Raw genomic sequence first — 72,089 nt, 5'->3', positions numbered from 1 at the left:
ACAGCATTACTGTAACATGGAGGCGATTTCCGGAGGGCCTCCTTATAGGCAAAGTACAGTCACATACCCTGCTGCAAATCACACTTATCTAATCTCTTTCATTCCCTGCCTCCTGCCTCCAAATCCATCAACTTTTTATGGTACCTCCTATATTTGTGAAAAGGCAAAGGGGAGAGACAACCCTTCTGGACGAAACGTGTGCATGAAAAGAATTAAATAGGCTATAGTAAATTTAGTATGAAATTGCAATGCCAGCCCCAGAGGAAAAACAGCTTTTTATGTCTCACTTCTCAAGTGCCAAAATCTGCATTTGACTTGGCTCCTATTATAGCTATTTAACTTGACCTGCATGACCTTATAGCGTGGCATATAAGTTTCACCTCAGTTATTATTAGCATCTATATTATGACATCAGGTGGAAGTTTTAACTGAGGATTGCACTCGCCACTGTACATACGCAGAGTGAGAGGCAGACCCTGTCTCGAAGAGTTTGCCATCTAAATAGAGAAGACAGAGAGCGAAGAAAATGGCACAGAGAGATCACACAGCAGGTGAGTGGCTGTGGTGGAACTAGACCCACTCCTGTGCCTTACGCACTTGTCCATGAAGCCTCTCTTCCCAGGGTTCCCGAAATGAAAAGGAAGAAGTTACCATGTAAACCTCTGTCATTTCTGCCTCGGCTCTTAGGGTGAATACACTTTTCTCTCCTTGGAGCTGCACAATCCCTAGGATTCCAACCTTCCATCACCAGTAGCAGAGCTTCCCTCATATGACACGGGAGGTGCACAGACACAGCACTCAGCAACTGGGCTCTCCCATCCATCTCCCTGGCTTCTTTTCCAGAGATAGCTTGCAATTCCATTACAGTCCTCAATACCCCACATGAAACGGCTTCAGCCAAGGCAGTAGAAAAAGGAAGGAGCATGTGCTAAGCAAGATGCTAGAGATCAGATTCAAGAGGATGCAGCTGAGAAGACCCTGAGCAAAACTAGGATGTTTGTGTTTGGGAGACAATTTCATTGCTCCTCTGGCATGGCAGTAGAGCTGCCCTCTCAGCTGGGACCCTCACATCTCCCCTCTGTGTATCAGAGAGCTCCTTAGATCATGAAACTGGAGAAGACTCAGTGCAGGGCATTTGTCGCTCTGAATCTTCTAATCCCATGGTAAAGCAGAGAGCACTTCATTAAACAAATGCACAAGGAATGCTTTCCCTTACGGACTAAGAGTCCACCCCAAAGGATCAAATAAGGGGCCAGGCCCCACTGTACAGAGTGACGCCATTCAGGCTTCCCCACAAGGCTGAGGAGCATATCAGATTGTGCAATGCACTTTACTGGGACAGGAGTTTACTTCCTTCAGATTTAGGAGTTCAGAAATTCAGTCCCTTAATACTAAATGAGCTCCCTGCAGACATGCCAGAAAGTCTGTTGAGTGGGAATGCAGCCACTCTTCTGAAGAGTGGAAATGGATATAATTATATGAGCTCATTCTTCCACCTGCCAAGGAAACCTGGAAATGGAATGAACAGCGTTGGCCCACTGGGCCTTTGTAGAGCAACTTGAGATGTTCACCCCAAGGAGACCTCTGAGCAACTTCCATTTTTATGAGTAAAGAAAAAGGGCCTGGGCAGCATTTTGCCGTCTGGTACTGTATTTTCTTTCCAAACATGCTTTAGCATTCACTGCCAGGCAGGCAGATTAGCTCCTGCAGGGTGCAGCCAAAGAAACTCACAATTTGGGGATCAAGACTTCAGGATGCAAGACGTCTGGTGTGTTTTGCAGCAGGTTTGTAATTCCAGTTGCAGTGGGATGAACTAAGGAGACTGAAGGAGTTAAACAAGGGCAGTCATCAGCTTTCCTAAAGGGGCACCTGGGAAACGGACTGTGCCTGAGTATGTTACATGTCTTGGAAAAGTCTAAACTTACCATTCCCATGGAGAGAGACGAGGTTCATTATTATTATGGTGGCTCCTAGGGGCCCACAGCCAAGATCTGAGGCCCCCTGGAGCCAGGTTAGATGAGGCCGGCAAAGGAAAGACAGCCACAGGGAGATGAAGGGGCTGGGCCACCCAGCCGGTCAGGACTAGAACCTGCGTCCCAGCAGTGTGCCGTATCCACTAGACCACACTGCCTCACAGGGGTCAGAGCTGTCCTGCTTTGACCAATCAAATACTTATGCCAAGGAGGTTTCACAGCCATCCCTGCCACCCCCTTGTGGCACCCAACCCAGCCTCCAGGATGGCTCTCCCCACGTGGGTGATGAACCAATGGGTGGGATGTGAAGCACTTGCCGGTGGCTAGCAGCAAGTTGGCACATCAGTCAGTGTGGGCTTGCTTCCTTCTTTCCACCTCAGAGAAACAGAATAGCAGGGAAGGGGAAATGAAATGGAGAGCACAAACAAACAGCACCAACTAACACACAGAATTACCACGCTGAATGCAGCTGAAAATACAGGAGGGGCAAAATCTTGGCCTCGTTGCATCCCCTGGCTCATTTCAATGAGGCCAGGATTTCATCCTAAATACTTTCCTAACTTCACCGTCCCACGTCAGCAATTGCTGTGGTGGCAGGAGGGATACTGTACTGGAGTGAATGGGAAGGGAGGTGTCCTTGGGATCGTGTCTCCGTTATGATGTGGTCATCGCGCTGGCAACCTTTGAGAACCCCCTGCAGCTAGTCAGTGCAGAATGAAGTAGTTGGAGGGCTTTGGAGTTGTCAGTGTGTGTGTGCACCAGAGAGAGAGGGAGGGAGGCAGGGGAGTGCTCTCGGCTAGAGAAATCTGTGAGCCACACACACAGAGCAGATGTACATAAATAAATATTTGTGATTTCTCTCCGTTACTGTAAATTCTCTCTCTAATCTTTAAACTTCGTCTTTAGCCAACATGTGGGTTAGAATAGCCCACACAATGCTTCAGGGCTGGAACTATAGTAAACAACAGCTTTTAGAAACCCTCTATTGATGTCTCTCCAGCTCCGGGAGCATTCTTCTTCTTATTCTCATGCAGCTTTTGATGAGCTCAGCAGATCCGTGGCTGGGGAAGGGAGCATGAGGGGACTTAGCTCTTTAGCAACTATTAGTCGAAGAGTTCGCCGAGCTATCACTTCACACACCTGCACACCTTAGCAGAGCCGCTCAGATGTCCTCACTAGCCTTTCCAGCCATTTTTATTAGGAAATAACGTGACTGCCAAGCACTCCTGCATCACTGATCAATTAGCCACCAAAGATGAGGCACTAACTCTCAATCTTAGAGATCTGTGATCAGCTCTGTCCCTCATTAAAAGATTGTGAATGAATTTAGGGGACATTCATACATTGTATGTAATTATATCATGCCTTAGTCAATTAATGGCTGCTGGAGTTACAGAAAACACATTGCTGGAGAGGGGAAGGAGATTTAGACAATTATTAGATTAGTGATTCATTGATTTTTGTAGCATTTTCCTATTGTGTGCGTCCCTCTGTAAAGAAATGGAAAAGTCCAGGAGCTGAAATGTTAGACTTGCTATTCTAGAGATGTTTTGCAACTGGAGTCAGTTTGCCCCGATGTCAATGGAAAATGGAAACTGCATGTACAGTGCTACAAAGTTAGAACTCTCCCCTGACCCCAGAGGAGGTCTTTTGTACCTGCATTGCGCAGGTTTAAATGACTGCGTTCAAAGCAGTGGAGAGTCAGGCCATGTGTTTCTAGTGCAGCTAGATGTTGTGCTCTATGCTGTCTGAACACAGCTCACCATCTTTGATTGTATGTGTGGCGTGGTGTTCTATGTACCAGGTGCTGGGGTATGACACGAAAGGACTCTACACTCGTAAAACAAAATGGGCTCTTTATTAAAAGACCTAATACAGAGATGCTGCAACTGCAGCTAGCATTCCAGCCACCTGTGCACAGATTGACCACCTTGTGTCTCCTCCAAACTCAACCTTCCTGCAACCTGACCTCCTCCCTTCAAGTTCCATGCAGGATGCTATATGCGGGAGAGCTAAATCCTTGACTGGTGTAAAGCGGCACAGATCCATTGGAATGATGCTAACTTACAACAGCTGAGGATCTGGCCCTGAAAGTTCTTCAGTGTCAGTGGTTTGCAGTCACACAGTTGCTGAGGACCGTAAGGGATCCTTCCTGAAAAGCAGTAATCATGTGATAATGCAACATCTGCTAAACCCTTAGCTAGCTTGCATCATCTGACTGAAAAACAGGGATGAACGGCTCTTGAGGGAACTCTGATTAACCTAGTTATCTGGATTATTTCAATGGAGATACACTTAGCAAAACTTGGCTACAGCTTATTTGGCAAGCCCCACTAGCCATCAAGATCTTGGAGGACAGGAGCTAACATTTACTCATTTGCTTCTGAAATAATTCCAGCCCAAGAGTTTTATCTGCAGCACCCTACTAAGGAACCACGGGTGCCTCGCAAAATAAGGAGACACCAGTGATGAATCAAGGGCCTGTCCAAAGCCCACTGAAAAGTAAACTTTCTATTGACTCAATGGGCTGAGGATCAGGGTCAAATTCCAATTCTGTTCCATTCGAGACAGGTTCTTAAATTCACTATACTATCTGAGCACCTTCAGGAATGCATTAGGTGACATGAGCAGCGTCCGTCGCATGTGGCTCTCTCCTGCTCCCCAGGGGAAACCGTGTGGGTGATATTTTCATTTCTACTTCATTTTATTTGTATTTAATATATTTATATGAACTCTGTGCTATGTTTCTGTTAGCAAAGGCAAGGTGGAAGAAGTGCACCATGCACACTGAGGGGGAGGTGGTGAACATGGCTGGTCAGAACATTTCAAATTTGAGAATTTTCCCACAAGAAAAAAGGGCGTGCACGCACACACACACACACACACACTCACACACACACACGGTGAAAAACATTCCTGTTTTTCAACCAACTCCAGTGGTGAGGTTTGTGGTGATTGGGAACATAGAACCGGAAGGGATCTCCTGAGTCACTAAGTTCAACCCCTGCTATCACAGGCAACCCCAGTCCTGTTCATAAACTTATCAAGCTCCATCCCGACTACTCCTGTGGGAGGCTGTTCCAGAATCTCACTTCTCTGAGGGTTAGAAATCTTCTCCTAATTTCCACCCTGTATTTATTTATAGTTAGCTTATACCCATTTTTTCTACACACATCTGGGTGATGGTTCCATCGCTTATGACCAGCCCCTGAGAAAGGCCTGTGTCTTGTTTGTTACCTTCATTGGCCACAAGTCCTCATCCCGGATTTGTAGATGATCTTTTAGATATCCTGGGTCCAAATCATTGAGCGCATTGATGAGAAGGACCAAAGCCTTGAGTTGGGCATGGTATTCTATAAAAAGCCAGAGCAGAGACTAGAGGACTGCTTTGACATGCTCAAGGTGGCCTGGTCTGCTGTTGTGATGTGCTATCACATCCTGTATGGTTGGATTCAACCCTGTCCTTGTCCTCTCTACTGTTGCAATGAGACTGTTTTACACAGTTCATCCCAGGATGACTGAGTCCCCATTAAGCTGTCAGGATTTTGAGGCCCTTGTAACCATGGTTTAAACCAGCCAAAATAGTTTTACAAACTTTGTGAGGCCTTTAAAAAGGTTCAATCGAGGAAAATATATACAACCAGGTGTTTTGGTTTTCTGAGCTACAAGAGAGGGGTGTATTTAAAATGAATTTCTCATGCTAAAAATATCTTCCAAGCGCATGTTAATTTTGCATATGCTATTTAAATCACTGGCTTGCATCTCCAGCTGTTTTGGGCATTGAACTTAGGTAGCTCTTCTCTGCAATCTTTTTCATCAGCTGTAATCTTTCCCGAATCCTTCTAATGTGGTTTTTGTTTAAATTTATGAATGTACACATGTCACCTGCCCACAGTGCAGGAAATTCTACATGCCGCCTTCAGTGCAAAAACCTGAATAGTTCCACTGTGCTGCTGGACTTCTGCCTGCACTATTTTTATTTTTGTAGGGTTTTTGTCTGTTTATTTTCTGAGGGGGTCTATTGGTCTAGGTTTAGAGTATGTTTCAGTGTATCTGCCTCTCACACTCCCTGCTAAAACCCCCTTGTTTGCTGATCCTGTTCACTAGCTCTTCTTGCTAGGCCATGCACTGGGTCTCTGAATTTCATCCATAAGTGTTTTCAGGATCTGGCCCTGTATTTTAATCAACCTAGGCTGGAACGTCCGCGTAACGAGCAGTTACTTACCCAGGTAGTTCCACTGAAGCAGAGTGGGCTACTTGTGTGAGAAAAAGATCACACCTCTCCGAGAAAGTGGATCGCAATCCGGCCCCAATAGCAGCTAATATTAAAAGTAACCACAGTTGTATAGTAGCACCCAAAGCGCTATTTAGAATAAATCATCGCTCTGATCCCAAGCAGTTCGGAACTTCATGTTTTCAAGTAAATCAGAGGCAGCAGCATTTATTATAACAAATTGCCAATGTCGGGTAATCCAGTGCATGTGAATGAGTTTTTACCTCCCCTGTGCCTTTTTCTATCTATTTTCCAGGCTAATTGGGTGCTTCCTCTGAAACCTTTTTGATAATAAGCCCATCTGTATTCGATATAGACATCTACTGTTATAATATAGACATAGAAGGAGAAGGCGGAGTGTGATAGGTTGCCACGGCTGTCAAGAACTGTGGCTTTACATGAGACGGTGTTCGAGCAGATACTTCCACAGATTCATACATTGTTTTAAGGCCAGAAGGGACCCTGTGATCATCCAGTCTGTCCTCCTGCATATTGAGCCTGCGTATACTCCTGTGTATTGAGCCTGACACAAGGCTGGAACCAAATGGACAATGTCCATCCTAGTTGTACCAGCTTCTGATGGCACCAAATGGCACAAGAGTCTCAGGAGCAGAAAGTCTGCCAGAGCTGAGGTCATGGCAGTCCATGATGGCAGTAACCACTATGCCAAGAGAGAGAGACCACAAAGGGGCACCACCACCTGAAAAGTTGGCCAAGGGATGTCATCATTCAGCTCATCTCCGCTGCAGCCTCTTCAGGATCCACACCAAACTAAACCTGCACTGCGCCGGCATATCCCATCCTAGCAGTGATGGATCGACCCTCCTCTAGGGGTGAATGCCCCACTGCCAGCGGTGTGCCAGGCTGGCTCAGGGAGGTGGAAGCGACTAGCATATCTCTGGCCTGAGCTTTTCAAAGCTGCGTAGGGGATGTGGACACCCGTTTCCCATTAAAAGCAATGGCAATCAAGCATCCAGATCCCTCCTCTCACTTTGAAAATCTCAGCCTTGGGTACTATATAATTAATTAATTGGCAGCCTCATGCACCAGCCAGGTCAGATTTAAACCAATGGGTTGCATTTAAACTCTATGGGCCTGATCCAATGCCCACTGAAGTCAATGGGAGCTGGCTCAGGTACCATGAGTCTTCAGACCATACACGGTTGGGACCGAAACACCCTGCAGCCATGTTTTCCGGGAAGGGTCCCACTGGACTTGTGTCTGAGCAGCGTGAACCCTGAATACCAACTGCACAGAGTGTGTGCGCAGATGTCAAGGAATCTGGAAATCCCTCTCCCCATATAGAAATGGATTGAGAATCCTCAGCGAGTGTCCCATCTCTTTGTCTTTATTACGCTTGCCTTTTTAATGGGCATGTTCAAATATGCAACCCCACCACCCATAATCTGCCCTACCACGTGGCTTTGGCCCGTGGGTAACCTGAAAGGCATATGCGGATGCAAAACTTGTCCATCCAGTGCAGTGGTTTGGATTATAGACTTTATCTAATTTATTTATTTATTACTCAGTCTCAGCATATAAAATGTCACTGTGACTGCTTTAATATGGCCATAAAATGCAAAGAAGCTTTGAAGCCTCATTATTCTTAAATATAGATATTGTTTAAATATTTAATGCCCGCATTAATGATATTTTAATCCTTTTGGGATGCGTGAGGTCGCAGTCATTTGCATTAATTCTGAGTTGTTGGCCGTTTCGTTAAATCTCATTATAAAGATGCAATATACAATGGCGCCTTGTCAATGGGGGTGTTTGTTAATTCCCACCTCAGTGTTGGTGCCAACAATGCACCGCTTTAAAAACAGCCTTTAGAGCAGGGAGATAAAGCTCACACCGGCAGCTGTTGTTGGCGCTTTCAAGCAGAGCGGCAAAGCTTTGATAATTTTTGTTTTAAAATAAAAGACGTTGTTTAGGATCCCGACTCATTAGCTGCATCTCTGGGCATTTACAGCTGACAACAAAACCCTGGCAAAATGGATCCCTCCCCCTGCTTGTAGTCAAGAGCCGAGTTCAGGTTTGTGTCTCCTTGGCAACGGCGGATCTGATCCCAGCCCACCTGTAGCATGGTGTTAGCAGGAAAGGGCGCGCTTGTGATTCCAGTGGTATCGCACGCGGCATGGTGCAAGAATTCCCCCTCGAATGTCGACAGAGTGCCTAGACGGTCAGGGGAGCAGACCACAAGTGAAGGGACAACCCTTCAGTGAGAAAATGGAGCATGTCAAGAGCTATTGAAGTCTAACTGCTTGAGCACGCATATCACATTCTTCCCATTTGCACTGGGCTAGATGATGTTCTTGGGAGATAGCCCACAGCGGCTAGACCGAGGGACACACCAGGCAAGGAACCGGGGATCTGGGAGCCACTCTGTCCCCCCGTGTTTCTAGAAGGTAGTGTGTAAGCTAACACTTTTGTACTCCGGCAGCAAATTGCTACCCCTTCTTCCATCCACACTGATTCAGCTGCATCGGCCAGTGAGTGGCACCAAGGCTGCTCCGACTCCGTGCTCACTTGCTCTGGTGGGGGCAGTGGCACACAGCCTCACTTATGCCTTCCCTCCCGGATTCAAGGCATGTAGAGAGGGCTACGGGTGGATCTTAGCTCCTCCCCAAAGCCATAGGCAACATTTTTTTTAATTTGGGGGTGGGCTAGAGTCAAAAAATAAAACTAGCTGCTACTGTTGGTTTTGCATGATCTGAGCATTGTAGCGGGGCCAGTGCCCCGATAATTCAGTTTGTTCTTGTCCTCTGATGGCCTCAGTTGTTTGAAATCCCTCTCTTGCCCCCAGAAAATCAGCTGGCTCTTAGTAGCCAGGCCAGGTTGGAGGTTTCTCCTGCAGCAGGCTCTGGCTCTGTTCTTCCCTGCCTGGAAAATGGTTCAGCAAGCAATGTCTACTCTTTTTATGAAGGGGCATTCTCTGAGTGCCTGGATGAAGCTCAGTTGTCTGTGCTTCTCCCACTCAATCTGCAGCCACTGCCAGGCAGGCTGTCTCCTTCCTTCTCTCTTTTTGTGCATGAAGACTTCTGATCCTGGGATAGGTTCCAGTCTGCTGCCTCTCCCGTGAGGCTGACTCCCAGAGCCTCCTGACTGACTCTTTTCCTCCCCCACCTCCTCTATACATGTCCCATGTGCTTTTTCCACAAAGGGAGCTGGGAGGCCAGACATGATGGAGCCTATGATTTTTTAGCTATCCTTTTGCCTCTGACCCCAGTCCCATCATGCCTCCAGCTATCATCTTATTTGTAGTATTTCCCTTGTCCTGGTCTATGGGTGAGAGAGGAACCCCAGGGGGTTACATAAGCAAAACATAAAAGCAATAGCCTTCCAGTGTAATTAACAGATCAGGTTTAGGCTGTTCCCTTGCCTCATTCTGCCATATTTGAGACTGTTCTACAAAGAATGCATTGGCTGTATAAAGCCAAGAGGCCAGCTGAATATTTCAGGTTGCCAGAGGGTTGTGTGTGTGTGTGTGTGTGTGGTTTTAATTCTGCAAACCTGCACCATTCTTACTGAGTAGTAATCAAGTGAAGTACAAAAACAAAGTGTATATTTTCAAGGTGCTAAAATGAAATTGCTTAAAACGTGGCTAATAGAAAAGGAGGAAACTACACTTCCAACAACAAATGGATCAAGTCTTGCTGCTGATAGTAATGAGCTGTCTCTTCCATCACCTGCAATTGGAACCAAAGGCCAGTTGCCAGAGTCTGTTAGCATTTCTGAGACACCTCATCAACCACAACTTAAGTCTTTCCCCATGTGCAACTTTGGACAACAAGTCTGTTCTTTCTCCTCATCCTGGCTTGATTATTCCCAATGGCTCCATTACTCTGAAGCTAGTGACAGCACATTTTGTTTCTACTATTGTATAGCATTTAGGTGCAAACTACTTTTGACAAAGTACACAGATCAAGCTTTCACACAGTCTGGATTCTCTAAGTGGAAAAAGGCTTGAGACAAATATGAGAGGCACCAGACTTCTTCCTGTCATCACAAAGCAATTGGTGTTTTACCAAAGGCCTCGGAGAATGTTGGTGACAAGCTAAATTCCAGTACTCTCAGGAGAAAGAAGAAAACAGGAAGATATTAATGAAAATACTAAGTAGGAGATGTTATCTTACCAGACAAGGACTTGGACAGGGACGCCATTATACTGAACAAGCTGAACATACACCATTAAGTGGAGATGTTGACTGCAACTTCATTCAGTTGCTTTGTTTGCTGGCAGAATATGATTCTGACGTTTCAAAGAGGCTTCAAAAGAGACAACGCCACTTCCCAAAGCCAGCTTTTCAAGAGGAGACGGTGGAAATCATGGCTCTTAAAATCAGGCGGGATATTTCTGAGAAAATTTCGGGACCATGGTATACAATTATGCTGGGTGAAACAACAGACTTCTCCAACATAGAGCAATTGGTTTTATGCCTGCAATATGTGGGTGATGACATGAACGTTTATGAGGCGTTCACTAGACTGTGCAATGTAGCCCGTACATCGGTGGAGGTAATCCCGTCAGTAATTAAAGATGTATTATTGCGTTTACGTCCAAGGACCAACAGCTGTCACAGACAGTGCTATGATGGCACTGCCAGTATGTTAGGGTTAGTATCAGGTGTAGCAACCAGACTCAGCTGAAGGAATCACAAGCTACATATACTCATTGCCACAGTCATGCCTTCAACTTGGCGTGCCAAGGACGCTATTAAACATCCTACTATCCTAAGAGATACCCTTGAAACTGTTTACTAAATCAAAAGTGAATTAAAAATCACCCAGACAAGGTGTTCTATTTCAGGACATAAAATCTGAAGTGTGAAGGACATCACCTGAGTCCTCTGTCCAACAATGCTTGGGCAGAAGCATTGGTTTTGGTTCTAAGAACTACCTTGCACGGTGTGCAGTTTGGGATGCTGTGAAGAATGTAATGAAAGATCTTGAATTGGTGGCATAGCCACTCATGTGGAAAAACTTCACTACTTCTTTGGTATTGAACAAGGTCTGAAAGTCTTCAGCATGTGACAAAATCTGCCCAAAGTTCTGCAAAGGTCAGAGGTTTCAACAACAGAAGACCAGTCTCGAATGGGAATGACACTGAATTCACTTCAGTCCATCTGATCAGCTGAACTCTACAACTTGTTCTGGGATCAAATTCACCAGAAAAATGTAATGTTGGAGACAGTCGAAATGCCTGACCTTGGAAGAGAAAGGAAAGGAAGAGAAAAGTTCTCAAGAAAATGTAAAGAGGGACAGATGAACCCAGCTACTCAAATTCAGCAGATGAATGTTATAAGGACATTGACTTGGAAGTAATGGGTTTTACAATTCAAGTATTCTGGTATTCAATCAAGATATGAACAGAAAGGCTACAAAATTAAAAACTGGAAGCTCTCATAATACCAAACATAACAGAAACTCAACTCCAAGATGTGCTTTTGATGCATGGTTCCTATTTCAGCCAGGATCAACTGAGGAATCTCAGCTTCATCTGCTGCAAGCCAACTGTCATCTTCCAGAGAGATCACTGGAGTCAGTTCAGCAGTATCTCAGTTCACTCAGACAAGCGGAATGTCAGCTGTTCTCTGAAGTGGCAAAGTTGATAAAATGCTTTTGGTGGAACCAGCAACCAATGTGTAAGCGAGTGTAGTTTCAGTGCTCTGCACTGTATTAAAATAATGGCTTGGAGCCACAAGGGGACAATCAAGGATCAACTGGTGTCTGATTTTACATGTACACAAAGACAAAACCGATGACTTACAGCTTACAGATGTTGCAGAAAAATTCATTTCAAGAAGCCCGGGTGATGATGGTTGTTTGGAACCTTTTCAGATGTGTGAGTCATTCTTTCTATTAGTGTTTTAAAAAGTGATAATGCAATAAGTAGTTTGGTGCCATCACTTGTCCACTTTAAATAAAGTGAGCTAAATGAGCCCACAGCACATAGATGCAAGTGCCATTGAGTCTGACTGAGAACAAGGGAAGCTGTGCCCCTTTCCATCTGAGCTGAATTTGCACCAGTATATTCCCTCAACTCTCTTGTGAAGACCAGGTCTCAGCCGCTGAGGTTTGCTGTGGAAAAGTTCTACAGTTGACCTGTGAGGTCTTTCAGGCCCCAGTCCCTGATCAGCAGAAACTGCTACTCCATCACTGTCACCAAACCCTGTTCTAATCTCAGCATCCTTTGTTTGCTTTGGCCCTTGAAGTTATCCTCTCCAAAGCGTACTAACAATCACAGAACCTCTGTCTGTCTCTATCAGCTCTCTGTCCTGTGGTGGGTAGGAAGAGACGATATGAACAAAGAAAACATTTCTTTTTCTCAGTCACGTCCTTATCCTACTTACTTGCTCCCATTACCCTCTGCTGGTCCAGTGGACTCACCAGTTCTCTGCAAACTTCCTGCTTCCTACACACATACAAATGTCTTGAGGTTTGTTTTTATTGGTTCTTTCTACTCCTTACTCTGCTAATTTCCACCTCGCATCTTGCCTGCTTCTTCCTATTGGCTTCCATGGGGCTGGATTTCCAATTGCAAAGGATACCTGTTTGTCCTGAATAACTTTTTGAATCTCACCATTCAACCTTGCAGATTTTTTTCTTGCCTTCTTGCTTTGTTTTTTGCTCAGGGGGTATATACCTTCTGGGACTCTCCTACGGTTATTTAGGTAGCCTCCATGTTCAGTCTAAGGATTTTAATGTCCTTATTTTTCCCATTAGAACCTCTTTGATGGGGGACTTTTTTAAATGAGGAAACTATCTAAAGGGCAGATGCATTTGATCCAGATACCTATAGCATTTTCAAACTCCACACCACAGTTGAAGATCCTTGGAGATGCTCCAGAATTCCAAAAGTCTCAGAAGTGATATCATTGAAATGAGCCGGACCTTATTTTCAGGTGTGTTTTAGTAACTTGTGCTGCAGTATATTGTTTAAAATGTGCCTGGAAAGCAGACACTGCTCCCAAAAAGGAATGAAAACTATGTGAGCATCAAGTTATTTTTATCTGGAAATTATCTCCTGAGTTAAACAGAAAGGCCTCTGTCTCAGCAAACTTCCCCTTCTGCTTTGTAAATGCCCCAAGAATTTCATTGGATATGCATCATTAGACCAGGAGAAGTGATTCCATTGCTGGCACACTGATGAACTCCTTGACAAAACCTCTAAGCATGACAAGTTATATCACAGAATGATGCAGTCTAATCTGTCCGGTGAGAGATCACAAATAACAGGCAATGAAATACAGGGGGCGGGGAAAGACAATATTCATTCTCTGCAAGTATGATTTGGATATTGCTGTGGAGGAACGAGATACTGTTACTCTCATGCCACTGGACAGGCGAGAGGATGGGGTTATTAGAAATCATTGTGGGTGGAGGTGAGGAATGACCATTTCTGACTTTTTTTCATTGCTACTTTTCCAAAGGCCAAAGTGATCTCGCTGAATGCCCTGGTCTCCCCGGATTGGACCTTTGCATGCAAGATACCAGAGGAGGGTTATTTTTGATGGGAAATGATCACTGGGAAGAATCAGGACTAGGATATCTCTCAAATAATGATACAAACCTAGAGAGAGATGGGGCTCAAGAAGGAAGTTTCTATCTTTTTTTTATGGATCATTTACCCAGGATGTGGAACGTTAAGGCACCCACGATTGTATGACTCTTTTTTCTTCTTTTTTTTTTAAAACACTCCTTGGCTCTTGGGCTGTAGACTTTGGGAAGTTTCTAACCTCTCAGCCGTTGGGATATTTTTTGTTCTAAAAGTACAGGCCATTCTTTGTCTGCCAGATTTGCTAGTGCATGTTTCACTGCCAGGCACAGCCTGATAGATGGTTGCTGGCAATACCAGAGTACCAGACAGACAGCACATAACAGACACAGAGGGAACTATTCATCAGCTTTCCACCAGGCAGGCAATCTACTTGCATGGTTGCCCAAATCTGAGCAAGGCTGTTGACTCATCTCTAATTATAATAACCTTAATTTCCCCTTCAGATCTCTTCTATAGATTTCCATACTAACTAGGAGAGTTCTTCACTAAGACAAATGCATCTGTCCCACTCTTCACTGGGGTTGTTATTATCTGCGTTTATTCAGGTTCTGCTGAAATGTTCCAGCTGCACGAGTGTCTACAAAGAATCTGTCTTGTTCCTTTTGATCCCCAAGCTCAGTGGAGAGCGGTCCTGTTAGAACGATGGTACAACTGGAAGAGAACAATGCCATGAGAGCAAGAACAGAACAGTTGGATGCTTGTGCGGGGGTAAAGTTCTCCAAACCTGGAGATATTCCATCCATGTCTTTATGGGGAGTGGAAACAATTGCATGGGTGCTTGATATCTTAAGGAAGCTTTGAGTAATTCCCATCCATCCCTGTGGTGAGGGGTTTACCCCACACTTGCCCTGAAAGGCCTGAAGTAGGCTAAGAAGGTGGCCAAATTAACCAGACAGGCCACAGCTGAGGGGAATTGGGTGCCTCACTTAGTCCCCTGAGTGAGTAATGAACAAGTCCAGCTGTGGAGGAAGGAGCTGGCCTCAGTTTAGAAAGGCAGGAAGCTGAGTGCAGAGGTGGGAACTAGGAAATAGGCTCCGTAACCACTGCCTAGGAGGGGTGTTTAGGATTATAGAGCCAGATAGCCGACAGTTACTCTGGGGACAACCAGAAGGTAAGGGAAAGGCTCAGGGAAAAGGTGGTAAGGCTAAGTGGGTGCAGACCTTAGCTGCTGACTAGAGTATCCCTGAGCTGGGAGCTGGAACCTGGAATGGGGGGGGTAGGCCTGGTTTTCCCCTGCCAACTGCTGGAGAAATGGCCCCAGTTGGGAAGCCTGCCTGAGCCTGCTGGCTAGGAAAGACTTGGGTTCCCTGGAAGGGGGAAACACATATAGTGATGTGGCTGGAGGGTCAAGTCCCGAAGAAGCAGCACCCAAAGTCAGAGAGAGCAGCAGTGTGGCATGCAGCCAGCAGCAGAAAGGGGCCCAGATCTGGAAGAAGCTACTCCCCAGAGTAGCTGGGAGGAGGTGTTCCTAGTGTGCACCCCCTGGTGATCTCCAAAACTGAACTGTATGCAGCCCTGCTGGGCTGGGAGGGCCAATTTTTTCTCTCCTTGGCCCTATCTACACTAGGGGTCCGAATGCTGTTAACAGCTGGGTCTGCTGCCCCTGTTTTAGGAAAGCTGGGAGCTCAATGGTTCCCCTGGAGGGGTGGGTTTTTTTTTTTTGGTTTTTTTTTTTGGACCATGATGATGAAATATTTCTCAACAGAATTAGTGGGCATTGCATTAAAGGGGACAGAGAGAGACAACCCTTTTCACCCCACACTCTAGGGCTCCCCATTTTGCTACCACCCATGGCGCTGAACCCAGCGATAGCAAGGGTGGGAACTGTTTGGAAAACGTCCTCTTGCACACAGGATTGTGGAGTCCCAAGGGCCTGCGAGGAATCACGATCTGTTTTCTATGCATTGCAATTGAGCTCATTCACCAGCGATGAGTTTACAGTGTGCAATTTATTTCAAAACTGCCTAACCATTGGTTTTGGAGGCTTTACGCAGACAGTGATCCTTCCCTGGATCATTAACCTTGGTGGAAATTTGTGGTATTAGATGCACCATAAGGTAAATAACAACTCCCCACTCTGTTTACCTATCTTGTGGGGCCCTGGGACAGAATGCTGCAACTCCAATTAGTTGCCTGGGAGTAAACCTGCTGATGGCAGCTGTACCTAATCGCTAGAGCAGGGCGGGGCTGGAGAGAGCTATAAGGCTAACTCAGCCATTAGTCCAGGCAGTAGTAAAAGCCCAAAGAAGTACCAAGGGGAGGGAGGGAAAAAAGAGCATTGGACTGTGAGTTGGTCCCAGAAGAGAGCTTTGAGGCAGAGATCTCCTACCCCTTCTGTCCACCTAGGAAGCTGAGAAGGATCTGCTGTTGTGAGTAAGGTGCTGCGTAACATAGTCAAGGTGGTGGGGGAACAGTTAGTAACCTACATGTGTTGTTTACAAGTGGTCTGTGTGCACAGGGAAGCTGGGGTAGAGGACAGCCCCCGGCACACTCATTCATGTTTATCCTCCCAACGCCCCCGAGAGGCAGGAATGTCTATTACCCGCATTGTACTGAGGGAGAACTGAAGCATGGTGAGGCTAAGGTTCTGATCCAAAAGCCCAGTGAGTCAGTGCCAAAACTCCCATGGATTTAACAAGCTTTGAATCAGGTCCTAAAACACCAACATTAATGAATTTCTCCCCAGGAGGGAGGAAGGAATCACTAACCCCATTGTACAGATAGGGACCGGCGGGATTAGGTGACTTGTACCAGGTCACGCAGCAGAGCTAAGACCTGAACCCATGGCTCCTGAATTCCAGTCTAGTGCCAGACTCTTACGCTCACTTCGCCAGTCTCTCTTCCAATGTCCTGCCTTTGCCTGTCCGTTCCCTAAATCACAGAGTCCATTGGGTCTTTGGTTACCGAGGTTTTTAGTAGATTGTTTCTTTATGGAGCAGGCTTCATGAAATCTAGATCTATATTCATCCAGCATATGTGGAAACATTGAAAAGGGGACATTAAATTAGAGCCGAGTGCTTTCAATTCCATTTAGTGCACAGATGAGAGATGGGAAATAACTGCTTTTTCTTTAAGGAGCACCTAGAAACCACATCCATTTTCCTTTGCTTACCCACACGGAACAGCAGGAAAAGTTATGTTTGGAGATAGTTGTAAATCGAATGTCTTCAGACTCCTACATATTTATACCATGTGTCCCCATGAGCCTTTCTCGTGTTCTGAATGTCTCCAGTAGCTTCTGCCTGGGCAGCTTTGTTCCCTTTTATGCATGGCATGGAGGGGCGGGGTTGGTTCTGTATGTAGTGGCTGCAGCTGTCTTGGCGGGTGAGCATAGCTGGATGGAGAAATCAGCTGAAAGGAACAGAGGATTCTATGCTGGATCTAAGAGAACAGCTGAGGAAGCGGGGAAGGTCCCTCTTTTTGGTGGGGTTGTGGTTAGAGCATAGTACTGAAAGGCAGGAGATCTGAGAGCTAATCCCAGTTCTGCCACTGACTTGCTCTCCCTGATCAAGTCATGTGCCTGCTCTGTGCCTCAGTTTCCCCACTTGTAAATGGGGGTGACCATACCTGTCCTACGTCGGAGGTGTGATGCTGAATGAATGTGTGATTGTGATGTGCTTTGAGCTCCTGGGATGTGCTATAGAGATGTAGGGGAGGGAGGAGTAGATGGAGGTTTGCAGGTTTGGCAGCTCAAGATTGTACATTAAGCTAAAGAAATATATCAGTCCTTCCACATTTTCCTCCATTTAGCTGATAATTCAGAGGGGTTTTGTCTTTGCAAAAGGCATGCCATTTCCCACTTCATCACGTCGCCTCCTCCCCTTTTCCTGATGGATGCCCCCTTTCAGTTCTCGGTGCTCTTTCTATTAGATTGCCCATTGCATATTTTTATTAGCCCCTAATCTTCTTCTCCTTTAGCTGCTGTGTAATCTTCAGATTTGGTTGTTATTGTAATGGACATTGACTCAGTCTATTTCCAGAGTACATCAGCACACTTAGAGCACCAATCTCCTTAAATGTGCAGAAATCTCTTGTGCTGGACCCTAATCATGAATAATAGGTAACAATTTACAAGGTGCCATGATAGCGAGTTATGATACTTACAAACAGAGCAACTGCAGTTACTCCAGATAAAGCTGAAGAAAAGAGTCAGGGTCTCTGTTTCTTTAATATGTTTTCTTTTTGGAGACATACTCTGATCAAATGCATATGTCCCAGGGACTGGGATTACCCATTTTGTCTTCTTGGATATGATGTTTAACGTGGCTCTGATCTCTTTATCGGGATGATTTTACATTAATACAGAAATTTTAACAGCAGGAGTAACAAGGATTTGCTGCTGCATTGTTTAGTGCCTGGCATCAACACTGCAAAACGTGAGCATTGTCATTCAGAAAGGTCATAGGTGCTGGTGCTGGAGGTTGGGGGTGGGTTGCTGCAGCATCTCCTGGCTTGAAGTGGCTTCCATTCTATACGGGGTTTACAGTTTTTGGTTCCGTCACCCCCACTATACAAATTGTTCGGCGCCCCTGAATATGACACACTTTAAATCTAACCTTGAACATGTATATGACAGACCAAAACTGGTTGGCAAAACGAATGGGTTGAGAGTAGAACAAGTGTGTCCGCGTAATGCGTGTGACTCATAGAACCCAGGTTCCTTATTCGGGTTGGTTTTCCTGCTCAGGGAGCACTGAGCAGGTTTTATGTGGTTGGCTCAAGTGGTCTTATCCCCACACATTAGTTTCCTAGCTGGTTCTCGTATTCTTCTACCTAGGCATTTTTTATCTCCTATTTCTACTGGTCTCTGCATGGTGCCAGACGCTTTTAACTCTGTTAGCACAGTTAAATCTCTTTTCCCTTTCATTCTCTTTAATGGCATCTCTCTAACTTGCTAGCCCAGTCCTGTTTTCTTCATCCCACTTGGATCTCTGCAAGCCTGCAACAAATTGGTTTTGCTTTCATAATTGAGCACTGTATCATAAATGGCACTGGAAACCAGTCTCGGGACTGGCACAGAAACCAGGAGGAGGCTTTTGTGCAGCCTCGAGCTGAGCCTTTTGAATGCAAGACCACATTTTGCTTTATAGTAAGGGGAGGTTCTGTTGGAAGTATTTATATAGCAGCAAAGGCCATAAAATAATCGGACTCTGCTTGTTTCCTCCTGAAGCAACAAGCCAGTTTGATGAATGCCATGGCACCCCTCTTAGCTTTGCAATGACTCAGATCTCCATCAGCTACCTTTGGAGAAAAGAGTTTGCACCCACTGTTTACCACTGGTCTGATCCGGAAGCTCAATGTGTAGTCAATGGAAAGACGCACACCGACTTCAATGGGCTTTGGCTCAAGCTCCTCCAAGAGTCGGGGGAGTCTCCTCTGTAGCCCCTTTCAAAAGCACAACTGGAAAAGTACCCGCCCAATTTAAATGGAACCCTCCCCTCTGAACTCCTGAGCAATAAGAACGCCACAGGGTGTTGACCAAGAACAGCTCAAATGGCAGTGTTGGATCGTTCCTGAGACAGTTTTGTTAGCTCTGGACCCTTTGTAATAGCTAAGGAGTGTCCCACAGAATGCTATTTTGTCAAAACGCTGTCAGTGGGATCCCCTCGGTTGCTCTGGAAGAAATCTGGAGTAATTCCACCTGTATAAATGAGAGCAACATGTTTCCCCTGATGGTTAGAGCAGGGAATAGTCCCATGAAATCTCACTCCAAGTCCTTTAACCAGAGTCCAGTGTTTCTTGCTTATGTCACTGGTGTCCTGGGAAGATTGCTTAATGCTTGTAAAGCACTTTGAGATCCTCAGATGAGAAGGCAGGAGGAATGAACTGCAGTTGTTAGAATGAATCTGGGCCTGCATTCTTTGCACATTTGCATCTCCCAGTGGGAGACTTGAATGCCCATCGAGGGTCCGATCAGGCTGGTTTTATGGGAAGGATCTAAGTGTGCTCTTCAGAACACCACCAGGGAAATGAAAAATCTAGACCAAGCAAACACCTCGTCAGCTCAGTGGCTATTTTACAAACAGAAAGGGACAGATTATCTGGTAGATTCCAGTCTCTGTGCACTGTGTGGCTGCTTCACATCAAAGCAGCCAGGATGTACTGGTGACTAGGTGCCAAGCACCATCCCGCAGCTGTTATGAAACACTTCTCTTCTCCAAATACCAACCAAGCCTGAACCACATTAAAGGGCTTAAAAATGTTTTAATAACTGAGAGATGCACAGAGCCCCAAATATTTTTGCAAAATCAGGAGGAAAAACTATGCTCCCAAATCTGTTTTGGATTATCAGATTTTTTTTTCTTTAAATGCGCAGCGTCTTTTAGCGTAAATATTATTTTCTACACTTAAAGTGCTTTCTATTTCCTGCTCTCCTGGCAAGCACAAAAGCGTTAAACAGTGTCAGCTCTGGCACAAAGTCAGACAGCATGGCCAGGAGACATCTCATTTCATCACTGAAAAATTAAAGCCTCTTTAACCATCCCCTATAGTTAATGGGTTGAGGCCGTCTCTTTATATGGCGCGCACACAACAATTACCTTTTAATGTTGTCTCGTTGAGAAACTGCAAGCTTTCTTGAACGTTTTCCCTAGATTTTCTTCCCATGGAACCTTACCTACCAGTTCTGAGTTTCAGATGATGCTTTTTTGAAGTCCATTGCCCTCATTGTGCTGCTGTCACTCCTTCCTTTCCAAAGAATCATGAAATCTAGCATATTTGGTTTCTATTTGTGTGCCAATAGCTTTTGCCACAAGGGGTGCTATTCATTGGACAGCTTGACTTATATTAACGTTTTAGGTTAAAACATAGCTTATTGTTGATTCAGTATATTTAATTTTATTGGAAAACATGACCTTGGTTCAGTCAGTCAAGGTCATCGGAGACCTGTTCAGTCTTGGGACTGAATTGTGCGGGTTTTTTGAATTTGGAAGATAATTTTAGTGCATTTTCTGTATTTGCATAGAGCTGAATTGAGAAGCATTTGTCCTTTTTTCTATGAACAGGAAACAGAACAATCAAACATGCTGCAATATCCCTGAAACTGAATCAAATGAAAATAGAAACACTGGGGCTTTTTTTCCCCTTTTTTTATCTCGCTTTCGTAACACTTAAACAATTCATTCTAAACGCCAAAAATCCTGATTCCATCCATATTAGACAGAGATGCACCATCCAAGCAGAAAGACATGATTTAATCTCAACAGAAGGAGTGACTGAAAGACAGAAAATTCACTGTAAATGAACTCAGAGTGAGAAATAGTAATTAAGGAACTTCAGAAAAGTATGTACTCTGGATGGTCTTGTGAAAGAAAAGTAGCCAGTGATGAGTATCACTTAAAAATACCCAGCAAAACAATCCCGCTGGTTTTAAATAACTCCCTTTTACACAGAGGAATCTCCAGTTGATATATATTTGTTAATGGTTTTGTATTTAAGCATTTTATTATGTTGAATTGCTCTTGTCTATTTTGAATCCCTATGCACTGTTTATGCAGCACCCTGAGTAATTTATAAGTGGGAAAGGTTTTATCGTGAAACTGAACATTCTCAAAATGAAAAGGAAAAAAATTGTTTTCTGCAGCTGATGCCCCAAAACGTTTTTGTTTTAGAGCTAAATTACTTCAGGGGCCTTTGCAGACAGGATGAAGAGGGTGCAAACGAGGCTTGAACCCTAGCCTCGGCCCCTATGCTGCCCCTCTCAGAGAAGCAGTGCAGAATCCCACCCTGAAGCTGCTTCTTTTTCCTTTGGGTTTCTTTCCTATTCTGTAGTGTCTCAGCTGGTGTCAGAAGTCAATGGCTTCTTTGCCATTGTTTTTCCCCTCAGGACACTGCCCCTGCAGCCACACGCCTCTCTCGACGTTAGTAACTAAACTCCCTGCCACAAACATGATCCATTGCTCCCTTATAACAGCTTCACTATCCTCAGTTCCCCCTAGAGGGTCATGTTGAAATTAACCACCAGCCCATAGTTTCATTACCTTTGTGGTAAATCATCCTATCCCACTCACATGAATAACTGCCTACAATGTTTCCCCCTAGGCTTTGTGCCACTTCTGAGACAAAAGGGAGTGGCCTTTCTTTTCTTGTCTTGTTTTTTCTGGGGATGATGGTGCCGTCTATCACACTGAATGGAGAATGGGGAATGCAACAAAGGAATTTTGTCTCTGGATTTAGTCACAGAGACAATTTACAGCAAATAATATAGAAACATAAGACAAAACTCCCCCTATGAAGTGAACAAACCGCTTCTGCAAAGGCCTTGCCAACACTGGATCTGCTGAGTATGGGAAAATGGAGGAAGGAAGATTTCATAAAGGCTTCTGCTGAAAACTCTCCCAGCTGGAAGCAGCTGAGAAATGGAGGAAGAATCGGTTCTTACATCTGGGAGTGACATAAACAGAAGTGATCTTATAACTGGAATAAATAAGATGGGAATCTGTTAGAGCTTGTACCTCATAGTTTTGGATACAAGCAAAAAGATGCAAATGCCAGGATTTCCATCTGTGACTAGTGATTTTTGTATGGATTGGTTTTGGGAGGGCCAACTTCTGTGACACCTTACAGGGGCCTCATTTTTAGCAATTCCTGAGCATAAGCCCTCTGAAAATTAGACTCCTTAAAGGTGTCTCAAGTTGGCCCTCCAAAATCATTGTAAGTTCTGAGCCAGTAACAGAGGTTAGTTTCTATTGCCCCTTTTTCTTTTCCATGCACTTTGCAGGAAAAATTAAACTCCTTTTGGTCACTTGCATGGCAATCACCTCAACTTGGAGGTATTGAACTGGTTTCACAGGTTCAGGACCACTCTTTCTTTCATGTCTAGATGGAAGAGGGGTCCTGGAACTTCTTTATGTTGTAATATAATTGCTGCACCAGACTCGCATCCTCTGTGGCAGGACTCAGCGGGGATACTAACACACACTCACCAGCGGATTATGATAACAAGCTTTTCCAGACCATGATCCCACAAATCACTGACATAAAAACCCATCTCCTGAGTTTTACATGCAACATAAAGGAAGATCTCTGAGTAAACGTTTGCCTTACTTTTAAGTTAATTTCAAGTCTGAATATTGGAGATGAATCAGTTTCTACAGATCTAGCCTCATTGTCATGCATGTCATGCATGATTAGCAATCTTTTTTGTTTGTTGTTTTTTTCTATAGGGGACCTAAATGTTCATTTCTGGGGGGAGGGAACATTTATAATTTAGTTCTCAAACTTGAGCATAATCACTTCCAATTTCTCATGCCAACAACCAAGACACATTTCCAAAGCTGAATTTCTCACTCATATAACATATTCTGTCCCATTGGGCTAGTTTAGTCCTTTTAATTTCCCAAGCACAATAAACTGATAAGTATTAATAATAATACCTAGCACAAAGGGAACAAGAACAGACTGGTTATTACAATTCTGTGATAATAACCTTTTCCCTCTATTAAGGGGACAGAAAATGGAGAGCGAATTAGTAATTTTTTCTAACAAAAGATTAAAAATACTCAGAACAGATTAGATCGACTGGTTGAGAGAGAAGAGGGGTGAAGCCATTGAAAAAGTATCTCCCTGCCCGCGTTGAGATAATGTCATAGAAACTCCTGGGAAAGAAGGAATGGCCCAGCCTTTGAATGGCAGAAGAGAATGTTGCTATTCCAGGTGCTGTTCCAAAAGAGACGACTTGGGTGAATAGAGGAATCAAAGCAGAAAGGAACATTTGGGAAACTGAACAGAGAGCTGCCATTGAGAGTGAGAAGAAGGCTGGTGGTGACCTCCCCTATAGTCTGGAGATTTGTTGATGCTGATCCTTTTCCACAACCGGTTTTGGTTTTGATGCATTGGCATATTCTGACAACAAAAGTTCTGCTGGAAGATTCCTGACCAGCTCTGCAATCACCTAAGGAATCAGCCCCAAATGCATGGCTCCCAGCAACTGTCCTTGTGTCCTCTCAGCTGCCAATAAGCAGCCAGATGTCTGACTGTGACACTCAGATGCAAGCCCAGCCAACGCAATTAGATAAATTAAGATAGATCCATTTAAAGGCGATTAAGGGTTCCTCAGTGCATCATTAAGGGTATAATATCCAGCAGTTTGTTTCTAGAGAAGGCAGCAGTAGGCAGTATGCTCCAAGGTGGGAAATAATACTCAAGCTGGGTTTCCATAGTCTGTCTGTCTCTCTGTCATGGCATGTGATTTCCCAGCTTTCCCCGTGTTTTCTTTTTTAATTGCATATAAAATAAGTGCTGAGCTTTCAGTTCGTGTGTTTAGTTCACATGTCAGCTGAAGGAAGGGGGCTTTGGAGGTACTGGTGCCTTGAGAGCTAATGAATTGTGCTCTCATGTGGATGTGTCCCTGGCCAAAGCGTCCCCTTAATCCTGCTGTCATGTGTGGTGCACCAGCTGGCTGCTACCCTCCAGCCCAAGGCGGCCACGTTTCCCAACACTGTATCTGTCTAAGGCACCTGAGAGCCCTTGTGTACCGATGAGCGACAGTTCTGTATTCAGGCTGAGCTAAAAGATGCAGAGAGAGGAGAGTGCGAGTTGCCTGAGTCTCCCCCGGCCTGCACCATTCTATCCTTAGAGCACTGCAGCGGCAGAGTTCCCGGTAGGTACTCTTTCAGGCTGAGTTCAAAGCCAGTGCTTAGAGAGAGTTAACTTATAGTCTCTATACTTGAGCCATGCAGGTCTCCGTAGAGAGGCAGCTATCTCAAAAGCCCATAGCAGGACTGCATTTTTGGACTTAATTCCCCACTGCATTGCTCCAGTGTTATGATGGCATAATGTAACTGAAAACTGTGCAGCATTAAGATACAGTAATGCAGTGGTGGACCAAGCCCTATCCCTTTAATCTGAGAGCCGATTCAGATCTCATTTACTCATGGATTACATTAGTGTAACTGCCTTGGTTTCAGTGGAGTTAGTCCAGATTTACAGCAATGTAAATGCTTGTCTACACTTGGAAAGATACTGATGTCACAGTTCTGGAGTATATATTCTGGCCTGAACTCCCAGGTGGGCACTCTTACTCCGCATGGAGAGCTATTCCAGAATAGCTATTTTGATCAACTTCCAAGTGTAGACAAGCCCTTAGTGGGACCAGAATCAGGGTTCTGATCCCTTTCCTTTGAGCTTCCCCTGTCTCATGACTGGAAAATCATCACAGACAGCCCGTTAGAAAGTGACTAGCACATGGCAGGTGCTACTGAATACAAATACGTAATAAAATTTAATAATCTGCTCAGTACCTCTGTGAGAGGTGTAATTAAGTGTGGAATACTGCCGCTCTACATTTGCAAAACCAGGGAAGGCTGAAGAATCCCCTCCTAAGCCTACAGCGACCCTCCCAACTCCATACGAGCTGTCAGCATCCTAATAACCAAGGTTGAATACATCCTTGGCTGCAGTAGCTTTTCTGGCTCTGAGATGTAATGTGCTCCCATGTTGAATCACCCAGTTCAGATCAGTTCATTTCAAAACCTGTGAAGGGCACGTCATTCTGAGAACTCAAGATCTCAAGGAAATGTAGTCAGCACGTTTCCAATGCAAGGGGAGAGGAGGAAAATGGAAGTGAGGGCTTGAACACAAATTCCCCTTTCCAGAGAGAGAGAGAGATCTCGGACACACTGTCACAGTTCAAGGCAACTGCACCTGATGCTCCCCTTTGTCGGCAAGGGCAAACGCTCTCATGCTTCCAGCTCTCCAGCTGTTGCCTCTCTTGGACAGAGACCTGGATCTCTCTCCCTTCTGACCAGGGTATTTCCAGGTTATACACAGCGAAGCCAGGGAAGTGTATCTCCCAGCAAAGACAGTCTGCCTAAACAGACCTGCTTGTTTTCTCTTCAGACACTGATCAGAGTGATTGCTGCAGATATACGATACTCCACGGAGTTTTCCAAGCAAGCCTACTTCATTCTGAAGGTACAAAGCACTACAGAGACAATGTATTAAAGACAATAGAAGAGCCTACACACATGCTAATAAGCTTACCAGAGATCACCCTACCCTAGGATTTTCCTTGCAGTTACAAGTTCATCAGAGCTTCAGCTCAGAACAAGCACACTCTCCAATAAGGCCTCATTAGATCAAGTGCTTCCAATCCTACGCTGTGTGGGTTTCTCCATGGACTGGGTCCTGACCATTTGCTGGATAAGGAAGTCAGCCTAAACTCAGCCTTTTTATCCAAAAGTCTTTTCTTTGGCTGTGGGTCTCTGGAGAATCCAGTTTAACTAGTAGAGGTATATCTGGCCAGGGGTGCCTTCAAAGGCTGTAATAAAGGACATTCATTAGTATCCCCCTCTCTCTGCTAGAGAAGGTACATACAATGCCACAGCACACACACAATTGCATGTTTAATACAAGGTGCCCCAAAGGTTTAACCTTCATTCAGTAAGATTTATCTTAACTCGTGTAAAGCTTCTCTTAATTCCATAAGGCTTGTTCAGGATATTGTCAGCCTGTCACAACGTTTGTAGAAACTCAGTTTTCAGATATAAAAGTTGCAGGTGACTGAACCAGAAACTAGTATAGTGGCTGTGCACCACATTGGGGGAAAGATGGCTTTGGAATTGAGGCACTGGGCTGGGAGTTGAGAGATTGGAGTGCAGTTTCTCTGGCCCTGCTACCAGTTATGTGTGACCTTGGGCAAGTAAAATGGGGCTAGTAAGCCTTCCTTTCTCCCACCCTTTGTCTGTCTTGCATATTTAAACTATAAATTCAGTGGGGCAGGCACTGTCTCATTGCATATCTATACTGCTTCTAGCACAACGGGGCCCTGATCTTTGGTCCTGCTGTGAGGCACTTTCATATAATTACAATAATGTGTGGTGGTCCCGTTTTGCCAAATTATTACTGTCTGGATTCTGGTGTGGGCAGGGAACCCATCTATATAGACCGGTGGATCACAGGAGGCAGAAATTTGTCTGGCAAATATATAGCAAAGGGATATTTGTGTATAGCTAGCCTTGGTTTTGAGTCCAATTTCTACTGGGGTTTTCAAAGTCACGTGTTTAATATCAAGTGCCAGTGATCAAGAGTGTTAATGCCTCTCAGAAGAGCTCTCTGCAGACTCTCATAATGTCTAGCAATGGCATCAATGAAAAGCACTCTAGGAATAGCGTGAACTGAGTTGCATGAATGATGCCTGGTGGCCAATATAACACAAGCAAGCGTTCCTGGCATTACAATTCAGGGAGCTGGGACTGGTCCTCAAGAGGGTGTTCTAATGCTATCAACTCAGAGCCAGCAGAATTGCTTTGGGAATCCTGGCCACTGTCTGTTGGTGGTTACTAGGCTTATCCCCCTTGTTTGTGCTGACACAAGGCCCCACTAGCAGCCAAGTGTCACCGGTCAAAACCAGGACGATGCGGCACGGGAGTTAAATAGCCCAGGAAAATCTGTCTGCATTTTTGCTGCATTTCCAGCTCATTTATTCCACGCAACAAGGGAGCTAGGCACATTTACCCAGTTGGGTTTGTTTAATGCTTTTTAAAGGAACCCTAACCAGTTAAATACCAAGAGTATTAATGCTCTAAACATGCTGGGATATGAATATAGCAGGAGATAAAAATTCAGTCGGTCTCAGGTATTATGGGTTTTGGGAGAGTCAGCGCTTCCTTTGAACAAATAAGCTCTAAATAAATGTTTGTTTTCACAGTACATTTGGGAGAGATTAAAACGTATGTGTAATGGGACCTAAAGGGCCAGATCTTCAGCTGGTGTAAATGGGTGTAGATCCACTGACTCCAATGATATAAACTGCCCGGCCAAGCACAGATCTCTGCTTTGTGTTGCTTCTTGGGTTTGTTATGGGTGTTTTACTATGAATGCTTGGTGCCCGGCTTATTGATAATGCAATTCGTGATAAGAATCATGAGTCTGTCCTACTAGCAGCAGAATGCTTCCCCCTAAGAATCTGACCCTTTGCTTTACTGGCATGTTTCTGGGTCTGCCAGTGTCTGAGCTCGTAACGCCAATGGGATCACACAGATCACTCCTGGTGCTGTAGCTGAGTGTTCTTGGCACGAGGGAAGTCATGTTACCTGGTGCCTGTGCAGTTTGCTGGCTATTGTGCCAATCAGTAGCTTTAGCCCTGCTTCTGCAATAAAGGGAAATAAACTTTTCCCCATGACGACAAACCTGATTTTATTGTGTTGTGTATTTAGAAACAGCAGCAAGTTCCTATGGCAATGGAGAACGCCATCCGGTTGCCATGGGAACTACAGCAGACTACTCAGACTGATTCAACTGAACGTCTTCTGAATAATAACCAGCGAAGTTTGCGGCACTGCTGAGGGAGGGCTGACTGACGTGGACCAATGGGAATGGAAGACTCAATAGACTTACTGGTCATGGAGCTGTATGGGTCCTCAGAGGACATAGGGTCGCTCCCTGTAGGATGTTCCAAAGTGCTTTGTCCAGCCTATCTCTGAATAAGTCAATTGATGGTGCTTCCCTCCCAGCCCCCTGGAAGGCTACTCAATGTCTACCTGCCCACGTTGACATGCGCGCCCTGTGAGATGGCACCTCTGTGCCAGTGTAATCTTGCTTGCACCCCAGCCCGCAGAGATTATTGGTCGGCTCTCTCAACCTGCTTCTTGCTCTGTCTCTTCATGGGAAGCTTTAATGGCCGTTCTTATGTGCTTACACGAGTGTCCTGGCTTTGAACCCTCTTGCAGTTGACGTGAGCTCTGATATCTCAGTAACTGCTCTCAGATTGGATCACGAAAGCAGAACAAGCTACAGGCACAACCGTGCTTCTATGTGCAAATGTGAGGAATTCCACATGGAATAGGGTGAGATATAATTGGAAAGAACAGAATGAATCCGTGAAGAGCCGTGCGCCTGAGCGTGGGATTCTGCCCCATTTACAGGAATCGCCCAACTCGATGCTGCAGTGGAGGTGTCTCCCAAAGGGGTTCCCAAAAGAAAGCATTAAAGCTAGCAAAGGTTTGAAAAGAGACAACCGGTGCAGGCTGTTGTCACTTCACCCTGTCGAGCGATGGCATCTGACCACAATGGGCTATGCATTTGTGCAGCAATCCCACCCCAAATGCCTTTAATGAAGCATTTCAAGTGGCCCAGTCACTACACGTCCACAAACCACCTCAAGCTGCCGTTACAGCGCTGTGCCAGTCGCCATGCAGAGGATCCCAAGGAGAAAACTGACCGCTGGGCTTCTCAGCAAAGGGAAGAGGCTGCTTCCCTTTATCCCAGCTACTCGTGACGACCCAATGGGGATTCCATGCAAGGTGCATGAAGTGGAAGCTTGAGAAGAAGCAGGTGATGCTCGGTGAAAAAGACCAGTGAAAGCTCGTGTGGGGTATCACCGCCACGCAGAATATGAAAATGTATAGTTCAGTGCAGGGCTCGCAGGGGGTGGGCATGGATTCCACCCACACCAAAGATGATGAATCCTGGAAGATGGACCATCAAATCACTCTGCTGGGGGCTCTGGCGATATGGTGGTGAGCATCACAAATATGCTATAAATCAGTCACAGCAAATCCATTAAGCCGTGCGCTCCAGGGAAGTTGCTTGGGGTTGGGCTCCTATGAAAATATCTGGCCCCCGTTGTGGGTGCTGCACCCTTCTGGAAATTCCTGCTCTTAGCACATCACTGTGTCCATCACTGAAATGCGGCTACCTCTGGATGGACTCTGCCTTTAGGTCCAAGGGCTTAAGGGTTTTATACATCGGTGGAAACCCAGAGCCCCAAGCAGCACGGCACCCCCTAGCATGAATCAGGGGCATTGTTCATATGATAGAGGGAAGAGCACCACCTACTGATTTATCTTCGCTGCTTCCTTATAGCATCCTGGAAATTCCCCCATCCAAGCACCGACAAAGCTAGCCTGGGCTTAGCCTTGTGAGATTTGATGTGATGATAGCCCCCAGTTGTCACAGCTATGCGCATACAAAGCACCATTTAGCCCTTCAAATCCACCTACACGCTGTCTGATTGGTGGCATTTGGATTAATTAAATGAATTCCTACCACAGCATCATTGTGGCTATTAAATATTTATGCTCAGGGAATGCAAGAAACATAGCGACACTAGTTATAACAGTAGATGGGAGTGCAGAGAGACGTCAGACTGCTCAAATGTATGTTTGGACTCTGTTCCTTGAGACAAAATTATAGCAATGCTGGGAATTCACTCCAGCCCAAATTAGACTCAGAGAAATGCTGCAGGATAATCGGCTAGGAGGGTGTATGATCAGCACTGTACTCTAATAACTATCTGAAGAATTCCCAGTGACCAGAAATAATAACCACAGACTAGAAAAATCAGTTGCTACTTTAACACACCCAACACAAAACATTAATGCAAGGCAAAGGATTCACTGTACGTGGACAGATGTCACCTGATTCCTAGTATGGAATCAGACTCAACCCCAACCCACGTACAGCACTGCTTAATTAGCTAGCATGGATGGATTTGCTTCCCTCCAACCACTCTTCAGCATACATCACTGAACATGATGGCTCAATGAGCTGATCCCGGCTGGCAAATCTTATCTCTTGATTCACTGGACCAGCGTTGGGAGACTCAGGCCCATCATTTCTGAAGGCAGAAAGCATGCGGTTGACTTTTTTGACCAGATCCTCAGGTGGTGTCAATCAGGATCAGTCCTTTGGTGTTAAAAACATACATCATTCTCAATCTGTTCTGTATGATACCCACTTCTGCCCCTGGTCTAGAATATAACTTGTTCCTTTTATGGAGCAATTCACCTACATCAGAGCAGCTAGTTGTGCTAATTTTGCAAGCCTAGACACCTGCTAATATTTAGGTATGTTCCTGTTTTGACTCAGTGTTTAGCACTGCATCATGTCTAAATAAAAATGAAAGTGACACTAATAACTCACAGAACTGGTGATGTGGAGAATAAAGCTCTAAATTGCAATGAACAGTAAGCAGAGCTTTGATATTAATCTTCTGTCTTAAGTCTGGGACTACCAGAAGCCACTGGAAACATGGGATTGGAAATTCCAGTGCTGCTGTGATTTTTTTTTTTTTCTCTAAATCCCCTCAATCCCCGTTGTTTCAGGAAAGTGTGTGTGTTTATTACCGAGCACTTCACACTATGAGAGCATGAATACATCTACCTAGATATTTAAAGTGGAAGCAGTTAAGATGAGGGAAATTCCATCTCATTGTCTTTAAGATGTGTAAATTCTGATCTTTTAATATAATTTTGATCCTAGCTGCAGGGGAAAGGAATTTGCCAAGGTTAAAGGCATCAGCATTCTTTTTGGGAGAGTTGTTCTTTTGACGTGGGTGGGTTTTCATGCCGGTTTCCTTTTGTGCGTATCATCAAATCAGCACACACAGTTCAGCCATTTGGCAGCTTCGGTTCTGCAGCAGCGCTGGATTGGAATGGCAGGGGGTGTTGCAGGTGAAGAATAGCTGCATTAGCAGAATTTTGTGGAGCTCAGCAGGGGGTGCTGCGGGTGAATTTCACTGGGAGACTGGACTAGAATGGGGTACTGGCACAAATCTGAGGGAGTCCTGCACATGTTGTATTGCTCACACTCTACTTGGATTTTAATTGTATTAGTTCCTCACACTCAAATCAAGTCAACACACTTGCCTATTTAAATGTGTCTGATCTCCCTCCGCTTTTCACACCTGTTTTGTGGGGCAGGGGATTGGGGAGAAGGAACATGACATCACAAGGATTATTGAAATAATTCTCCATCCCTGCTATAAATTATCAGCTAAGACTGAGACCTAATGTAATTGTGTCTGGATTCATTTTGACATACTTTTCTTTTTTTGCCCCCATTCCAAAACACAACTAGAAACTGACTGTAGCAATAGGACTGGATTGGAATACTTTTGAGCAGTGCTGAATGTGACTGGGCAGGGGTGTGTGTGTGTGTGTGTGTGTATAAATGTCATTTAGCCATCTTTTTCAGCACTGTCATGTTAAGTGGTAGTTTGGCTCTCTGCCAAAGTTTGATGCATCCTGGGTCACGCTGGCTTCAAAGTGGCAGTAATTTTTACACTGAGTTCCCATACTTTGATTGTTAAAGCTGGTAGATTTACTTCACGCCAGGGTAGGGAGATGCTGAGCTGTTGGCTACCAGTTTAAAGGCTATGTCATTTTAAAAGGGAAGGGACGCTTGCAGATGTTGAAGCATGAAAGTATTTGAGGTTTCCTCTTTGTTTTAGAGCAGCAGTTGTTCTGGAGCATGGAGGGGATGAAAGACCAGTGCAGCTGGGGAGAGAGCACTTTAGGTGCCTTTTTAAGCCATCTTTGTCTCCAGGATTCTGTGCTTCCTCAAGGGGTCAAAGACTCCCTAGCAGAACCTAGATAGTGCTGGGGGGCTGCTTACGTTACAACAGCTTTCCTCCAGCCCCTTACACACAGAACAACCCTTCCCATGATCTCTGCAGTGGTATTTGCTGTGGCCTTATCCCAATATACTTCTCCTGCCCCCAGCAGACCCCCTATACCAGGGACAGCCTGCCTTCCTCAGTCCCTGTGCCAAGGGAATTTTTTCCCCTGTTGAATGTGGAGTCTTTAGAGGCCCCTTTATGATGGTACAAGACAGAGGCTGGAATGAGGCTGAGAATCTCACACCAGACTCTGCCAGGATCAGTAACAAACAATCATACTTAGGCATTGCCAGGCTGGTTGAGACTAGAGGTCCGTCAAGCCCAGTATCCTTTTACCAACGGGGGTCAGCACCAATGGCTTCACAGAAGGACATAAGAAACCCTGCAGCAATGGGATAACCTGTCCCCAGGCCAAGCTCCTTCCTGATCCCTCTCAACGGGCTGAGAGGCTGCGTGTTTGAGGCGGCTGTGCAGTTAGTGTGCAAGTGCCAGTGTGAATAGCCGCCTCCGGCCTCTCTCCTTCCCTCTCACGTGCTTTGTAAACTCTCTGTCCTGGTTCCCTCTCTCCAGATGGCCATTTCTAATGATTTATAGTTTGCATCCTCCATTACCTGATAGCACAATATCCTCATGATTTAATTCGCTCCATTATTGCACCGAATGGGCAGCCAGATAGGTCCATTATGTGTGTGGTACAGTGGCTAAACTGGTAATGATGCCATTGCATGTGCTAATTAACATTTGGGCGTCCTTCATAAATACGTCACATGACTGCTGATCTTTGGGCTCCCACGTCATTCAGAAAGAAAGCTGCTGTCATCAACACGCCTGCTGTAAGCTGCTTTCATGCTGATTGTTGTTTGGATGCAGGATTTTTCCTGTGCTCTACTTGTTAACACGTTGTGTGTATTGCTATAAACTTCTTTTTCTAACTGTTCTGCAAGGCCATCGTAGCAATTACTTCGGCACGGCATGTAAGTGAATTCGGAGCACTTGTGGACCACCCACCATACACAATATTTCATAAAGATAAAGTAACGCTACGACCTCATCCTAAATTCCTCCCCAAAGTGACATCAGCATTCCATCTTGACCAGAGCATTCACTTACCTACGTTTTATCCGAAACCCCATGCTAACACACGGGATGCAGCCCTCCATATTTTGGATGTCAGATGAGCCATTGCATTTTACCTAGAAAGAACAAAACCCTTTAGGAAATCTCCCAATCTTTTTGTGTCCATTACAGAATGCTCCAAAGGCAGCGCCATATCCACCCAAAGGCTATCCAAGTGGATTTCCAGCTGCATCTGCACATGCCACACACAGTCGGGGTAACACCACCCCAAACAGTCAGGACACATTCATCCAGATCAATTTCTACATCCGCAGCCTTCTTGCATCACATGCCAATCACTGCAATATGCAAAGCAGTTCCCTGGGCTTCGACCCACACTTTCGTAAAGCATTATGCAATCGATCAGGCATACAAGACATGATGCAGCAATCGGACTTTCCGTTCTCTCTTCCATACAGCCTAATGACGCCGAAGTTCCCTCCACCAGTTGAGGGCACTGCTCGAGAGTCACCTGGAGTGGAGCACCCACAGGGACACTGCTCGAAGAAGAAGAGAGGGTGACTCCCCTTGTGCAGTAACTGACATCCTTCAAGATGTGTATCCCTGTAAGTGCTCCACTACTCACCTTCCTCTCCTCTCCTTCAGAGTTGGCTCTTACGACTCTTCGGTAGAGAAGAAACGGAGGGTATCAGGTCACGCGTGCCGAAAAAGGGCGCCAACAGCGCCGTGAGATGGGGATGGCGCATGCACGACCCGGACGGGCACGGCTGATAAAATCTCCGATCAAGGACGCGCTAACACCTGAAGTGGAGCACACACAGGGACACACATCTCAAAGAACGTCCGTGACTGCACAAGGAGAGTAACTCTTTCTTTCCTTCTTGCAAACATAAGTAAAATCCGCTTCTGCACAGCAGCATGGAGTCTCTTGCTTTGGCTGACAGCAGTTCATGTGGCAGATGTTCAGGGAGCTTTCCTCAGCTCAGTTATTTTAACATTCAGTAGCTAATTTTTTTTCCCCTCTTCATTTTCTAAGCCGTTTTTAAAAACTCATCTTGTAAAAAATCCCTTCCCTAGCCAAGACTCAGGTTGCATTTGGTAAAATGGCATTGGGACAGACCTAGGTGAATTGCTCAGCATTAGCCTAGGTGCCCAGAGTTCCTATATTTCAAGGCTGCTGCAGGGACAACCCATTAAGTTGCAAACTCCAGCAGAGATGTGAATCCAGGCTTGGGTCCCAGCCATGCCCCATGTTGTGGCAGATACATGCCACCCTGCTGCTCTGCATCTGGGAGCAGTTCTTTTTCGCATCAGGTTTCTCCGAGTGACAGTTGCCCTGCAACGGAACCGCAAAGGTCCCTTTATCTAACATGGCGGCCAAGCAGCGGGGCATGGCCACGGTTGTGCAAAATGCACCCTGGCAATCCATGCTTCCAAATGTTTTCTGCTGAGAGACTGAATTAATTCCAGAAAGGCTGTGACTCTGCTTAGCTGCACCGCATTGCAGAGGGTTCCTGAGAAACCTTTGCTTTTTCCAGGACTTTCCTTGAGGAAGGAGGTTAGGTATTAAACACGCTATCGCTTGCGGAGTGTTGTCTGCATTAAAGCAATGATTCTCTCCCAAGCTCATAAACAACTGGCGTTGTGACTCCTGAGGGAATGCAAGTCTGCCAGGAGATGGTTGCCTGCCCAGTGCTGGAACATTCACACCATGAGCCACCAAGGGTAGATGCAACCATGTGTGTACTGATAATGGGCAAGGAGTAGCTGTAACTCCGTTTTCCTAAATGAGCCATTCAGATGTACATTCCACAAGGAAACATTCATGTCAGACGCTCCCACGTGGGGCCCAAAGGGCTGCTTTACAAAAATGAACTGAAGGGGGGAAAAAAGCAATGAAAACAAGAAAAGGTGCAAGTGCCAGGAGTGGGCTCTCTGTGGCAGCAGCAGCAAGAGTTGTAAAACATGCTCGTTTTGTTCTTTTGTCTTCCTGTCCAATCCCCATTTCTGTTTCATCTGCCAATTTTGTCCCATTAAAAACCTAGACTGGGAGCTCTCGAGGGACTTTCTTATTTGTATTTTCAGCACCTAGCCACTTGCTGCATGGACAAGTTCACTATGCATGTATGTGCATTATTAAATATATATAATATTAAAAACCATACCATCACTCCCACACTCTTGAAACATACACCCAAACCTATATGTTCTCCCTCAGACACACGTACAGAATCACCCCAAAAACAGTTGTACATCTAAGCACACACACTCCTGCCTCAACACCATCACAAACATTTTTAAAGGTTGAAAAATGAAATGTGTTCTGCCTTCACTTCAATTTTCCATTTTTGCACTTTCTTTGGGGTGAGCTGAACCAAATCTCGTTTGGTTCAGAGATGGGAATAGTCCACTGTAGCCTGGACATCACAACGTGCAGAAACTTGCATGGGGGCTTTGAAACCACATGACTTTGCTTAGTTCCTCTTCATAAAGGCATAACCGTTTGCTCCCAACACTTTGTATCGTTTCTGTTCATTCATTGCAGTGGAAGAGGCTGAATGACTGCTATGTGATAGGATCTTTCTGCCTTGGCAGCACTATAATGCAACTGTTTGTTTAGATATAGCACGAGGACGCAAATTCTCTTTGGAAAGAAATCTTATTAAAATATACATTTCTCTCCTTGTCTTTGGTGGAATGACGGTAACAAGCCACAGCTGTGAAGACCAACTGAACAAACTCAGGGAACTATGTAAACAGCTAGAATTATTGTATCTGGTCCTTTGATTTTTTTTTTTTTTTTATGGTAACTAAAAATAATTTGTTTTCATTAAAATGTTTCCAAATCGGGGGCCCCCTGGGAGGCTTTGTCTAACCTACCTCATCGCAATCAGACACGCATCTAAATGAGGCTCCTTCAATCTGCAGTAGCGGAGTCTGAATCCCCTTTCATGCTGCTTCTTGGCCCAATCGCTCTGCAAACGTTGACCTTTGTAATTCTGGGTGAAACGGTCACTTTCTAAATGACTAAACCAAGCCCTCACCCCAACCCAAGGGCTAAATGTAAAGATCTCTCTGAGGGACGCCATTGAAAATGGATGGAAATTGGTCATTTCAAAAACTTGCCCCAAAGCAATGGGACATTCAGAGTGAGGACGCACTCCACCGACCCTAGGAGAGCAGTGTGCCACCCCATAGCTGGTAAGGTGGTTGCCAATGTATTTAAGGGCTTGACCCTATAGTCATTGGGAGATAGTAAATGTAATAAAATATACATTTGTAACCCTATAACCCCTGGGAATGTTTTTCTGCTGTATTACTTATAGATTGCGTAGATGTCGATACCTCAGTTTGTTATAAGAGCAGCACAACTGCAGTGTAGTTACACTGTCATTTCAGGGTCACTGTCCAGTGGTTCTGGTTACCTGTAATGACCACTAAGGCCTTGTCTACACTACCAAAATTTGTCAACATAAGATATGTCGACTTTCAGCCACCGCTATAATTATAAGGGTGGCACACTGCTCTCCTCGGGGCGGTGGAGTGCGTCCTCACCCGGAGTGCTTCCATTGACCTAAGGTGCAATGTGGGGAGCCGAGAGACCCATCCCTCAGCTCCCTGCCTGAAGCAAAGGGATTGCCTCCCACCTCCCGCCGACTCCCCAGTACCAGCCAGGAGCCGGGGCAGCCACGTGGGGACTTTTCCCCTCTCTGGTCCCAGCACGCAGGAGTGGGGTGTGAATATTACATCCCCGAGCGACATAAGTTACATTGACCTAAGTGCCGGTGTGGGCAAGAGAGCTTCTCCCACCAACAAAGCTACTGCCACCCATTGAGGGTGGATTAATTATGTCGACAGGCGAGCTCTCTCCGTCAGCATAGAGCGGCTACACAAGAGATCATATATCTGCACTGGTGCACTACACCGCTGCAAGCTCTCTAGTGTAGACACAACTTTCTGAATATACGAATAAGGCTAACGACGTGATGGGACATAACTACAGTGTAAACACAACGTAAGGGATGTGTCCTGCTACAAAGGCTGACATTTTCATAGCCACGGCAGGGATTTGGACAGCCAATTCCACAGTTAAGGTTGAGCTGGGCAAACGTATGAATGCAATGGTGTGACTGGGCTACTTGTGACGGTAGGGGGCAGGGCTCAACAGATTTGTGGCTCACGTCTGGTTTGTCTTCGGTTCCTCAAGCTATTGCTGCAGCGTTTCAGCAGGTCACCAGCAGGGCGTCAGGAAGGTGTATTCCACCCGCCCTGTATTCTAGGAGAGTATTTTTATCTCCATCCACCAGGGATGGCCGCAGCTGGACATTGGACAGGCAGGGCCAGGGCTCTGAGGTGGCACCAAGCATTCTCTCTCTTTCTCAAGGGCTTGACTGGCTGTTCTTGCTCATGCTCAGGGCCTAGCTGATGGCCATGGATGGGGTCAGGAAGGAATGTCTATCCGGGTCAGATTGGCAGTGACCTTGGGGGGTTTTCACCTTCCTCTGCAACATGTGGGAGCGGGTCACTTGTCAGGATTATCGGGGTATGTCTCACTTCATCACTTCCCTGCCATTGTGGGGGTGTCAGGCAGTGATGCACCTTGGTCCCTCCTATTCTCTGCCTGTGACCTGTAATCGTCCAGTCTCCTATGGACTGTAATGCTTGGGTCTCACTTCGGTTATTGGGTTCAGTGTGCGGTGCTGGGTGGTGGTAGTGGTGCCCTGTGATACGCAGGTCAGACGAGATGATGTGGTGGTTGCTCCTGGCCCTAAACTCTCTGAATGATTAATTTGATGACTCTATTAATAGGTATTCATAAGCTAATGTTTTCAAACACGCTAAAAGGAGTCATAAGAAAATCACTCATGTAGTTAACTTTCTGGTTATATGAATTAGTGGTAATTGCGTAATGAAAAGCATAAGCCTAATGTGATCGCACTGTAATTGCAATGTAATTACACTCTCTAACGTGTGACTGAGGACACATTCTTCCCTTCTGTGTCTGCTCCTTCCCAGATTCTTTCCTGTGCTATGCAGGATGCAAATAGAAATTCAGAAATAGAGCCCTGCCCTGCCCTGACTGGAAATGGCTCTCAGCTGTGTATTCATGCTGCTAATCCTACACTACACTAACAGCACCACACTACTTCCTGATCACTTCTTTTTTGCTGCTTTATGCATTTACGCTCCACAAAAACATGTTGCTGTCACAAAAACCCACTTCTCCTCCCCGCCCAGCCTTCATCTTGCTGCGGTGAGACGGGCACCAGGCATCAAGTTTTTGTTTTCACCTCATCCATTTTGCTCCGCTAGCAACGCCAGACTTGATCTCCCCTTCTCAGTTCTTTGATACCTCCAGCTTTTGGAGCCTCCTTTAAGGCTGCCCCTCACATGGAGCCAACTCTCTGTCCCAGTCACCAGCTTCTCCTAAATAGTCCCTTCTCCAGAAAGCCCCTACAGCCCCAATGCAAGTTTGCTGACTCCCCCTGTACCCTATTATTTTGGTGGACGTGAGATGTATACTGGATGCCCTAAATTAACCTGCCCCAGTACGCTTTGCCTTCTGTCTATTTAAATTACAAGCTCTTTGGAGCAGGGATTGTCTTTATTTGAGTCCTCCCCAGTGCTACATGCATGGTGGGTGCCTCATAATAAACCATAATTATATCCCTTCCGTTTTACCATTTAAGCCAGTAATGAGCGACTTTCTGGTGAGAATTCTGATTCCTACTTCTGGCCTGTACTATGCAGCTCTGTCAAAACAGGTGCTTCCCAGTCCCATTTAGTAAGTGCTATTGAAGACAGACCCTCCTGTCAAAAGCGATTCAGCCCATTCCCCATAGATGGTTTGCAGCCTTATTCCCCTCAGCAAGTGCCATTCAGTCAAATCCCAGTGGATACTGTGCCCCACGCTCCCTCCAGCACCTGTCAGGTAAGCCATTGCAACAGATGCTTCAGTGCCCCACCCCTTCCAGCATGCACCCTATCCTGACATGGGCCATGTCTGACTTTCCGATTGCAATAGCAACAGCTCTTACTTTCCACAGTGGCAGCATATGAGGAGCTTATATAAACTTGTTCTCATGCAGCCAAGATACAGGTATGCACCTGCATACACACAGCATTTGTTCATCTCCGAATGGGGCCAGGTGGATTTTTGCCAACAGGTCACTGTTTCAAAATGAAATTGTGTTTTATTTTGATTTACTGACTGGACGAGTACCCATCTCCTCTCATTTGCTCATTCTGCAGTGCATGAAAACCCAGGGTTCTGATCCATACCATACCACAATATTGGGACTGGCTGTTAAAATAAACATTACATTCAGAAATTCAATCAGGGCAGATCCTCGTCTAGTGTAACTCAGCCTGGCTTCATTGAAGTCAAAGGAACAACACTGGCTGAGGAGCTGACATCGTCTTCTGAAATATACCAACCCTTTCTCCAAGTTGTGTGCAACTCACCCTGCCTGTGTGCAGCTAGGAGTAAACAAAGTGGCTGTCTGAATGAAGAGGTGGAAATGACTGAACTGGCATGCTGGTTTCCTTCTGCAGGGGCCAGTTGGCAGCCACTGGATCCACCCACCATTTCAGAAGTTTGTTCCGTATGGGTCGGTGCTTCGTAGCAGCAATCCATTTAGTCCTCTGAGTGTTACGAAGCCATTCGTGCTAAAAGTAGAGTATTGGCAGAAAGATTTCTGGAGCCAGTTCTAGTCTTAGTACTCGACTGGCAGCCAGTGGCCCATAGCTCCTTCCAGTCTGAAATCCAATGCAACCTGCTGTGTCATGTTTCTTCCTTCCGGGATTTGCAGATGTATGCTCAGCGCTGTGGGAATGGCGTTTACAGCTGCAATTAATTTATTCCTGGGGTTAGCCATAGAAATTGTCAGACAATTTTGCAGTAAGACATGCGTTTCCATTCCAATGTGAATAAGCACCCAGCTTCCAGCTGGCCCCCTGCCACTCATGCTGGAAAGGAGAAGTGGTTAGTGCGGGAGTTTTCGCTCTCTCTGACTTGGCTTCTGGAGGAGAGCATAGGGAAATTTAGTCAGTTAAACTTAATAATGACCAACTAACTAAAGACTTATTTGGGTGGCCAGGCGCCAGGCAGCTTGACTGACCTGCCAACTGCTGGTTCCATCAGAGCTGAAGTTCATGGTGACTTCACAGCTGTGTTTTCCAAGTGCATGTGGTTCTTCAGCCCATGTGTGCATCTGACTCTAATGTATTCCAGTCTATAGTCACTAAACTAAGGCTGAATCTAGCCCATTTTCACCATCTACACCAAATCTTTGGTGGTTGGTGGTTCTGACGGAACTTCCAAATGCCTGATTGGCCAACTGCTTGGCCGGTTTACCCAAGCTACCTGGCGCCTCATTAGCCCCCCATTAGCTCTTGCTCCTGTCATTGTCTCGTTTAAAAACTCCTGATTTGCATCTCTCTCCATGGGGACCTGTTGGTCACCAGCTTTGCCTTGGCACGCCCATTGTCCTTCGGTTGCTTTGTGATAACTGAGTGCTGCTTGAATTAATATGGCAAATGAACTGGCCTTAGGGTAATTGAAAGTCAGCTTCACTGAACACACAGCACTTGCTAAACTTCCCAGGTCCCAGCTCCAGCAGTCAATGGAGGCTTTGGAGATGGTTTTTCTACTTTGGCTCTTCCAAAGTTTGGGTCAGAAACCTGGAAAGGATCTGGTCAGGGCACTTCCCCCTTGCTATGGTACAAACGTTTGTCCAGTTTTCCATTCACATGTTGATACTTTAAGGATGTTACAAAAACTCCAGGAACCTGTGTTCATGTAGCTGTGCCATCGTATTAGCAGTGGGGAGTAATAAAGAACTGACACATCTCTGAGAGAAATCTTTAATATATTTGCGTCTCGCTCAGTCTTGGAGCTCACACAGGTCGTGGTTTCTCCACTTCTCTTTGTCTTCCAAGGGAATGGTGGGAAAGAAAGAAAGAAAGAAACTTTCACATATGAAATGAAATTTTAAAAATTATTGAGTTAAATGAAACAAGATTTTTTTTTAGATTTTCAGTCATCAAAGTGAAAAAATCGGTTATTCACTCTGCTCTAATTAATCCTACCATATCACGGGTGTTTTGTGACCCTAAATGTACATCTTGACGGTGGGTTCTGCTACTGCAGTGATGGGCCCATCGATGTGCCTAGTAGAATAGATGCCACAGACTATCCCGTTCTGCTTTTCAGGAGCCCTGTGCCTCTGATTTTTATCCTAACTCCTCTAATGAAACTGGGATTCCCTATGCTGCCTGTAGGGTAATCAGAGAGCAGGAGGTTTGAATGTGAGCAAACACAATTAACATGTAACAAGGACTGTCTTGGAATTAAGTAAGAAAGCCAGCAAGGAACCTCCTGTACATTTCTGGAGAAAGAGCAGGGGCGCATGTGCCATTCCTCCTGCTTCGATTTATTGAGGGATTTCCAAGGGCGCTGCTGTTCCAGACAGAGTATTGTTTTTCCATAACTTTAAGCTGAATTTCATTAAATTAAAAATGTATAAAGCCACATCCTTGGTTTTTTCTTCAATTTTAGTGTTCACAGAAGTAGAAAGGATTGATATGTCAGTAATAGCAGACTCGTGGGAGAATTTATGACCCTTGAAGTGCTGAGCCACAAGCAATAGAAAAAAGCTTTTAAGTCTTTCTATTAAAGAAACTCATATTAAAAAGTAACACGAGCTTTTCGCTGTTTGAGGCTTTACTTATTTAATCAGAGAGATACCAACAGGCAGCAATTTGTCATAATTGGAGAGTCAAAAACAGTTGTCTAGTCCATAAATGAGCAAACTCTTTGAAACAGTGTGTAACGGTAAAGGGAATGGGAGATCTAAATAGCCTCTTCAGTACAGGGAGGAAAGTCAGAGCTACTCTGAAGGAAAGTGTTCCTCTGCCGTTCTCTCTGCCTGCATTACATCCCGCAGCTGGCATAGGCACAGGTTTTGACCTTGCAAAGATTTGTAGTACCAGGGGATCAAATCCAGGGCCTGTTCTGGGCACCTCAGTCCCAGAAAGTGGAAAGAATAGAGAGGAGGTCAGCACATGCTCCCAGCACCCAGAGGGACTGATTGACATGAAAAGAAAGAAATATACATAGTAGCTAATAAACAGCAACGAGGAGGAGGGGGGACATGATAAATGTGTTTGGTGAAATTTGAAATGTCTAAACGCCCGGAAGGAAGAGGCATAGCTTAGCCTGGTTGAAGGAGATGGAAACAGGGGCAAAGGGATTAAATGAAGGCAAGGAAAATGTTTGGACTAGATTAATGTATCATTTATAGAGTGGGGAGGATTTATCTGAGGGAGGAACCCCATGCTAGATTGTCACCCTTGGTCAGAGAGGCGAGCACTTGCTCTCATAAGAAGTTCCCTTGATACCAGTGAGAAGCTCATCAGTTTTCACTGACGTCAGTAAGGGTTATACCGTCTGCCCCTAATCTAAATAGATGTTACTGTTCAAAATATTTCCCTGCTATCAGGCTGTGGAACAATCTTCTCAGGGGAGGGGTTGGGAGCCTTGTTACTTGAGATATTGGCAGCTAGATATACAGTGGCCTGGGGACCACGCTGCCAGCAACAATCCTGCCCGGGGCTCCTGGAGGATGAACTATATGAACTCTCTAATATTAGCGCCAAAAACTAGACTCAAATTCCCCTCTCTAGCATTGCAGCAGTTGCTTTCCAGAGAGGCACATGCCAGGGCTTATTCTTACTCTTCAGATTTACTAACCTCTGGGGATTTGGTGTTTTGAACACTGACCATCTCTCCGCGGAGGAGCTGGCTCTGGGTGCGTGATTCAGACAAATTCTCCATGCTCTTCTGTAGAAAGGATCAGATCGAGAGATGCTGTGAATGGAGTTTCTTTCTCTCCAAATGGCTGATCGAGTAAGTGGCCATGTCAGAGCCAAAGCGATCGGGCTGCTATTTCAAAGGCATTTTGGACGATCAAGTCTCCTCCAACTCCTGTATCCATTAATAGAAAGATAGTGTCTTTGTCTGTACTACATAATCAGTGGGCATTGCATGCTAGGACTATTCTTCTGCCCTCACGGACTGTGAGTCTTTAGCTGACTAGCTGATGGAGGGCTTTTTACTTCATCCAGGGTCAAACATGCTGGGGATATGTTTTTAATAGCGAGACATTACCATTTGCCCTGCTGATGCACTTAAAGTAGGACCCGTCACATCTAATTGATTTGCAATCACTTTGGTCAGAGGGTGAGCTAAACTTAAATACCAGAGCTGAGAGGTTAGTTCAATAGCCTTCTTTGCTATAGTGTCTGAGACACTATAGACTCTGTCGCCGTTCCAGGAGAGGTGCTGCTTTCAGTCATTTACGTTACAAGGCTCTGCCTGTCCTAGTAAAGCTATGTCAGTCAGTTTTCATGTCACTTACTTTATTCACGTCAAGATGAGCATGTCTCACAACAGTATGCGGGGCTGCCACGTTCTATCTGTTAAATGGATGTGAGCAAGAAAAGTCTGGTGCTTCCTGAAGCTGGTTTCTGAACATGCCCCTTTTCCCTGTTATCCTCTCACTACAATACTCCAGCTTCTGTTTTCCTTCTAGGTTCCCTTGATTCAGCATTGTGACACCTCGTACAGATCCATTAACCATTGTCAGAGCAGTAAAATCAGTCCCTGTAGGAGAATGATAGGGGAGCAAAAGAATTAGCTGCATGATGAGCTGAGAAGCTGTGATGGTGTTCATGACATGAAGGGGATTAATTACACCTGATGTTATCACTCAGCTACTCCCTATTATGACACGGGTGACTCTACTTTTACCCCAGATTTGCCCTCCTTCCTGCAATGTGGTGACATCAGAATTGCTGAAAGGTGGAGCTGAGATCATGGCACATGGAATTTATGATGAAGAAATGAATCATCCCCCCCCAAGTCTTCCTTTGCCAAGTTTGGTCTCTGACCCAGATTTTCAGCAGCTGTAAATGCAATGCAGCTCTGCTGATTTACACAGCTGAAGCTGAGACCCTTTATGTTGGGTCCTCATCATATGTTCCACATTGTGGCTTTAGTAGTCTAATATTTCCTGGTAGCAAAGTTGAGCCACTACTACTACTATTTTAATCAGCCCCGATCTCTTAATTGTATTATTATTTATTTGTTTTACCGTCGCATCCAGACCCCCAGTTGTGAACCAAACTCCATCATGCTAGGTGGTGTACAACCATAAAACAAAAGGATGGTCTCTGCCTCAAAGGGCTTACAATCTAAGTATAAAACAAGAGATAACAGCTAGACACAGACAAAAAAGGTACAAGGAAATAATGAGACAATATTGGTGACAGGCCATGGTCACAACACACTAGCAGTCTAACTGTTAATTTTTTTGTGGGCATCACAGCACAGGAGAATTTTGAGGAGGGATTTGAAGGTAGATAAAGATCAGTAAAGCTGTCTCACTAGGGGATCACCTCCCACACCTGAAGGGTACATGGGAGAAAGAACAAATGGGCTTGTTTGAAAACTTCAACAAGTAGGAGAAGGAGCCCGGGAGAATCTAGAGTGCATTTAGAACCCCCTGGAACCGGATAGGGGCTAGCATTCAACATCCTGAGGCTCTGTCTAGCATAGCTGGGGGAGAAACAGGCGCTCTAACAGTGTTGTGAACCCCACATGTCCCCAGGCCTTTCCATTCCTTTTACAGGGTGACGCCTGATTTTCATGCAGCGGGAATTGGTTGAAAATGCTTTTGATGGGGAAAAATGATACGATTAAAAACAGAATGTTGGTTTTAAAAAAAACCTTGTTTATTCCTCCGTAAGATTCAATGTTCACAGGTTTTGGGTTATGTTGCTGCAATACAACCAGCTTCAAGACTGGTGAAAATGTTTAAATTTGGAGTTCAGCAACCAGGCAAATAAAAGCAGGTGGTGGGGAATCACCAAAATGTCAACCCGTCCCCCGCCTTTTTACAAGCATTTCCCATGGGAGTTTTTCCGTTGATGTCAACAGGGCCCAGATTTCACCCTCAGACTTTGTTCCTTGATCCCATCCCACAGATTCTTGTTCTCTTCCTTCCACCAAGTCCTCCATTGCCTCCTGCGCACATCAGCTCCCACCTTCCATGTTTTCATTACCCCTGGGGTCTTCATTCTCACATTTTTGAGATAAGTTATTCGTTGTCATCATCATCTCAGGATATGGGAGGTTTCCTGCTGATGTCCCAGCGTGGTAGGGAGATGGGCCCCCTCTAGATATGTCACAAAACCAAATGTAACCGTGCGTCCATCCCAAAACCCAGGCCAAACCCCAACCTCGAAGCCAGTCTGGTGAGCTTCACACACCTCACACGCTTGTGAAGCATCTTATTTTAAATCATCCATTCAAAGCAGGCTTCCCCATCTGCTGCTCACAAGTAGAACAGGTCTCCGGAGAAGCTGATGCCCTCAGACAACCTCTGCAGACTCCAGCCATTGCCATTATAACTGCATAGCCTTTGTATCTTGCCAAATGTTAATTGCTTTCTCTATCCCTTCTCTGACCACCCCCACAACTTTACATGTTTTTTATATATAAACAAAGTCTGTTTTTGCTTTTGAGTGGGTTTTAATTTTAAAAAAAAACAATCCAACTTTATCTTTCATGCACAGCTCGCATTATACAATGACTCGCTTCTGGACTGAAAATGGGATGGATTCTACTGGCAATGATGCAGAAGGAATCAGGCAAGTAGCTGCTGCAAATAAATCCCAGAGCAACAATGCAGGGAGCCTGCCAGGTATCAAAGAGAATCCCCCACATGGTGTAGACAATGCACCTCATCCCTGACCTGCAGCCCCATCTGCTATTCCAGTATTGCCCCCCAGCTGGGTCAGTGCACTCAATGTTGACCCCTCCCCAACAACCCCTGCTATTCCAGTTCTTCCCTCTCTATCTCCACAACCACACACCCATTTCTGCCCATGCACCTCATTCATGAGCTGCATGCAACGTTGCCTTCTATTTCTTTGACTTCAGTGGAGCTATGCTGCTTTCACCAGCTGAGGAGATGGTCCACCATGTCGTGATGGCTGATTCTTGTGAAGCACTGTTGATAACCTTTGCGAGCATTCATCCTGGCCAAGCTGCATGTCAGGCAACATGTTTTCATGCTACACAGTAGCCATCTTATCCTACGACTAGTAAGAAAGCAAAGTCAGTAGTTTCTGACCTTGTCAGATTACAGGGTTTTTTTTAATTCTGTGCTGCTGTTATAAGGCATTGCTGATTTTTTTAAAGTAAGTCAGCAAAACTCTTTGCAATGTGACATCAGTTTTGTCTCTGCCAATCAGTCACACTAGAGGCTGGGTTTAATTTTGTCTCTGTGGTATCTAAGAACTTTGTGCCCTTCCATTTTACTCTGAACAAAATCTTGTGCAAGGAAATGTTTGTTTTAGGGACTAGCCCCAATTCAGATGCAGTAGCACTTTGTGGAAAGGTAAGTGATGATGCACAAGGTGTAGAGAAGGAGAGAATCAGACCTTTACGCTTTAAAATAAAATGTCTTTTCTTGTATACTGCAAAAGAACCATTTTAGCCAAATTAATCTTTTTATTGAAGCACAGCCAGGTTCGAAGGTCGGTGTGACCAACTCCCCTTCCACCTCCTGTCTCCCCCTGGCTCTTATGGCTTCTTCTGCCCGCTCTGCCAAATAACGCAATTCACTGGGATAGGACACTGCTGTCCATGCCTCTATACTGAGATTGAAGTGTGGGTGGAGGTCCTAAGTAGCATGATTCTTACTCTTCAGCACCTCTCTTTCCTTTGGGAACATCTGTGTGAAATAACCCAGACGGCAGCCATTTTTAACAAAACCAAGGTTTGTTAAGAATAGAGAGAAAGTGGAATGAAAACAAGACAGATGCTAAGTTTTCAGGTACATAAAAGGTTGTTACAAGGAGGAAGAAGAAGAATTGTTCTTGTTGACTTCTGAGGCTAGGCCAATCGCCTTAAATTGCAGCAAGAGTGGTTTAAGTTGGACATTAGGAAAAACTTCCTAACTGTCAGGGTAGTTAAGCACCCTGGAATAAATTGCCTGGGGTGATTGTGGAATTTGACACTAGAGTGCAGGGGAGGTGATTAGAAGACCTCTCCAGGTCCCTTCCAGCCCTGCAATTCTATGATGATACCCCGGAAAGGGGGAACTTCCCTGTGAACTTGGTTGGAGGGCTAAGCCACGAAAAAGAAAGTGCTGCCGCTCCAGGAGCATGAGTGAGGCCACAGAGTGAGGGGAGCAATGGGCTGAGCAACTGCAGGAAGGGCTGTCAGATCATACGGCGAGCTGATCCCCAGATAGGGGTGCCTGGGCGGCAAGAGAGCAAACCTCTGTTATATGCAGCAAGGAAGCTTTAGGTTGGACATTACATCTCTAACTGCAAGGGGAGGTAAGCTCTGGAATGGGCTTCCAAGGGAGGCTGGGGAATCCCCATCACTGGAGGTTTTTCAGAACAGGTTGGACAAACCTCTGCCAGGGATTGTTTAGGTTCACTTGGTCCTGCTTCAGTGCAGGGGCTGGACTTGGTGACTTCCCAAAACTCCTTCCAGCCCGACATTGCTATAGACTCACAGACTCTAAGGTCAGAAGGGACCAATACGATCATCTAGTCTGACCTGCTGCACAACGCAGGCCACAGAACCTCACCCTCCACTCCTGTAATGAACCTCTAACCTAGGACTGAGTTATTAAAGTCCTCAAATCGTGGTTTAAAGACTTTAAGGTACAGAGAATCCACCAGCAAGTGAGCCGTGCCCCATGCAACAGAGGAAGGCAAAAAAAAACCAGCGCCTTTGCCAATCTGCCCTGGGGGAAAATTCCTTCCCCATCCCGAATATGCCGATCAGTTAAACCCCGAGCATGTGGTTAAACCCCGAGACTCACCAGCGAGACACCCACAGGATTCAAGCTGTGGTCATGCAGTCCACACAGCTCTGCACTTTTCCCAGATAACCTCGCAGCATTCTCAGCAGATACTCTGTGGTGTGGTGTTCTGGCACTAGGATCTGTGCATTCTGGGATGTCTCCCAAACCGTTGTGGGTGTTGGAGGGGGGGAAGGAAAGGAAGGTTCTCCGAAGATAACCTAAAATAACGACAAGGCTGGATCATCCGCTGGGGAAAGTCAGTTTAGTCGAGATTTACACCATCAGCGGAACTAGCCCGGGAAATCAGTCAATGCTGAACTGGAAACCCGTCTGCTATTCCAGCCCTAATGCCAAATGCCTCTTCTCATGCAGCTTGATCGTGACCTGCAGCATACCCCCTATATGCCAGTGTCAGACCATCCCACTCTTCACCATCTCCGCCACAGTGCCCCTCAATCCTGATTTGCAGCCCCTCCCTTGCCACTGGGTAGCTGCAGCTTTTTCTGCACAGAGAGAGCCAACTGTGCCAGATTATGTAGTGGTTTTGTGACATGTATAAACGTCCCCTCAGCCTGGCTTGAGACACCAAACTCGTGTTATTGAGGGCACATGTTTACACTAAACGCAAGGATTCCACAGAATTCTGAGCCCCGACAATGAGAATATTAATCAGGAACCAGGAAGGGTGAAAGCACTAACCAAAATGCCAAATAAGGAATTAGTCCCAGAGACCAGGAGAGACAAAACCCACGTTTAATATTTCATTCTAATGGCTGTAGAAGCTAATCTCTCTGCAGCTGAAGAGTGTTTATATCTCTGCATTTTGGAAATGTCTGTGCTGGAAATGGTGCCAAAGTGGTTTGAAAAGAGAAATGAACAACAGCAAAAAAAAGGTCACTCCATTACTTAATAACAAAGAGAGAACGGACTTAGGGAAAGGCAGGGGAAGCCAGAGGGTGAGAGACGCCTGCTTCTGCCCTAGGGACAAAGACACTGGTGACTAGCTGATGGTTGTATTACAGTAGAGTTTTGAGATCCTAATTAATACTGGGCCCCCATTGTGCTAGGTGCTGTACGTACACATCGTAAGAGACATTCCCTACACTGAAGAGTTTATAATCTAAATAGTTGAGACAGAGTGGCAAAAAGGAAGAGAATAGACAGCAGCTTGTGTGGGCAGAGAACAGGCAGGCTCGGGTGGGAAATAGGCACAGATTTGTCTCCTTCCCCCTCCACATGCCAAGGGGAAGCCATCTGCCCCTGGTATAGTGCTGGTCCACATTAGTGCCCTGGCCCTTGAAGAAAGTGACTCTCAATCACAGCTTGCCTAGCCTGCCTAGGACAAACCTTCGTTCAGCGTTTGTGGCAAAGCCACTATTTAGCCCATAATCGTGCCAGATGTGATCTGTCCTGTTCCCCTCTGCACATCAGCCTCTGCAAGATTTTAGGGAAATACAAAAAAGTGCAATATGCACTTCATAATTGTCAATAACATTCATGTCTTCCTGATGCTCCGGCTCTATTACCTTAATTGCTTCCCTCTCCACACTTTATTTTAAGGTGAGCATTAATTGATTTCTGACTGTAATCACAATTATGGCGTGTTGTCCTGATTAATGTACGGCTTGATTAATAGATAAGGTGCCACTGTTTTCCCTTTTTGAGGAAGAGATGAAAAATGTTTTTACTCCACGGCTGAAGTGTTAATTTCACTGGAGAATGCGGTGCTAATGCAAGGCAATTAATCATCTGTTTTGGTAATTCATGGTAGTAAATCATCAGTCATGACAAAAAAGCAATGCATCCCAATGTTCTCCTGTAGATTTAACCAGTGTCCCACAGTCTTAATACTTAGCTCAGCTGTTATATTTCTAGCTCTTTTCATCCCAAGTTCTCAAAGCACTTTGCAAACAAAACTAGTGTCGTTATCCCCCAGGGAAAACGAGGTGACTTGTCCAAGATCACAGAGCAGCTCAGTGGCAGAGGGGCGGAATAGAACCTGACTCCCCCACTGGGTCCTAGGTCATATTCTGAATGAAGGAGCACCCTGCTTTATTCACGTGGTAGCAGTCATGTATGGAGCTGGGTTTGCTTTTCCCAGCCCAGTGGGAAAATCTCTTCAGGGCTGTCCTGTCACATGGAAGATGGAAGCTTGATCCAGTGCGATCACCCTGATACTGACCCCTGAGTTGACTTATACCGGAGTCAGGAGTGATGTAGGCCATCAGATAACTACCGGGGGAAATGACTTTCAGTCATTCCCACCTCAATCGGATTCATTCATGCCAGGGACCGAGAGGTGAAGGGGTCTGTAGCCCATTCCTGGTCTGCAGTTAGTAGCACGATGTTTCATATCATGCACTTAACAAGGAAGCATAGGCAGGTCACTGAGCTATGAAATAATTTATTAGTGCCATCAGTATTGGTAGGAAACAGAAATAGGCAACATCTAGTGAAGGACCTGAGACCGACTGATATCCTGGAGGGGTTCCCAGGATTTTAGTTCAGTGGGTGAGATGGATGGATGATGAAGTTGGGACCCGCCTTTCAAAACCCATACTGTACTGTTCTACAGCTATATGACTACAAAAAGGATGTGGAAAAGTTGGAGAGAGTCCAGCAGAGAGTCCAGCGGAGGGCAACAAAAATGATGAGGAGGCTGGAGCAGAGGACTTATGAGGAGAGGCTGAGGGAACTGGGCTTGTTTCGTCTGCAAAAGAGAAGAATGAGGGGGGATTTGATAGCGGCCTTTAACTACCTGAAAGGGGGTTCCAGGGAGGATGGGGCTAGACTGTTCTCAGTGGTGGCAGATGACAGAACAAGGAGCAACGGTCTCAAGTTGCAGGGCGGGAGGTCTAGGTTGGACATTAGGAAAAAGTTTTTTACTAGGAGGGTGGTGAAGCAGTGGAATGGGTTACCTAGGGAGGTGGTGGAATCTCCATCCTTAGAGGTTTTTAAGCTGAGGCTTGACAAAGCCCTGGTTGGGATGATATAGCTGAGGTTAGTCCTGCTTTGAGCAGGGGGTTGGACTAGATGACCTCCTGAGGTCCCTTCCAACTCTAATATTCTATGATTCTATGAGAACATATTATTATTTGTTTGTATTACAGTAATAGAGGCCTCAACTGAAATCAGAGCCTCATTGTGCTAGGCGCTGTACAAACACAATAAAGGAGAGTGCCTGCCCTGAAGATGTTGATAAATTGGAGTGGGTTCAGAGAAGAGCCATGAGGACAATCAGAAAACGTGTCTTATGGTGATTGCCTCAAAGAGCTCAATCTATTTATCTTCTAAATCTGCACATTTTTAGAGCAGGCTTCTTCCCTTCCTGGCAAGCATCAGCTCAGACCAAAAAGAAAAGCAAAGAAATAACAAGTCGGAGCTTTAATTACAGGGCAGCAGAATTTCAAAGGGATAAAATTAGAATGGCTGCCCCCAGCTGATGAAAGCAAAGCAGCAGCCTGACCTGATGCATCCCAACTGTCTCCTTTATTCTCCACATCCTGGGTGAGTCAGGAAATCGCACAGAACACACTCAGTCTGATTACGGCTTAAACCATCCAGCCACCCAGATCTGCAGATAACCCTCCCCTCAACCCCAGATTAACCAGGTCTGATTGCCATAAGCGACAGGGAAAAAAGAAGATTAAGCTCTATCCTTTGAGATACAGTACTGTAGTAAGTCATTGCTCCCTGGATAAACCACAGTCAAGGCAACCGGCCATCAGCTTCCTTGGCCCTAGAGGGACAGGATGCGGAAAACTATTCCTACTGACAGAGGCTGTGTCCCTGGACAAACGTGGGAAGAGCAATTTCCCTGCTCCACTGAAGCTGTTGTAGCCAAAGGCACAGCAGAATAATGATCTGGGTAGATTCCCTGCTCTCTGCTCCTGCCATTGCCCAGACATCTTCATTAGCCCAGCTCCCCAAGGCAATTTTGACAAGGCGCCTTTATATCACCCAGTTGTTATTAATTATTTATACTGTGGTAGTGGCTAGGAGTCCTAGTCACAGAGCAGGGCCCCACTGTGCCAGGTGCTGTACAAATGCAGACTAAAAAAGACGATCCATGCCCCAAAGAGTTTACAGTCCAAGTATAAAACAAGAAACACGTGGTGACAGACAGACAGATGGGAGCACAAGAAAACAATGTGACAAAATCACAGAGCCAGTGTCAGCCCAGCTCCTTTCCCATGAGGGCTTGCTGAAGTGAGCGTCACAGCAGAAGGCGTGATATCAGGGTGATGTTCCCTCCATGGAAGAGTCAGATATCTATTGCTTTAGCTCTGAATTTTCCAGCGGTGTTTGGCTATAAAGAGTCAATCCAGATAGAAGCGGACAGCTCATGTAACTTGACATAGCTCCATTGACGTAAGTGGTGTTACCCTGATTTACACCGGCTGAGGATCTTGTCTTATTCTTCTTTGTACAACACCAGGTATGACTGAAAGAAAGACTGCCAAGAAAGAGAAGCCCCGCACAGGAGTTTCTTGACTATAAAGCCATGACATCTCGAGCTGGGAGAATAATCACTGCGAAGAGGCTGATAACGTCTCTCACAATTGCTGGGTAGAATCAGAGCCCTTTGTTATTAATGCTCGCATCGGAGCGATCACATTTATTTGGAGAAGAATGGCAGCCCGTCAAAACACCAGGCAACCATTAGATATCACCAGAAGAGATAGAATTGTTCCAGCTCCCTTCTCTCCCTCACCAAAGGGCCAATAAATTTTTCACAGGTGTCCAGAGTGTTTGTCTGGCATATGCGTGCATGTTCTCGTGATGTCAGGCAATGGATCTGTTTGAAGGAAAACAATGGGCAGCGACTAAACAAAAAGATCAATTTTTGCAACAGGCAGATCTGCTGAATAGGTGTGCGGAAGCTAGGAGCCTTAATTGCTGTTTTATAGATTGCTATTATCACAAAACAAATATTCTGTTCTGCTGGAGTACAGTAACCCTGTCAAGCCTGGAAGGGCCTGATTTCTCCCACCATTGTTATTTGAGGGGCTAATTGAAAACAGTTTGATGGCACAGTTTTTCTGTCAGAAAATTCTGCTTGGTCGAAATCAAAACATTTTGCGGGAACATGTTGATTTCAACGATTCCGACGGAAAAAATGTGGAGTGATTTGAAACAAAATGCAGTATTTCATTTTGACTTTTTCATTTCGTTTCACTGTTCTTGTTTCATTTTGTTATCTGTTATTTTTAATATTTCAGGTGTGTATATATATTTAATATAATGTTCACCATTATCTAAATGAAATGTTTTCAGAGAGTTATTTAGATCTTCCTGGAACTAAAAAAGCAAGCTAGCTCCAGGTGCTCTGTTGGAATGGGAGGCAGGAGTCCAGCAGGCACCAGCACACTCCATGGGGTCTCTGCTCATCGTTTTCCACTGTCACGCTCCCCCAGGGCTCTACGCAGCTGTGACACAAAGCGCACCAGAAAGCTCTGTTGTGCCGTGGTGGCACATCAAGCTGACGGCTGTCTACTCTGTGGGGTGTCAGGACCCGAGGGCCTTCTTGGTCATCGCAAGATCTGGAGCTAAGGTGCTTAACTTGCCTAGCGCACGTCAACTGACTTTTACTTCCTGGCCTGCATTGCAGGCATTGGTGCATTAACTTCACATAAAGGCGCTGATCTGGTTGAAAGGGGCTCTGAGCTGTCACCCAGAGAATCCAAGGTTGGGGAAAGAGGCCCTGCCTCTTGCACCTGGGAGCTCAGTGGAGAAAGCAGAAGCAAAGCAAAGCTCAGCTCCTTGTGGAAAAGGGTGCATGGTCTCTGTTGCCACCTCTGGCCAGCCAGAGAACATGTCAGACTCTGGGGGGAGGCCTGGCCAGCTGTCCTAAATCACAGGGAGCTCCTAGAGGAACCCCAAAAATCACCCCCAAGGTCAAACTCACATCTCCCCCCTGAGCCGTTGAGCCTACCTCACTTCTCTGTACATTAATACCATTATGCATGCCACCAGCGGGCTGCGGATTTGACTTGGTCCTGCCCTTCATCTCTGGAGTCCTTCCGCTGGAATGCAAAACAGGCTGGATTCACAACACAACGACAAGCTACAGCAAGGCGGAGGAAGGCTCCTGCTGTGTCATCATATCAAATGTCAATTTGACTGGTGGACCGGAATTTAGAGCTTTTAGATCTGCGTCTCTGCCAACGCACTAGAATGCACAATTCTGAAAATGTCAATGGGGAAGGTGAGCCCCTTGATCGATTTGTCTCTTGTTATCCTGCTTGGCAACAGGAATCTAGAGGGAATATACCAAACTGATAGTTCTTGTCATAAATAAAGCCTGGCACTCCCATCGGTGCTTGCTTTCGTTCTCTCGTGTCTGCCAGAAGTTGCAGTCGATGTGGCTACGGATTCTGTGACTGGCTCCTGGGGAATCACCTGTCTGTAATCTAGCCTGTGCGTTTCAGGATGGACTCGCGGCTCCATTTAGAAGGCGGGGCCTTTTTTCTCTCACAAAAGCAGCAGGCTTTCATTGCTCAGCTGGCTTTTCAACTCAGAAAGGGCCACGCTTGCCACCTTTTGCCCTGGTCCTTCCCTAGGGGATGAAGGATATGGACGAAGATAGATGCAAATTGTGCTGACGGTTACCCCAGCATGGAGTTGCCAAATCAAGTGCTGACTTGACTGACAGATGCCAAGAGGTCTCAGCTGACCTTTAATCCCTATCAAAGCAGAAAATTGTGTCACTGGCTCCTCTCTGCAAAGACAAGAGCTTCCAAGAGAGATGGCACGAATAGCAGGATATTTCATCTGCACCATTCCAAAAGGTGGGGCGAAGCTGACGAGATCGTTGCATTCGTTGTTATTACTAGCATCATTACTATTATTTGCATATGCAAGGAGCCAATCTAGACCCCCGTGAATTAAGAACAGCTCTCATGCCTTTTAGTTTGTTGCTCCGAAGGCGATAATTTTGAGGTTAAGATGCTGGGCTGGCATGCTGAAGATCTGGGTTTCATTCCTGGCTTTGCCACAGTTTCCCTGCATGACCTTGGACAAGTCATTTAATCTTTCCCCTGAGTTCCCACATCCACAAAATAGAAGAAATAATCATCCCTGTCTTGTCTATTTAGTTGGTTAACTCTTTGAGGCCGGGACTGTCTTTCACTTAGAACAACAGGATGCTAATCTCACTTGAGGCCCACACGTGGCTATGGTAATCATAATAACTATAATAATAATAGCCAATTGATCACTGCTGATTGGAAACTATTTATCTCCTTTAAGCGCCCCTGAGGCAGTATGTGTGCTGGACAAACGGAGTCTTTGCTCTCAGTTTAGCTGAGCTGGGCTCAAGAAGAGAAAGAGTCACTCTACTCTCCAGGTCATATTGGAAAAACCTTCAGCCTGGCCTGAAAGGCTGAGGGAAATGGATTGTAAATTAGATTAAGCCCTAAAAGTTTCTGCCAGCTTTGTGCTGAGTACAGCTCCATCCAAAAGGATTAGCACAAGAGAACTCAGCTGGTCACGTCCCAGCAGCCTCTTTCTGTCATTTGTAGCAAGAGGTGCATCTTAATGTCCTGTACAAGTCTAGCATCACAACAAACCTTCCATGTCCCAAGGTAAAAATCAGCCCTTCCAAAGTTTGTGGGTGTGTAGATCCATGGTTTTGGTTCAGCTTATTCTCCAATCTTACCAGGTCAGGAATGGGTCCGATGATAGCCCAGGCTCTATAGAAAATTATTGGCCAGCTGAAATGATTATATAACTTATTTATTTATTATTATTTGTATGACAGTAGCACCTAGAAGCCACAATTGGGATTGTGCTAGGTGCTGTACAAACACTTAGAGCGTAAGCTCTTTGGGGAAGGCACTGCCTTTCTTTTTACTGTGTTTGTATGGCGCCTGGCACAACAGGGTCCTGATCCATGACGGAGGCTCTGAAGGATTTCGCAATGCAAACAAATAATAATATTAATTAGAGAGAGAACCTGTCTCAAGAGCTCATAATGTGTGATAGTGTGAACCGTTACATGGTGGGGACGGGGGAATACCAATTAACCACTCCTCTCAGAGGCTGCTGGGAGTGGGAGGGGCCTGGTCTCTATATAAGCCAGACCCAGCTCATTCCAGAGAGGGCAAGGAACACCAGGAAGACTGAGGGGCAAGAGAGAAAACAGCTCCAGAAAGGGGCACGGGGAGAGGCAATGAGTTTGGGGAGGGTTGGGCACAGCTGGGGCCTGCCTTCCCAGGAAACTCTGGCCTAGCCTGCGGGGGAGGAGAACGTATGGGGAAATGGGACAAAAGACTTTGGATGAAGATGATGCTAAACTAAATACTGACACACCCTTTTTATTAACTACTCTTGTTTTCCACTCATGTCCCTGCTCCTCGCCCTTTCTTTGGGGGTCAGGATATCCTGAGCCACCAGGCAACACCTGGTGATGTTCGGGGCTTAGCCCGAGGGCCAAGTCACACCTTACTGATAGTCTGCCAAACTCCCTGGGGCTGGTGAGGACTGGCTAGCTGACGCCACCTAAACAGACACAGAGAAAGGCAGCGTTGTCATCTCTGTGGAGATGCTGAGGCACAGAGATGTTAGGACACATTTTGAGAAGCCCATTGCATTCAAAGGCTCCCATTGTTGCCACAGGGGGGAGGGAACTCTCTATTATTATTTGTATTGCAGCAGTTCCTTGGAGCCTTAGTCATGGATTAGGACCCCCATTGTGCTAGGTGCTGTACAAACACAGAACACAAAGCATTCCCTGCCCCCAAAGACCTTACAACCTAAGTATAAGACGAGATGACCGATGGATTAGACAGATGGGCGAGCACAAGGAACCAACGAGACGATATTGATGATAGGCAGGGGTCACGGCACACCAGTGGTCTAACCATTGTGAAGATTTGTGTAGGCATCTCAGCAAAGGGGGGTTTTGGAGGAGGATAATGAGTTAGTTTTGTGGACGTTTATGGGGAATTTCTCCCAAGCGTGAAGGGCAGCATGGGAGAAAGCATGACGATTCTCTGTTTTTTCTCAATGGAAGATGAGCCCTTTTAAAATCTAGCTACTTATTGAGGTGTCTAAATAGAAACGGAGTTTCTTAGAAAATCTGGTCCCAATTATAGGTGCTGAGGCCCTCTGAAAATCGCAACCTAAATGACTTGCCTGAGGACACGGAGGCAGTCTGTGGCAGATCCAGGAATCGAATTCAGATCTCCTGAGTCCCAACTCAGTGTCTTAACAGCAAGCCCACACTTCCTCTCAAATGAGAGCTCTTCTCCCCAAGTTTTCCTGTCCAGTGCAAATCCCTTTTTGAAGCCCTTCCTAGCTAGGAGAGAATGTCACACACAAATACACCACCACCTTGATCCCACAATTACCTCTCTCCTAGTAAAATTATTTTTTTTTAAACACTATTATCTCCTGCTGGTTGGTTGTAAATTCTTTATTCATCGGCCTTATGATACATTTATGATCATTTATTTATTTACATTTATTTACTTGCATGGCATTAATTTCTAACAGTGTATTTTTGAGACACCCGTCTGTACTGAGAGGCTGGGACCCTAAACAATCGGCCTTCATTTCATTATAGTTTATTAAGGTATTTCATTCAGTGTGTACAGTGCAAATTAGGAAACCTGCAAAGTGTCCTCATCTCAGGAATAATTACTGCCTAGTTGCCTAGAAAGTGCGGTCGTGGGGGAGGCAATTTGTGCTAATTTAAACAGTAAAATATGTGCAGTTGGAATCAGTCAGTTCAATACCTTGAGAGAATCCTACTCAGACCCTTCAGATTATAAATTCTCTCCCTTTCTATCTTTCACAGAACCTTTTAAAAAAAAAAAACCCTCAAAGTACTGGTATTAATTATTTTAAGATTTTTTGGCAGTTGTTTTCTATCATTAAATTCTATTCCCTTTGGGAACTTCACATCATTGGGCTTCCCTTTTCTTGTTTCTTTCATGAAATGAGACACGAAAGTGAAGTTTGATTCCCGCCTGTTCTCAAGCATTCACTGTAACTCCCTCTTCCTTTTGAAGGTCATAACCACAGGCAGCAATCCCGCTAAACCCAAGCATTTCATTCTTCAGAGATTCGGCGCAGGAGATAGGAAGGCTGTAGCTTTGTTGCCAAGATTGGCCTGTAGAAATGGGCCGGTCCTGGTCCGTGGAATGATAGAAATGGAAAAGGCCGGATGTCAGTGTGGCTCTGTGAGGGTACAATGAGCCATGCATACCGTACAAAGTCCATACCACACCTATCGCAATGGGGAGCTGATTTAGCTGCAGCCTCTAAATGCTACCATAACATCATAATGAGTAATGATCATTGTTCTCTAGAGTCTCCTGCCTTCTCAAGGCTGACTTTAAATAAACCAAGCAATAAGCTTTCCATCCCTTCCCTTGGGAGGCCAGTCTGCTCGCTAATGGACCTGATTTTGTTCCTGCTGTGCAGTCTGTACGTTCCTATGCTCGTTTTTATCCCACGATCCAGCGGGCCGCCCGACACAGTTCTTCACCCTCCTTAACGCTGACACTCTTTGGAGCTTTGCAGATGGTTATTGTGTCCTCTCGTCATTGTTCAGCCAAGCTAATCCTATTGGCTCAGATTCTCAGCCATGCTACGGCTGCTTTGCCTCAACCCACCAGTGTAAAAGTCATCAGAGACGGTCAGTGGATGATTTCCCCTGGATAAGGGAATCCTCTGATTGCATAAAGCCCCGTCAATAGCCTTTGCCCCACCTGTTTCCTGGTCTCCAGCATCAGAGGGGTGGCCGGGGGCAAGGGGATATGGCTGCAGTGCCTCTACATTCCAGCAGCCCCCACCTTTGCACCACACTCCTGAGCTGTGCCAAGCCTGGGACACAGCCTAGTTCTGGGCCATTTTGTTCCGTTAATCTTTCCTTACAAGTCCATCGCTCCAGCCCCTCAATCATTCTCCAAGTCGCCTCCCACTTGGCAGCGCTCTGGACAGAGCTGTGCTCTCTTCGCAGTGCACGGCATTATTTATTGGGCTGAGAAAATGTTTTATTAACTGCATATTCAAATTAAGATATTCATGTCTATTTCCGTGGGCCTTCTCCAGCTGTGATTGAATTCTCTTGGCCCTGGATAAAAAGGGCATATGAACTCAGTAACGGACACCACGACGATGCGTGCTGTTGACTTTGAAAACATCCTGCTAAAGTCTTTGGGGGAAGCACTCCACTGTTCTACCCCATTGAGCAGTAGACGTTGTATGAAAAAGGTGTCCCAGTTGTATAGCCAGGTCAGGTTAGTTCTGCTCGGGCTGGCCTATAGCTGAGAGCTTCTGTCCCAGTACAGGACCTTCCAGGGCAGCTACTGAGAGGCCCTGTTCGCTCCCTCCCTCCCTGTTGTGGAAGTCGGTGGAGTTACACAACGGCGAAAGGATCAGAAGTGGGAGGAGGATGGAGGAGGATTGGGTCCCTCCATTTGGGGACTGTGCCTGAGTCTGTTTCAAAACTGGAATAAGTCAAGGTGGCAGTGTCAGTTCACTGCCACGGGACTGTCTGATTCAGTGCTCTCCAGCCGCGCAAACCGTTGCGTTCCTAGTGTCAGGACAGCGAGGCGCCTGGCCGCAGGGCCGGAGCAGCCTCTCAGCACTACCAGGCAGCTGCAAGTATCCCAACAAGGTAGCAACACTAAGTAGGCTGGAGTGGTTGCTTTCATTAGGAGCCAATATACCTGTGTTAGGATCACCTGGTTAGAGCCTGGCTTCTGGGCTGGTTGGACCCTCCGGGAATTACCTCCGATGACTCATCAGGCTCTGAACACTCAGAATGCCGAGTAACGTTTATTCCTTTCTACGGTGACCCATTGGGTGAGGATGAACTTCACTCCTGGATCACTGGTGTCCAGTTCAGTGTGACCTTGTGCAGACAGGTGAAATTCACCAGAAGATCATTGTCAGGATGTCACAGTGATGGAGCCAGGCGCAGTGTGGCAATTCAGTGGCTGGGGTTTCCAAAGAGGTCTATGGGAATTAGTTGCCCAACTTCCATTGAATTCCAATGGCATGTGTGTGCCTAAATTCCTTAGGCTCCTTTTGAAAACCCCAGCTACAGGTTTCCAAGGTGCATCTTCAAAGCAATACGTATGGGTTTAATCACCAAATGGTCCTCCTCAGGTTCACGCTCATGGCAGCTGCATGGCATCGAATGTTGTCTCTTTTGTTAGCCTGATGGAATAAAGGCCACGTTGCCTAAATCAGCCTTTGCAAACCCCATGCATTTTTGCAGCAGGGGAAGCTCCCATCTGCTAGGCAGGCTGAAGAGCAGAGCAAAAGGCAATGGAATGTTCCCAGGTTTATATTGTCGATGATGATGGAGAAGAGGAGATCCTGCCCAGCTCAGGTCTGGGTATCAAAAGGCTTCTGCATGGATGTGGTGATGCATTCATTCCTGTATGTGTGAACGGAGCACACCCAGAAGAGTTCAGGGTTGGACTTACAGAGACATGAACTTCTCCCATCCTTCCAAACGTGCTTTCTCCTACAGCTCGTTTAAATTATATGCGTTGTGCTTCACTTGGTACTGTGACCCACATACTTTAGTGCAACTTACAGGGAGGTTGTCCCTCCCCCCTCCACCTCCTCCCAAGTAGAATCAAACCACTTCTCTGACTGCTTCTCCCTCACTTCCCAACATGACAGAGAAGGCTGAGCTGTGGCCTGGAAAATATGTAACCCCTTGAAACTGAAGGCAAACAAACAGCGCTTGCAGGAAGCTTATTAGCATGGTACACCACTTCCTGACGAGAGCCAAAGGCAATACAGTTCAAGTGTTCTACAAGGAGCAGAAAAATGACTCCAGCCAGGACTCCATCAGTTAATTGGCAATGCCAGGGCTCCTTGGCCGGTGGAGACTCTGTCGAGTTTAAGACGTGTGGGCCTGACCTCCAGGGAGGCCAGAAGGGCAGCGCCATCCAGTAGCTAGAACACTGGACTGAGCTTCATGAAACCTCAGTTCTACTCCCAACTCTGCCCTGGACCTCCTGTGTGACCTTGGTCACTTTACCTCTTCTTGCTTCTGTTTCTGTTACTCTTCCATTGCTTGTTTGGAGCAGGGACTGTCTCGTACTCTGCATCTTTGCATAATGTAGGTGCTACTGCAGTACAGTTCATTCATAATGATAAAGGAAAACTCTGCAAGGTTGAACTTACAAAGTGCCCTACGAAGAGAGTCATGGAGTTTGGGGAGGTGATGACTAGAGCCGCATAAACATCCATGTTAGCAGCTGTTTCTTGAAATCCCTAGTGACCTACATGAACCAGGAGGGTTTGTCACTAAAGACAACCCTTTTGATCAATGAATTCTGAACTGGAAAGCAAAATTCTTATTGCTTCACAGCAGACAGATATGCAAAGGGTGGATGAAGGAGGCCCCTGAGTTTTCATCCTTAATGTTTACTTTCCTATAAATATGGTGCTAATTGCAATAACAACTTCAAAAGCCCATTGGCCTTTATCTGCCAAGAATGCTTTGAAACCATCTTGCTTGGAAAACAGACACATTCCATCCAAAAAACCCAAAGCCACAAAAGATGGTTCACGTCTCTGGGTGGCTCTTGTGTAAATACACAAGCTGTTTGGAGACAGGCTTGCATTGTTCTTCTGTTTTACTTTGGAGATGGAAGGGCATACAGCCTTGTTCTGTGCGCAAACGGTCTGACTTTCCCTCAGATATTGTTCTTCTCATGGGTTTGAAAATTTTTCCAGCTTCCCAAAGTCGTTTATGTTTAGCTCAGTCTTCTCCAGGCAATACAGCATTGAAGGGAGAGAGACAGGCCCCGTGTTCCTTTTCATTTATGGTCACATGACCTGTTTCTCTCATCACACCTTTTCTCAACACTTTATTATAAGAAAAATCAAAAGCTTTGCAATTAAGGGCCAGTCCAAAGCTCAGTGAAATCAGCAGGAGTCTTTCCCACTGATCAGGATCAGGCCCTAACAAAGTATCTAGAGAACAGAAGTTCGGACAGTGCCCACAAACAAAGATTTTCAGAAGTACAGAGCACTCCAAACTCCAGTTTAAATTGGTAAGAGCGGTGGGTTCTTAGCACCTATGAAATTTTCATTGGGATTTGGATGCCCAACATTAATTAGGGAATTGGGCCTTGAAAACTCTGAGGTGGCTTTGAAAATCTCAGCTGTCAAACTCTCCATTAAGTCAACAGACTTTGCGGAAGAGCCCTAAGTAAATCAATTTTTTTTAAAAGAGAGAGAGAGAAACAGTGTTATTCAGAATCAGTTTTGATAATTCTGGAATGTCTCCTTTATGTGTCTACTTACTTGTGTAAGTAGAAATCTTTGCATCTGTCTTTGCCTTGTTGTTTACAGTCCAAGTTCAGGCATCTCTCTGTGCATCTACCTGCATTTCCAGGATGTTCCGAGTCTGAGAGAGTTTTCAGATAAGATCCACAGGACCAATGGAAGGACTGGAAAACATTCCATATAGCAAGAGACTCCAGGAGCTCAATCTATTCAGCTTAACAGAGAGAAGGTTGAGAAGTGGCTTGATCACAGCCTACAAGTACTTACATGGGGAACAGAAATCTGATAATAGAGGGCTCTTCAATCTAGTTCAGCCACAGCTATTAGACTTGAAGCGGGAATTAGCTCAGGGAAGCGCTATGGCCTGTGTTCAGCAGGAGGTCAGGCTGAGTGATCACAATGGTCCCTTCTGGCCTTGGAATCTCTGACCCCTGTGAGTGATGGATGGAGGTTAGGATTAGCCTGGGCTGCAGGACTGATGACCTGCTCCCTCGCCAGCTAAGGGCTGCCCTCGTTGTGGGATCCTGCTGTGACCATGGTCTGCTTTCAGTCTGCATTGGGGTCTTTCGTTTACAGCAGTGTGGTGTGCTTTTGTTCATCCCACCTCCATTTAATTTAATTGTTTCCAACACATTCCTAGAAGTGAAGTTCCCCCGACATGCTGGCCGTCTGCACACCACTTGAATCTCAGTTAAGTCCTCAGTATCAATCTTAACCGGGGGGTGGGTGAACTATAACCAAGATGCTGTGGGAATATTATAGTCTTTTGGTCAGATCCTCAGTTGATGTATTTTGGCATAAGGCAAGGATCTGGCCCGCGATAGCCAAGTTACCTGTCTATTTCAGCCTTTGTATGCTGCCCATGAAGTGATTTATATTAACGTGTGGTCATCACCAAACCCTAGGAAGTGAGTAGATGGGACCAGGTAATAGCTGCCTTGGTGGGCAGAGAGACGGTGTTTCAAACACACCAGCTATCTTTAAATTGTGCCTTTTCCTTGAAGACAGCATGGCAGACACTATCTATGCAGAGCATTTCTTCCTTGGTTCCATTTGCATTTTGTTTATAATTTGCCATTCGGCTGGCTGCAGAACCATAATAACCTGTCATATTCAAATGGAATTCTTTGACTTTAAGCCAGGGTGGTGTGATCCACAATTAACGCAGATTTGAATACATTAGCAACGCCTCCTCCCTGCATCGTTAACAGCTCCTGCATGCAAAACATGGTAATTTAAGTAAGATCCCTGACCGGCAGCACAAGGCCTCTCATTTACACCCTAATTACCTAATGCTCCTTATTACAGCATAGAGGGATCACACTCCTCTCAATGCACTGTGTGGATTTTGTCACTTCCAGTGTTTAAATAAGAATGTAGCAGATGTGTTAAAGGTTTTGAACGCTCTTCCCGTCTCAGCACTGCAGCTTTCCTTGACTTCAGTGGGAAGCAAGGCTGCTCAGAGCCTTTGAAAATTAGGTCCCAAAACTTGTCTACATGGGGAAACTGACCGGGACAGCTATTCTGGAATAGCAACCCATGTGGGCCCTCTATTCTGGAAGAAAAGTGATTTTATTCTGGAATAATTACTCAGTTTTGGAAGTGCACTATTTATTCCAGAATCAAGTGACTTTCATTCCAGAATAGCTACGTCAGTCCATTTCCCCACGTAGTCACTCTGACAGTGCAAAAGGGACAGAAACTGGCTTAGGCAGCCAGCTAAGAACAACCCCCCCCCCCCCCGCCAGCACTGGGGGAGTCATGCAGGTCTTGCACTGCCCTTTTGGCCCCAGTGCTGGTGATGTGTCATGTGTGGTGGGAAGAGAAGAGCTCGAGTGCTGGTGGAGATCCCCCCTGCGCACCGGTCACTAGCTGTCATGGATTAGAGTAGTCTGCAAAGTGTTCTAATCTTTTGCTGAGTCCTGCATAGCGTCTGCCTGGGGTTTAGGGAGCCACAAGCACTTTCCTTGCAACTCTGTCTTCTCTCCATGCTTTTTGGAGCCCCTGGTAAGGCAGAGAATCCAGGACAGAAGTGAGTTCCAGGCAAAACAGCAGGCTAGCCTGGATACCCCTCTCCTTGGCCCCTTCCGTCCCTAGCAATCCTTTTATTCTGCAGTCATTAGGCTCTGAGGAGAGTATTGTGCTGATTGTTCTTCAAAGGACAAAATGTTTTAATCCAGCAGAGCAAATGCACGTTGGTTAAAGAGCTGTCTGTTTAATGGTTGCAAAGAGTTCCCTAATGCATCTTAGGGAGAGACAGGCAGAGCCAACGGTGGCAGTTGGCCAATCAGAATTAAGTGTCCTAATCAAATGTGACACTTCCCAACATCTTGGCTGGGACAGCAATCACTGTGCCGGGGACGTAGCCTCTGTCTGATATCTCATCTGTTTAATTGCGTAAATAATACTGTTGAAAAGCTACTTCGTATAGTAAACACAGAAGCTCATGATCCAATCCATATTGTAGGCATCATACATATCCTATACTAATTGTCAGATATTTCTGAGTGTCCCCATGGACTACAGCTGGCTTATCTGATATACATTAAAGTCCACGTCAATAGCAGACCACCATTCTCTCTCTGTCAAAGCCAGCCAGAACCTTTCACTGAAGATGCTCCCTCTTTCTTTCGATATATATATAACATTTCCTCCGTAGATGAAAGTTGCAAAGCAGAAGTAATTTCTGTAGTGCAGAATCTCATTTGTCTTTGCTCTTTTGAATGCTGTCGTTTGTAAATCACATGTTGGGTTTTTTTCGCCTTCACATTTAGCGCTTATAAAATATTGATCAAAGCTGTCTCTCTGCAGTTCACAGGAATGGGACGTAGCACAAGGAGGAGTGAGGGGAGCAAAGCAGATGATAATCAGACCGAAAAGAACCTCATCTGCTTTCAAGCTGGTATCTGTTGGCTTACAAAGTGGCTCTTGCACCGTTGTGGAATACAGATAACAGGGAGGTTGTTGGTACGAAGGAATTCCAGATTTGTGGTTAGTCGAGGCGGCTGGCAGCCAGGCAGAGCGAGATAGTAATGTGAACCAAATATTCCCATGCAAGACAACTACGTGGCCTGAAATAGATTTGGTCTAATCCTATACAGTGTTTTGAAGTTTCTTAATGTATTGGCGAAAGTGTCATTTATTTGGTGAAATGAGTGGGAGGCAGTGTGTCCTAGTGGTCATAGCAATGGATTGGCAGTCAGGACTCCTCTTAGCTACAAAAGGGACCGTGGTCCGCTGGTTAAAGAATGGGGGGAGACAGCAGAGAGAACTTTTTCGCTCTGCTCCTGGCTCTGCTACTGACTCACTTTGTGGCTTTCAGAAAGACTTAACTTCTCTGTGCCTCGTTTTACCCATCGGGAATGATGCCTCTATCCTTACCTACCTCGAAGAGGTGACGTGACTCAAAAGGAGCTGATGCGAGCAAAATAACTTGCGATCCTTTGATGTAAGGCAAAGTGTTACAGTCAGGTCACCTGGTTATTATTCCTGTCACTAGGGTGACTTTACCCACCTGGCTCACATGATCACCCCAGAGGTCAGGGACTCTCCGGCTTTGCCTAGACAAAAGTGCAGCTTAGCCAACGTGGCCTAGCCTCAGTACGTTTCTCCATCTAGATAAGGCCAGTACCATGGTGATGCCTCCATTTTAGGTCACGGACACCACGCTTCCCCTCTTCGTCGTCAAGCTAGCGCCCATAGAAATAGCAGCATCACTGCAGTAGCACATGGGAGCAGCAGCAGAGGCGCAGCCCAGCCGTGCTGAGTTCCAAACCCGCCAGAAACCGGAGGGTCCGTGCTCAGCACAGCTAAGCCGTGCCTCTGCTGCTGCTGGCGGTGTTACCACGGCCATGCTACTATTTATGCTCACACTGGCTTGAGGAGCGCCAGCAGGAGCGTGTGCACGCGAGCAGGGGGTTGCTCTTTATAGGTTAGACGCAGCTTAGAGTGGGTGACGTGCAGAGGCTGCCCCACAGTGAAGCCGCTGGATGGAGATGCAGAGGCGAGTGAAGCATTAAGGGTTTGTCAAGGCTACAGTCACAGGCAGATCTGCAGAGTTAAAGCCAAGTGGTAAAAGCTTCCTGTTCATTATTATTATATTTGGGGCTGAGTCAGTTCCATTAGTGCTGGAAAAATACCTGGTTCTGTGGCATTAAATACAAGGAGAATTACCAGCCCAGGAGAAACAAATGGGACTCGGCTCCTCACTCTGTCTTAGGTCTGGTCTACACTGAACCGTTACGTCAGCCTGAGTACATCTCTCAGGGGTGTGAAAAATACACCTCCCTGTGAGACAGAGGTAGGCCAACCTAACCCCCAGGGTAGAGAGTGCTAGGTCAAAAGAAGAATTCTCCTGTCAACCTAGTTCCCGCCTCTCGGGGAAGTGGATTGCCAACAGCAATGAGAGAACCCCTCCCGTTGCGTTAGTAAATGTCTACACTGAAGCACTTCACACGCTCTCTCTCTCTCTTTCTCCTTTTCACCATCAGCTTTTGTGCCATTATAAAAAGGAGAATGGGCCGTGTTTTCTGCAGGGCTCAGCGCCCAGAAGCCCCCTGGACACTTATGGCCAGGTTTTCTGAAACAACCTGAATGCAACATGAGTAGATCTTTGGAAAATGTGAGCCCAGTGGTGTAAGCACAGAAGAGCTTTCCCATTCCCAGAAGGGCACCTACCAGCACAAGCCAAACGGCCCGTGTGCCGTGCTGCCCATCCAACAGCCATGCACGTAAATCTAGACTTTGGGGGCATGAGAATATATCCAGGGCTAGGAGGACTCCCCAAAGGAACTAAGTTGTCATAAGAGCAAGACCTGAATCTGCTAAATGGGGTGGAATCCTTGGGAAATGCTACTGCGGCCCAAAGGATAGATGGCAGTCATTAGCTTTCCAAAGCAAGACTTGGGGGGAAGGCTGGCTAGTTCCTCACATCTCGTGAACCAGGAGGTTACCTGTATCCCGCACACTTTGGTGGAATAATGTTCTGACTCGAGACAATGGCCTTCACAGGCGTTTGGAGCCACATCTGGCACAGGGCCAAGCAACTGCAACTTCCATGGAGATCAGTGAGAAGCTGAGGGCACAGAGCACCTCCCTGAAGTCACCTGGTAGGACTGGGCCCTAAATGGAGTCATTTTAAGGATGTGTGTACAACCCATACTAGGAGCAGATGGGTCTTTGTCCCGCCATCTAGTGGCTGGTTCACATAAGAGGATAAGAACCTACTGTAGCTACCAACTAATGGAGTAGAGTGGCAGAGTCTCATGCTTTTAGTCCTAAAGGTCCTGGATTCAGACTTTACAAAAGACCCAAGTTTGGAGGACATTGGGTTGTTTTACATGTAGGGTCATGTAGGATGGTGTGATAGCACTGGTGTAAAGTGCGCCCACAGCTCTGGTGGAAACACAACATTGTGAGGGAGAAAGCGAAGGCAAAAAGATATTCACAAAGGTGCGAGCGTGGGAGGTGAATTTTATAAAGCGCTTCCTAGATGAGCAGCACTTTCTCTTCCTAGCCTATTATTTATTTAACCCCCTGGTTTTGGGGGTAGGGGTGGGGTTATTTCCCAGGCTGCGATCTGACTCCCAGCACTTGCTGTGCAACCTAAAGGAGAAATTGCTGGTTTTTAGCAATTTCCTGCAAATAATAGTCATTGAGGAGCATGGCATTCAGCTCTGAAGATTATCTTGATGGGCAACTCATTGAAAAGCATAAGTAATGGCTATTGGCTAAAACCAGGGCAGGATGGAACTAAATTGGTCAGAGAAATGCGGAGCTGAGAGGGGCACTGAACTCATTTGCTGTCTGAAGAGAGAGGGTGATTTTAGGATAACAGGCCCTTTGCAAGAATCAATTTGTGTATGAGAAAAGTCACTGCAACTCTGTTTCTAAAGCAAACCATCCAGAAAACCATGGGTGTGATGTTGTTGGCATGGAGGCACTCCAGACTTTCCGCCACATGCAGAGGTAGGATGGTTCAGTGGTTAGAGCCTGGCCTGTGGGAAACCTTGGCTCAGTTCTCTGCTCTGTCACAAGCATCCTGTGTGACCCTGAGCATGTCATTTAGTTTCTCTGTGCCTCAGTTGCTCATGTGTAAAGAGGAGATAGTAGCACAGGGAGAACACAGGGGGTTAGTTTATGTCCAGGTCACTGCAGAAGATGATCGACTTTGTCCGTCAGAGTTTGGTGGTGAATCTCCATTATGTCTCAGCAGCAGAAGAAGCCACTGACAGATCGTGATGGAGTTAAACATTAATTATAGTTTTAAATGTAATTAAGGCTTAAGGGGATTAGAGAAGGCGCACATAACAAGATCTTCATGATAAAAATGTCCTCCAGCTTTTTGACTCAATGCAGGAAAATTACATACAAAAACCTATTTAAAAGATAAATAACGTTAAAGGTGGCCTGACTCAACAAACCCAACTCTGCCATATCAGCTCTTTATCTCACCCCAAAGCAAGACTCTTAGTAGAAAGGAAGAGGGAGGGACAAGCAGGATGGTCTCATGGGTAGGGCACTGGACTGAGATGGGTTCAGTTCCTGTCTCTTCCATCTGTTTTCTGTGGTACCTTGGTCGAGCTATTTAATCTCTCTGGGCCCCATTTGTAAAAGGAGGTTAATAATACTACTTCTGTCCATTTAGATTATAAACCTCGCAGGCCAGGGATTGTCTCTCTCTCTGTCTTTGGAACCATAGGGCCCCAATCTAGGTGTGCTACCGGCATACAACTAAGAAGAAATATAGCTTATGGCAGTTCCAACCTATTCTTCCTTCGAGTCGTTACCAAACAGACTGGGCTCTGTGGAGCTCCCCATCCCACAAGAAGTAAAATTCCGCTGTGCGGCTCTTCCAGAATGGCAGCCGCAGTTCTGCGTGGTGAAAGCACTGAATGTGGGACACGCTTTACCCACAGAGCTGGAGCAGAAGCAGCACTTTCCTTGTAGGATCCTGATGCTGTCCCAAACGCCTGCTTTCTGGAGGCGTTGTCATTAGCTGCTGCCGCGGGCGGTTGCATAGCAGCCACACACGGAGAGGAGTTGCTAATTGCATCTCAGGATCCTGTACCAGAGAGGGAGCATCTTGGAAGGAAGGGGTAGCGTGAAGCACTGAGCCTGGAGTTATCAGAAGGGTGAAGCAGTCGTAACTGGGGCCAGTTTTTCAAAAGATCTATGCACACAGAGTGCTGAGCTGTTAGAAATCGGGGTTCAGTTGCAGGTGCTGAGCCCTTGGAAATCTGCCCTTTTGCTCTTCCTTGGCCACACGAGACAGGATAGGAACTTTCCACTATCTCTTTTGTTACATGCACACAGGGCTCCGGATACAACGGGGCCCTAATGCCAGTTGTACAACAACAGACGGAAAGAATAATATTACCAAAGCTTCTGATGGTGAACAGGAACCCGCACAGACAGGAGAACAGGCTGCATTGTGCAGATTTAAAGAATCTGCAAACTGGGCTGGGGTGGGTTCTGCTCTCTTTTCTTCTTCCTTACAAGGGACAATGAATTAAAACTGAGTGACCTGGTTTATTAACACATCCTCTTTCCAGCTGCATGAATGGTGTGCAGTGGCGTGACCTCGACTGGAAACTGATTTTTGTAAAGGGACAAAAATTAGCCCCTGATCCCACAGTGAGCTTGTGTGAGTGGATCCCTATGACTTTGCTAAAGGGCTCCAAGGAAGTAGCAGTGTCCTCTTGGACAAGAATTCATTGCAGAATTGGGACCGAAATGGAGTTTTCAAAGCACAAAAGACAGTTAGGTGCTCCCTACCAGTGAAAGTCACTTAGTTAAACATGCCCCCCCCCCTTAGTTACTCTCTCCAGATATGCATAATTTTATCTAAATGCATTTTTAAAAAATAAAAACAGCTGGTTGGGATTTGGATTTGAAATGACCAGGGTTCCCTGAGCTATGGCTGTTTTCTGGGGGTGGAGGGACGGTTTTTGGTTTGGTTTTTTAAAAGAAAAACCATTAGTTCTAGGAGAGTCGTGAGTTAATTGCAGATAAATTGATACAATCTACACAGTAACTGGAGTTCGAAATTTAATTAAATTTGAATCATTCTGCTGAATAAATGAAAGCTGCTGTTGCTTCATCTCTGCATAGGTGAGGTACATTGCATCAAACATTCTTGCTCTACAGGAAAATCTAACGTCACTGTCCCCCACATTCATTAATCAAAGCTGTCCTCCCCTCCCTTTCTATAAATGAGCGAAAGGAGATGAAATATTTTGACTCTTATTGTGTTCAAACCAGAAAGTAACTTCAGACAGGAAAATCATCTGCAGAAATTGATCGTGGATGAACTTAACCTGTCAACAGAAGAAGTCAGGCTTCAGAAGGAAGGATGATCTTGTAGTTAAAGCACTGGGCTGGAACTCAGGAGATGTGGGATCAGTATCTCACTCTGTCACAGATCCCCGGGACAAGTTAATCTCTCTGTGACTTAGTTCCCCTTCTGTAAAGTGGAGATAAGGCTTCCTTTCCCCACCACTTGTCTCTGCCTATTTAGTCTGTCAGCTCTTCAGGGCAGGGACTGTTTCTTCCTACAAGTTGGTGCAGCACCTAGCACAAGGGGTTCCTAGTCTTGGATGGGGATTGTAGGTGCTATGTTTCTCAAATCACAATACCATCAAACAACAGCTAGCTAAATAGAGAAATAGCTAGCAAGGCAAAGCTCCTAGCCCATTACAACTGCCTGAAAACACAGGTGCCAAGTTTGGGACAGAAAAATTAGAGTTCCCCAAAATCAAATCCAAGTCTGTGCAAAATCCAGCAAATAAGGTTCTTTCCCTTGTATTTTTGCAGAGAGGGCCGTGTTGATTTAAAAACTCCTGCCTGACACAAAGCAGACGTGGCCCTATTCTGCACCCTCTCTTTCTTTATTTCAATGTAGAAATATCAGAGAGAACAACATTTTATTGCAACTTTGTGTTTATTAGCTTTTAATTTTAAAAACCTATTTTTTCTGAAAGAGCAGCTTCCCTTCCCAAGGGATAATGTAAAACCCTGGCTTGAAGGAAGCGAGTTATCGACACGCGTCTGTGCCTGTGATCTCACTAGTGTGTGTAGTTAGCATATCTCTCCTGAACATGCACACAAACAGGGCAGACAAACATAGGCCTGTCAAGTTCATTCAACAGCTTCCCTCTTTGATTCCTTCTTTCTTACTTCCACCCACCACCCAAATGACAACAACCAAAAAAAAAAAAAAAAATGATGATGGGATTTCAATATTGAGCAACGGTTTGTAAAATTCAATAATGGAGCTGTCAAAACTGCTTTGTAAATCCGAATAATGTGCTGAACAAATGTTTTTAATCTTTAAAGGTCATGTTGAAAGTAATGTTTTCTCCCTTTAAAACAATGTTTGCTGTGGCACGGTTAGGGCTGGGAGCTCTGAATTGCGGGGGAAGAGAGGACTCGGTTTTGTTTTATTTTAAATACTTAGACATCATTTGCATCTGATTAATGTGCCAGTCACAGTTTATTACAAATGCGCGCACACAATCTTTGTTGGCATTGCTAAAATGTCACACTCAGAACTCTGGTACAACGCAGCAGCTTATCCGATGTTAACTTACAGTTAGAGTTCTCTCTCTGTCACTGAGAGCAAAAAGTCTTAGGTCAGAACCATTTAGCTACCCATGTTTTAGAAAAAATGGGTGGTCTTGTGGTTAAGGTACTTAGGAGAGATGTGTTC

At 45.7% G+C, this 72,089-nt stretch overlaps 1 long non-coding RNA gene across 1 annotated transcript; it reads left to right on the top strand.

The window, feature by feature from the left end:
• Window positions 1-16,050: 16,050 nt before the first annotated feature.
• On the top strand, window positions 16,051-65,466 carry LOC137162946 (uncharacterized). The gene is made up of 3 exons (XR_010922581.1): window positions 16,051-16,176; window positions 45,864-45,938; window positions 65,199-65,466. It is a non-coding gene; the product is annotated as an uncharacterized lncRNA (long non-coding RNA).
• The last annotated feature ends 6,623 nt before the right edge of the window (window positions 65,467-72,089 follow it).

This window comes from Emydura macquarii, unplaced genomic scaffold (genome assembly GCF_026122565.2).
Source record: "Emydura macquarii macquarii isolate MOO-44397 ecotype Brisbane River unplaced genomic scaffold, CSIRO-AGI_Emac_v2 contig_312, whole genome shotgun sequence".
NCBI lineage: Eukaryota > Metazoa > Chordata > Testudines > Chelidae > Emydura > Emydura macquarii.
This window is presented reverse-complemented; position numbering and strand designations above follow the sequence as displayed.